The following is a 72089-nucleotide window of genomic DNA, read 5'->3' on the forward strand; positions in this document are numbered from 1 at the left end:
ATAGAATGTTTTGTGTTATACATAAAATGCTTTGCAAACTGCAAAGTGTTAGTTAACATAAGGTTTATTACCAGTGGGTAGCTTTCCTCTCCTTCTGCAATCAGATTTACTGGCATCTGGAGCACAGTGATACAGCCTTTCTACCTTTTGGGAAAAGTAAAATGAACTATACCTGCCCCACAAACCCACCTTGAAAGACCTTGCTAAATCTGAAAACTCAAATGATAATTTTAACACTTTGTTGGGCCTTTGTCTGTGATCTCTACCTTGTGGTCAGAGCTCCTGAGAGATTCTTTAAAAATAAACCTTGTTTTATAACTTAGCTTAAGGGCACAGCATGAGCTATTTTCAACATTCAAAATTCACTAGTAGTTTATGTACTTGAGACCCCTGACAGGGATTTTTTGTTTGTTTTTAATTACAACTCAGGAAAATAGACATACTAAGGCAAACTGAAACTTCAGTGTGATATAATTTAGTTCTATCATCAGTATTTCCTGACTTCAAAGAAAGTCAAGATACTCAGTCGGTACCAAACTGCCAAAGAGAAGAGTTGGAAATGTTTATACTTTTCTGATCTTAAAATGTACTATTCCTGTTATCACTATATGCGTGACTTCTCCTTTTAGGAAGCTATTCTCTGCAGTGTGTATTTCTTAAATGTGATACATTTAACCTCAGGATTACCAAAGGGGGATAAGTTGAATTGATCTTTTAAATCTAACACACTAGTATGTGGAGAGTTATTTTTAAAATGGACTCTACTGAAAAAATTCCATTGGCTGTTTTGCCCACCATTTACTAACTACAAGTATCAACCTCTTCCTCCTTCCTTTCTTTTGAACTGATTTTTGGAGATTGGAGGTGTGTACTGAGAATTTTACATCTCAATTCATGTGTAAGTCATGTTAACACAGGTACATAAAGTCAGTTAATACAGATAAGGAAACATCTCTGACCACAAACCAACTTCCACACTGGTAATTAAAAAAAAAAAAAGAGTCATGAACACATAATTTTAAAGTTTACTTTAAAAATGTAAATATCTCCCAATATTTAACAGGTAAAGAAAATAGCATATTGGTTTATTTTATGTGGTTGTTATATTTTATTTTCCAAGTAATACTGATTAAAAATATTTACACACCTACTTTTAAGTCCACAGTTTAGCACTCTTATTTGTATGGCTTTAAAAGTTATAGCACAAGATCTTTACATTAAGGATCGGGGGAAAAGATTCATTCAAAACAAAGCCTGATATATATTATATACATGTTTTTCTCTGTATTTTAAATACATTAATTTTTAAATGATGCTCATCTTTTTTTCATCTGGTGGTAAAATACTAGTGCAATTTTTCATCAAAAGTTTACCACAGATACAAATGAATTTTCCCAATTGAAAATGGCCCTTCAGCTGCCATTAAATGAAATTTCTCAACCTAACTTAAGTGAAAAAGAATTGGTAGTTGTCATTATAAGTAAAAATATAAAGTACTATAGCATCACCTACATCGCTCCTTATAACACAAACTTGAAAGAACCAGAGATGCTTTACAGAAGTTTAGTTGGTTTTGAAAAGGCACGTGGGTGTGGGGAGTTTTTTTGTGTGTGTTTTTAACATTCTAGAAATTTTGCCACCACCACTCTGTTTCTCTTGCAGAGATGACATCTGTGACTATCAGGGTAGACAAGAATGTTGTTCAAATGAAAGAAAGCCAGAAGCCAAAATTTAACTGCACAGTAACAATGCACTTTTCTTCATGCAGCCTTGTTTCCTATATATTCAATTTTCTAACATGCATTAGAATACATATGCTTGTATTCTAATGATTTTACATTTGATTTTACAATATGGAAAAAAGTAAGGAAGGACATGACCTGGGAAAGAAGGGAGAACATTTACCACCAAGAAAATAGATACATTCGTACCCAACTCTATAAGAATATAATCCATTTAAGTTTCCAGAAATATACTTCTCAAAATTTCCCATTCATTTCTGGGAAAGATCCCTCCTCTGTGGCATTAAGTGGGGGGATCAGTTTGTTTGAACAGAGACAGTTCAGCACAACAGGAAAGAGTCTGACTTTGGTCCACTTGTCTGTTAGCTCCAGGGCAGTCACACTGCCCAACATCAGTTCAAAAACCCAACACGTAAGTTTAAAAATGTATTCACTGGTTATTTCACTCTAAAGCTGGCCCAGGTGTTCTGTTCTCCTTCTCTGCCCCTTCAGCTTGAGAATCCATTGTTGGTTTGGTCTCTACACCCTCAGCATCTTCATGATCTTCTCCAGCGGCCTCAGCAGCGTCTTCTTGGCTAGGCTCTCTCTCCTCCTGGTTCATGATTTCAGGGGTCACTGGATCCAAGTCTGCTTCTAGAAGCTCAGTTTGTACTTCCACTGGCATCTGATTTACCCTTTCAACATGCAGCTCCTCTACATGTACTTCAGTACCTTCTTCAGTCTGAATTCGACCCACTTCTAGGTAACTCACCTGGACCTGCTCTGGAAGCTCACTCATGTGTGAATCGTGCACTTGGCTGTCCTGGAGCAGATCTGGATGGACCTGCTCCACAGTCACTTGTGCTGAGTCTACCTGAACTTGAAGCAGTGGTAACACATGTACCTTCCCAACTTGTTCTATAATAGTCATTGATGTCACAGGTTCAGTTTGCACACGAGTTTCTACTGAAAGAACTTCTTCGGTTACTAGACGCTCTGAAATATTATGAGTATCACTGAGATGCCTCCTGAATTCATTTCCTTGCATAAACCACAAGTCACAAAAAGTACAATGGTTGGGTTTATCTCCAGTATGTATTGCCAAGTGATCTTTAAACTGGTCCCAGCTGTTAAACACACTGTTACACACCTGAAATAACCAAACAGATGATGTTAACAATACTTAAAGAAAATATGGATTCATTTATTCTCTGTAAGAAAAGAGTTGAAGACTTTTCTGAAAATGTTATGTAATATAATTTGGTCCAAGGGATTTTGTAATTCTTTTATCTGGTCTTTCAGCTGATGTAGCTAACAAATAATTTTGGGAAACATTAAATACATTTTGGGAAACATTTTAATATTGCTTTCATTGTTTAAATGTCACATAAATTCTAAGACTATAACATTATAATTTCTCCTATAATATCAAAGTTTAGAACCATTACATTATTTTGGGATAAATATATACTAATCATGAAAGACACGATTACAGCTGGTCCACCTCCTCTGCCCCACTCCTGACTTCTGATTGCTCTATGGTTGATTCTAACCTGTTTCAGACTACCTGTTACTTAGGACGTATTTATTGACATCGGTATCATCTAGTACTGGGTAAAAACACTATTCTAATCCCTCTTATAAAATCAAGACACTGGTGTTCTTCACTCTCATTTCTTTCTAAACTATCAGCTCTCTATCTCTGCTCTAGACTCTGTTACCCTTCACTTTTAACGATTTCAAATACAGTCTCCTCTGCTAAGGTCAGAATATAGCCACACATACCTGACACTCATAAAGCTTCTTTCTTCCCTTTTTTGCCCCCACTCCAGTTTGGCACGCAGTCAGGTGACATTTGAGAGTGCTATTTCTAGCAAATCGTTCATGACAATTTGGACATTCAAAAGGTTTTTCACCTATTAGAACGGAAAAAAATTATATTGACGAATTAAGAAAAACAGAAAAAGCAAATAAAGTTTTTTCTTTTTGGTTAATTCTAAATAGGACCTTCTTAAAAGGAGGATCAGAATTTATAATTCAGATGTTTCTATCACATCCAAAGACTCTTCTAGAGGTGGAAAAATAAGTTTTTAGTGGTTATTATAATTGTTATCTGTGCTCTGATGAAGAAATAAGTTTTGTTCCATGTTTTTGCATTTCTTTAAAAAAATGTATTTCCCCTTAGATAAAAATTAAATCAATCTGTTTCAGGAAAACGCATCACTATCCATTCCACAAGCATTTTCTGAGCACTTGCTGTGTGCCAGACCATGTGCTAGGTGATGACGATAAATAAACTTTGTCCTTGTTTTTAAAAACTTCCTATCACAGGCAACAGTAGTTCATGAAAGTGAAAGACATGAAAATAAACAAATGCAATGCACTGTTGAAGGTGTTACAGAAAAGAGGGCAATGAAAAATGTACTGCAGGAGCACAAGGGCAGAGAGTGATTAATTCTGCCTGAAATGGAATGAGAAAAAGAAAGAAGGAAGTTTAGTCTGGGCAGGGGCACAAAAGTGTAAAACAGCATTGATGGGTGAGAAGCAAAGAGGGAGGTATCAATGACTCCCAGATCTCTAGCTTAGAATACCAACCAAAATAACTTAATGTTACTCATCTCAAACCCTTTTCCAGTATCACTGCCTTTACTCAACCCCTCGTTCTCGTTTAGATTACTCCAACAGCTTCCTACTTAGACCTAGTAGGTTTCACTCTACTCAAACTTATCCTGCCAGTCATCTCTCTAAAACATAAATCTGATCAGATCGTTTTCTGGTTTAAACTTCTTTAAAATGACCCAGAGTCTTCCAAGATAAAATTGAACTCATTTACAGCATTATGAAAATAACTACATGATCTCAGCCTCATCTCGCATTCCTTTCTCTCCCTTGCCCTTGAACCACTCACTGGTTGATCATCCATAATGCCTAAGTACGAGTCACATGGTCAGCCCTTCCTAACTCTTCAGCTGCATCTCCTGGGCTTTCCTCTACTTTGATCCAATCCTCGAGCCACAATGACTAACTAGTAGCTGTGCTCTGAACAAGCTGCTTCCTCTCCTTCCTCTATGCTGTGGACACTTCATTGCATTTGCCTGGAATATTCATTTCCTGGCTAACTCCTGTTCCTTTGGGAGTCATCACAGGGGAAGCCCTCTAGGAAGCCAGCCCTGTGTCTTCCATCACAAACAGCCCAGGCGGGCATTCCTGTAAGACTCTGTGCTTACCTCTAGCAGCACTTAGCCCGTCACACTGTGATTGTGCCTGCTTGTCACCCCAACATAACTGTGAGCTCCTTGAAGGCAGGGATTCTAATATTTCTTTATCTCCATGACCTAGCAGGTTGGCATTATCATTACTATTTTCCAAATGGAAACAAAATAATTCAGAGGACAAGTAACAGCCAAAATTTTACAAATCAAGCCACAGATTATAGTGCATGCTTTCAGAACATACCAGAAACCAAACCACTAAATAAAAGTATGCAAAGTATGAAACTGGGGGGATGTGGGGTGAATTATATATATTTTGCAGGTACAAAACAGGAACAGGATTGCTTATCTTTACACTTAGTTTGTCATAAGCAAAAAAATCTTTAACATAAACAGGATTTAAAATTTTCCTCTTGCTCCTCTTGAATTCATTAAGTCACTGATCACATTTGCAACTATCTTGTCACCAATTATTAGTGCAGTAATTGAGGTTAAAAAGACAACAAAATTCTGTTTATGTGCTTACTAAATGGTTCTTCCAATGGGCATCTGGTTCTATAATTTGTAACAACTACTTAGGTTAATTAAGTTGCTTAAGTTAGCTCACATCATTGTGAAAGAAAAGACAAAGACATACAACAGAGTGTCCTTAGCTCTATGTTCTGTTTATCTAATCCAAAATATGAAGTACAAGGCTTGGAAAACACATTTTAAAGCTTCCAAAATGGTCTGTGTTGTCTTATTTTCAAACATGTAAGTCATTAGGGAATGTTTTGGGTAAAAGAGACAATTGCTTCCACTTTCACATTGCTGGAATATAATATAAAAGTGACTGATTATCCGCTAGGGTGCTGGAAACCTCTATCAAAGTGCGCTACTTACCAAGTAACGTTTATTTACTAATTAATGTGCTTCTGTTATATCACTCCTTTTGCAAAATGACTCCAGTTAGTACAAAAATGGTCATCAACAGACCATTAAAATAGATATTTTTTACGGACCAAAAACTTCACTATAGGCAGTTTCCAAATATATAAGTATATACATTTAATGTCTGAAAATCAGGAAATATTTCCCCAAAAGATTTCATAAATAACTATTAGTTACCCAAGCCAGTACCTTAAAGCCTTTTAAATCCATACTGTGCATTAAGTATGTGTATAAGCATCCATACTGTGTATAAGATTTCCTTGCTATTTCCATATTTATTCAGTTCCTGAGTATTAATAACAAGAATTTATTTGTATACTAGGGATACCACATTATTTGAATCTATCTGATTTCTGTTTCAAGTGGCATGTAGTTAGCGACTCTGGACAGTGAAGGATCTATGAAAAAATTTCACCCAAAGTTCTCCAAACTCCAGCATCAAAGAGGAAGATTCTGAACAGTGAGAAATACCTATACTGTATTCATTGTATTAACAGTCTGAACAGCTTTAACCATCACACATAAGGACTTGGGAACAAGTGTCCAGACATCTAACACTTAACACACTATAGCAACTGCTGTCCCCATACCTGTTATAGTGGGTTTAGGGACTCCCCAAGATTCAAGTCATTGGTGGTAGTTCTTGTGTCTGGCACAGGCGTCCTAGCGAAGAATGTTTGGGGAGTGGGAACAAGGACAGGGAATGTGACAGGGAGAAATAATCGGCATGGGGGATGGATGCACAAGGACCACAGGCCCTCAGGCAGACTCCCCAGGACATCTCCCTCATGCGGGATGGCTCCCAGGAGGACCGTCTAAACACCTTACCCTTTTCATCTCCCTGGCACATTTCTCACACATTAGCCCTTGGACAAGTGGAGGATTGGGGGAAGATGGACATATACTGCCTACCTATCTACCAGGCCAAAACAGATGCCCAAATGTACGCAAAGGCACAGACACAGCCAGGATTGTCTGTAAATGTATTCATCTATGTAATCTGTTAACATAAGACAGCAAATGTAAAAATAGTGAGGTTATACTATCATTAGAATTTCATAATTTATAACCATTAGGAAATAATCATGAACTGTGTTTTACATATTTCTTTTAAAAATATAAACATTGGCAAGGTGCAAGAATATCAATTACTTTCAAAGTTGATACTGATTTTGTTTTCAAAAAGTATCAATGTTTCAACAAACTAATATTATAAAAACAATATGTACTCAGCCTGCACCTTAGAAAATACAGATGGTTTCTGTGGTACTAATAAAAAAAGAATTTAGACAGAGTTGAAGTGATGTGGAAAAAATGTATTTTTAACATAAAGTATTTGCTAATTACCTGTATGTTTTCGAAGATGTTCTTTAAAATGTCCAAAGTGGTCAAACTGTTTCTCACAGTACTGACATATGTGAATTTTTTTCCCAGTTCTTTGCTTCTTACTGACTCCACCTTCTTCAAGGTGGTAACAATTGAGATGCTGTTTCCATGCGCTCTCCCGAAGATACCTTTTATTGCATATTTCACACTTGAAACTCTCAGTGGAGTGTGATTTCATGTGTTCCTTAAAATGGTAAAACAATTTAAATGAACGGTTACATTTCTCACAATGGAACAAGTTCTTCACATGTGACAGCTGAAGTTCCACAATTTCAATACCTTCTACCTGTTTGCTTGTGGGGTCAGATGCACAGCCATCTTCTTGAATCTGCCCTTTTCTATCACCTTGACGGTACTTGCTAGTAATATCTGCCAACAGTGCCAAAGCAGAATCATCAGAGGAACCTGTGCTCTGAATGTACTTTATGGACTGCTTGGCAGAAGCCACTTCCTCTATTGTTTCAATGCCTTCATCTTCCACTTCAATTGTGCCTTCGGCAATCTCCACCTCAATTTCAACAGGTTCTGATTCTACAGATGGTAAGGACTCAGTGATAACATTTGAAGTTTCTGCAATCTTTCTTTTTTTGGTCTCACTTTTTCCTGTGGTATTTTCCTCTAGGGGCGCAGAGTTTTCTTTGTTCCTGAAATATATAACGTATGGATTTAAAAATCGGTAAGATCCAAAATCCTAGTAGGCTTTTTGGAAGAAACTGATAAGCTGATAATAAAACTTACAAGGAAAAGCAGAAAACAAGATTGGAGGATTTATCCTAATTGATTTGAAGACTTATTGTAAAGCTACAGTAATTAAGACAATGTGATGCTGGTGAAAGGATAGACATGAAGATAAATTGAACAGAATAAAGTTCAGAAATAGAATCACACTTGTTTAGTCAACTGACTTTTGAAAAAGGTTCCAAGATACTTGAATGAAGAAAAGATCATCTTAACAGTGGTGCTTGAACAACCAGTACCTCTATGGGAAAAATAAACCTTGACTCTTACCTTCATGTCATACACAAAAAAATTCAAAATGGATCATAGACTTAAATGTAAAAACTAAAACTTCTAGAAGAAAACAGGAGAAAAATCTCTGTAATACTGGGTTAGTGAAAGATTTTTTTAAATAGCACGCAAAAAGGGAAAACCTTAATAGCAAAAACTAATAAATGGGTTTCATCAAAATTAAAAATTTGTGCACTGTGAAACACAGTTAACAGAAAGGCAAATCACCGAGCAAAAATGAGGCCCAGCGTATTATTGGACACTTTGGGTACTAGAGATAGTATGCGCCTCCCTTGGGCATTCTACTTTCTTCTTTACGTCAGCTAATCTGCAAATAATCATCTTTTAAGTGGGACTCCAGGCTACAATGGAAGTTGTCCATCAAGCTGTGGCACATTCTCTATCTTTGGGGCCCCAAAACCCTAATGACCCCTTTGAGCTACAAGTCTCTGAGACTGCTGCTTCTACAGATTAGAGCTTCAGGCAAGGGCAGGCAGCCTCCAACCAAAGGTATTCTCTGGGTTTTAGAATTATCAATTCTCTGACATGGCTATGAGGTATGCTCCCTTTGACAAGAAAGGATTGGTTTGCTGTTGGGCTCTTGTTCAAACTGATGCCCGATGAAGACTTTGGAGCTCTCTAGCCTGATAATGCCATTTGGGAGGGTAGCAACTGCCTTCATGACTCGCAAGGTAAGATGTGCCCAATCAATCTCACTTTTAAACAAAAATAGTATAACCAAGAAAGCAGCTGGCCTCTTGCATTGATGTGAAAAAGTGGGAGCACTCCTACTCTGTTGACCAAAGAAAGCCACTAGATGAATGGGGTCTGATTCACTGAGGGCTTAGCTAATCTGAAGGCTGATGGTGTGTTCACCGGGCTGCTGCAGACGCTCTATGCAAAGCCAAGAGGGGATGTGTGGTTGTTCTACTCAAGAAGGCAGAACTCAAGGCTGTCCTCACAGCTCTGGACAACATTCTCCACAATGAACCTTGTTAGTTTTACTGACTTCTGAGCTGTTGCTAATGGCCTAGCTGTTTGGAAGACTTAGAAATCTTGGCAGATTAAAGACATCCATCTTTGGGGCCACAAGTATGGAAACAAATAACATCTGCTGATCAAACTATCCCTGATGAGAGAACAGAGGCCTGTTCTCTAATGATACCAACTGAAACAAGCTGCTGATCAGGCCCAGATTTCCATCACTGACACCGAGATATAACACTGTACTGAACAAGATGACACACCCACCACAACAGACTAAGCAGAAAGTAAAGGACTGTTTTTGATACAGATGTTGCCACCGCTCGCCAGACTTGTCACACCTGCCAAAAGTTGGCCTGTCTCATGGTAAAGGAGACCACATCGTACAGGCATTGTCGCCAACTGTTCCTGGTAGACTGACTGCACTGAACCTCGGAGCCCGTCTCAGGGCCGTCAGTGGTACCTCACCACCGCTGACACTTTTTCCGGGTACACTGCTGTTGCTGTTCCAGTCTGACCAACTGGTGCTGGCCACACCACCATCGTGGCCCTTGAGACTAATATGTGTCTTATGTTTAGCTTTCCAGACCATCTGATAATGATGCACCTTCAAGCTACTCAATGACTGGCTGACAGTCAGGTATCTGTGGACCGTCCACGACACTGATTCTGCAGCGCCCTCTACTGGCCTCCTCAAATACTGACTCAGAAAGACTCCTTGGCCACAAATCTCAGTAAACACTGAACTCAGCTGTCCCAAGGGATCATTTCTTCTCAGCTGCTTTCTGAGTAAGGATCAAGACAAAAGAGGCAGAAAGTTATAAAAACTTACTTGGGAATTTAGGATCCTGCCCTGACCATTCTTAAATACAATCCTTTTCTTCCCCCCACCCCCCCGCCGGCAACGCTGGCACAGCCTGGGTTGGTGCCTCTTCCAGGTGACAGCCTGGTCAAAAGTAGGCCTAGCAGGGGCCGGCCCAGTGGCTCAGGGGGTTAGAGCTCCGTGCTCCTAACTCCAAAGGCTGCTGGTTCGATTCCCACATGAGCCAGTGGGCTCTCAACCACAAGGCTGCCAGTTCAATTCCTCGACTCCCGCAAGGGATGATGGGCTGTGCCCTCTGCAACTAGAAACGGCAACTGGACCTGGAGCTGAGCTGCGCCCTCCACAACTAAGACTGAAAGGACAACTTGACTTGGGGGAAAAAAATAAATTAATTAATTAATTAATTAAAAAAAAAAAAAAAAAAAGTAGGCCTAGCAGATTCAAAGATAAATTCTAATTCAGCTGTCTGGATTCTCTTATTGAACTGACATCATCCTAGATCCTAAAAATAATGACCACTTGGTTGAATATACTGCTTGCTAAGTACACTTACACTGGCCCTTGTGAGCCAAAGTAGGAGACACAATGAATCTCTAAGTTTTTTAATAAAAATGCCTTTGTTCCTGACCACTATGGATGAAAGGTCTGGGTAAGAGGAGAGGACGGCTAGGAAAGAGGTGAAGTTTTAGCTACTAGAGCAGGACACACAGATTTTTGTGGAGATAGAGGGAAAGCAACAACCCTGGCAAGAGGGGAGAAAATATTTTAGACTCTAGGAGGTAGGGGGGAGGAAGGGACATTAATGATCGTTGTCCTTCAGAACTTGCCCTAGAGCCTCCCTCAGGGAGGCAAATGCTCTGATGCAGCTCTCACCAAATGTTGCAAGCAATCTGAAATTGTCTGCTAGATATGTCAGCCCCTGCCCAACGGCTTTGACCCTGATTTGATTACCATTTCCCTTAGCTTTACTAAGAAGTACTTTGGAAATAGCAGGGATGGCCAGGCTCCTGCATGTCCCGTGTAAAACATCAGATGTTTGCCCCACTACCATTCCCAAAGCTGAGGCTCCAATTGTGAGCTAGATGATTGCCACTCAGCTGACATTCCGGAGCTCATGGCAAACAAGACAGATTGCACTGACTGCCTTGGACAGCCCTCCAGAGACAAGGACTAGACTCAACATTCTAAGCTGGAAAAGGGGGAGGCCACACTGGAGGCAGTGTCACCCTGTGCCGCTGACTGATGAAGGTCCCACTTTGGGTGCACAAACAATAGTAAACAACACTTTCTTTCAAAAGCACCTGTGTGCCCCTGGGACTCTGCTACTTGTGTGGAAGTCAAGTACTAACTTCCTTTCCTCCCCCAAAACATGACAACTTGCAAGTCGGGGTAGAAGATACCATCCAGTGTTTAAGGAAACACCACTGGCAGATGAGTTTAGTTCTCAGGTGACTGTGGCAATCTCTCCAAAACGAGGCTACCCGTGGTTACTTGGGAAAAGCGTTGTAGAGTAATAACTGACTTGTTATTTATGCGTGCCCTATGGGCAGTTTTCCCTACAGTGGGAAATCATCCAAATAAAAAGATGGTATAAAATTTGTGCCTGACTTAAGCCAACGTAATCGATGATGCCACTTATGCTCTGGAAGACATTTGTGTCAGCCCATATCACTAGCCAGGATTATTATAGATGACAGACTTGCCCTAGACTTCCCCTTAGAGGCCAATGCAGAGACTGTGCAATTGCTAAAACATCTTGCTGTACTTAGGAGAAAGGCACCTGGCTTTCTAGGGATTTGTTCAGTCGGTTGAGTCCAGGACCTCAGGGAAATGGGTGCACGGTTAAGCTCAGCACTGCAGGGTGGCCACATCCTGCTGCTTGGAGTTGTTTCAAGTCCAGTGTGAGGAGTTGAATGGATGAGGTCCCAGTCCCTATTGGTCAGATTAATCAGAGTGGACATGGAGCTGTATGCTCATGGGAAAATTCACCAGAAGCGAAAATAATGTAGAATCAAGGATACTGTTGGGAGTTAACTTTCCTTGGTCCCTTATGTGTCTGCACGTCTTATAAACAAAGACACTGACAGCCTTTTGTTCTGGACTATCTTTTCAAGGTTGTTTGTATGGCAAACAGCCGTAGAAGACGTAGCCTGTCTTTCTCCAGAGTGGAGAGTAGGTTCATTTACTGGCCAGTATATGAAAGATAATGCCCCTCAGGGGCAAAGGATGGGGAGGTTTGCTTGCAGCTCATTATAAAAGATCTGGGTTTCTTAAAGCTCAGAGTTCTCAGCTGTGATGCAAAGCACTGTGAGTACAGCACACATTCAGGCCACTGTGTCACCCGTCTGTAACTTGGAGGTGAAGGCAAGAAAAATTGATAAACATGAAGCTCATGCTGCTCCTGTGAGAAACAGTCCTTCTTCTGACTCGGGAGTCTGACGTCTTCTGCCAGCATCCACAAAACCTAGCTTACAAATAGGATAAAATCTCAGATCCTTCAGTCCTTGACAATAATCCAATTTTAAAAATGGGCAAAATCTGAAGAGGCAAAATCTGAAGAGATACCTTGCTAAAAGATAAACAGATGGCAAAAAAGCACATGAAAAAATGGTCCATCCACACCAGTCATTAGAGAAATGCAAACTAAAACCACTCTAGACTTATGAGCACAGTTAAAATGAAAAAGCTTCATCGTCCCAAGTATTAGCCAGGCTGTGGATCACCTGGAACTCACACCCTCCAGGTTGGAATGTAAAGAGTGCGCCACTTTGGAAAACTGTTTGGCAGTTTCTTAAACAAATTAAGCACCATAATTTTCACAAAATTAAGCACTTAATTTCCACACAAAAAATTAAGCTACCATACAACCCAGCTATTCTACTCTAGGTCTCTACTGAAAAAAACGAAAAGAAATGTCCAAGACCCCATACATAAGTGTTCATAGCCACTTTATTTGTAAGAGTTAAAATTGGAAACAACCTAAATGTCCATCAACAGGTAGTATATTCATACAATAGAATAATACTCAGCAATAAAAAGGAACAAAATAGTAATACCCACAGCGACAAGGAAAACTCTGTAAAACATAATGCTACGTGAAAAAAAGCCAAACATGGAAGAGTATTCCCTGTAGGAGTCCATTTATATGACATTCTAAATAAGATAAAACTACAGAGATAAAAGTCAGAACAGTAGTTGCCTGGGGATCAAGGTCCACTGCAGAGTCATAAGAAAACTTAGGGTGATGGAAATGTTCCTATGTCTTGATTGTGGTGCTAGTTACATCATGATATACAATCAACAAAATTCAAACTCTACACTAAAATGTGTGAACTGTATTATATGTAAAGTACAACTCACTAGGCTGGGGAGGAAAAATCTGTAAGGCAACTGCTGCTTCCCAACAAACAGAAACCTTCTCATACAGTTTTAAACAAACAATGAAATTCCAGCAAAGCAAAATAAGGTCCTAGTATTTTTTACAGTGTCATTCAAAAAGTTTATACTATATTCCAAAAACATTCACTCACTGCAAATGTGAGAAGAGCACCTTACTCAAAGACTTTCTGTATCTGCAAAACAGTTATACAATAATCTCAAGATAGAGTTGCCTTACCCAGTTGACTTAACCACAACTAAATTTTTATTCCAAAATTGTATTTTTATGACAAGCCAATATGTTGTCTTCCTATTTTCAAAAAACTCTTCAGAGTACGCTGTATGCCTAACTGGTTCAAGAAATAATTCAACATGTTACTAAAAAGCACCGATGGTTGCAATTACTATAAGGTCCCCAGTCTTATAATAACAAATTCTGTAAAAGGGTGTAAATAGGACTAGGAAAACAGCTGTATCCAGTTGTTTTTACCTTCATCGCCCAATGACTATACACAAGGACTCAATTAAATGCCTCCCAAATCCAACTGAGGCCACTGTAATAGAATATATTCCACTGTTCTGCTGCCAAGGACTTTCCCCAGAGTGAGATACTACTCACTACCATGAACAGCAAAGGGACCACACAGAACTTTTTTCAGAAGATTCTCAACTAGGATTTCACCATAAATCTGGTATTGCCCCATCCATATATAGCCCCCTAGTCTACCTCCACTTTGAGAAAACGATGACCTAATCAGATATATATATCCTTAACACACCTCAAGTTAGTGTTCCACATCTCAGCTGTCTCTACAGGCGAGTACTGATTTGGTTTTAATCAGCATGCACCCGTCCAACCACTCACAAATGTGTACTGCATACGTATATGCCAGACACTAGGCATCAGAGAATATACACACACTAAACTCGTCAGAAAAGTGTAATCTTGAACTCTAATCAAACTAATTAAAAGCTCATTAGGAGAAATGATATTTATGGATTATTACAGTTCAATTATTTCTTAGAGCTATTCTAAATTATATCTTTTGACTAAACTACACCAGTGAGTTGGACTAAATTATTTTGCCCCATGTGAAACTGATTTTACCAAACTGCCCTTTAATGTTATGGCAATGACCTATACTGAGGATCATAAGACACAGAAGAAGGAGATAAGCAGTTCGCATTTTAGAATACTACGTGCCAGACACCACACTAAGCACTTTACATGCATCAATGAATTTAAGCCTCACAAATAACCCTATGTAAAAAGTACCATTATTATTCCCTTTGACAGACGAGGAAACTGAGCTGCTGACAGGCTAACACACACAGACCTAGGATATTACCCAGGCAGCCTGGCGGACTCCAGAACGCTTGTTCTGAGTCACTCTATAACAATACCACTGTTCATCGTGAAAGATGGTGAAGTCTTTATTCATTGCATCATTTAATGGTTTCTTAATACTTCCTAGGAGAAATTTTGTGTTTTAATACCAGGAGTGGCTCCTAAGCAATCAATTTGTTCTCATAACCATGAATAACGTAACTGAATATTTTTTCCTTGTTCTTTACACTAGGTGCTTCAGAACTCAGGGCTAGATTTGGCCCAACTAGCAAATATGCAGACTTAAATGGCATACATTTTGGCCACCACATTTCTAACTTCACTGATTATTGCCTCCACCTGGCCTATTTACTTTATCTTCACCAATTTCCTCTTACTTTTAAACAGTACTATGTTAATCTTTGTAAGCCAAACTCTTTTTAGAATAAGGCTTGGTACAAATAATTAACTACTTGAATTCAACAAAACAGTTTATAGAGAACTTCTTAAAAGTTGCCTAGTTCTCTTTATTTTATTAGATACAAAAGATGTTACTTCAGTTAATCTTAGCACAGGTTTTTGCAAAAGGACAAGAAATCAAGTGTGAGGGAAAGAACAATCAGTATCCAGAAGAATTTTATAGATCCTTAAATATTCTTAATTTCAAAACATCAGTTCTTTATGGTATGACATATACAATAAATTCTTGACGAGGTTATGTTAAACATGACTGAATGTATCTAATTGTACCTCATTAAAAAAGTAAATAATTACCTGACTTCAAGGGCTTTGATAGCTTCTAGCATTTGTAGAAACTCTGCTGCTTTCCATACATCATTGGCTTCTTCTTCTCCTTGTATCATTAATTTTGCTGTATATGTGAACTCAATTAAATGACGAAAGGCCATTTTACTAACACCTGTGAAAAAGACATGCATTAACATGTATTCATGTTGATTCAAATCTTACAACATTTGGTAAAGAAAAAAAAAAGCCCACTGTTTGGAACTTGATTAGTATTTGTCCTTTTTGAAACTTATTTCCTGGCAGAATTCTCATTAACAGTACTGTATTATTGTAGCCACATTCCAGCACTAACTAGCAAACTAATGTCTTTCCCAAAGATTTCCTAAAGCTCTTATAGAAGAATAAAATCTACCACTTAAGCATGAGTTGGCTATTACATGTCAGACACTACCTTTCCTGCCAGGGAGCTCTGCATCAACTCAGCTCTAAAATCTTCAATGGCTTTCCACAGCTTAGCAAATAAAGTTCTACTCTGCCTTTACTTCAAGGTTCTTCACATTAGTTTTCTATTGATCACTATTCTCCCTTCCAACTTTTAAATTATATCAAATACACTATATACTGATTCTCAAATAAACCTTTCACTTCCTAAGAGCTTCCCTGTCTTCATTAATACTTGTCCTCTTTCCTCGATGCTTAATCACTTCCTCTCTGACTGTACAAATCCTACTACCCTTGAAGGCCCAATTCTAATGCCACATCTTTAATGAAAGCTTCTTTAGAACTTCCCCCAGGCTGAACTCTGTACCTGTTCTGAGAATTACAATTCATGGACATCTTAAGCTGCTTAAGGGAAATGATTTTGTCTTCACACTCACCTCACAGTACCTAACACAATGCTTCCTAAAATGCACACACGTAAGTAGGAATACACGCTAAAGTCACTTTTAAAATTAAGCTTTCCATGGGGCCGGCCCGGTGGCTCAGGCTGTTAGAGCTCCATGCTCCTAACTCCGAAGGCTGCCGGTTTGATTCCCACATGGGCCAGTGGGCTCTCAACCACAAGGTTGCCAGTTCAATTCCTCAACTCCCGCAAGAGATGGTGGGCAGCGCCCCCTGCAACTAAAATTGAACACGGCACCTTGAACTGAGCTACCGCTGAGCTCCCGGATAGCTCAGTTGGTTTGGAGCTTGTCCTCTGAACCACAAGGTTGCCGGTTCGACTCCTGCAAGGGATGGTGGGCTGTGCCCCCTGCAACTAGCAACCGCAACTGGACCTGGAGCTGAGCTGCACCCTCCACAACTAAGACTGAAAGGACAACAACTTGAAGCTGAACAGCAACCTCCATAACTAAGATTGAAAAGACAACAACTTGACTTAAAAAAATAAATAAACAAATAATTTAAAAAAAAAAAAATTAAGCTTTCCATGATTCCAACTTTTCTTTACAAGTGTTGTGTCTAAATTTTGGCCCAAAAGAGTACTCTATTTCTTTATGCTCTTTGCTATATATTATTGTTTCAGTCTGCTAATGCAAGACCACAAAAGGTTATTGACAGGAACAAAGAGAAAACTTTTTAACATAAAATTTTTAATGCTAAGAAATGTCCAAGTCCAAACTGCACACAATATGCATAACCGCAAATACAAAAATATTTTTATGTACTTCCCATGCACTTTATACATCTGAATGTAGCCTTCAGGACAACAATAAGGATACTGGTGGAATATCCACCATCCCCTATTTGTGTAAAGAAAGGATATCATTCAGAGTCAGAACTTTCAAGGTTTAGGTTAGTCCCAGCTCTCCATGACCTGTGTGATTTGGGGCAAATTAGACCCTCTGAGCCTCAGCAGACTCTTCTTCAAAATGTCTGAAAGCAATCTGAATATTGAGAAACACCATAAAATACAATGTAATATGACCATGTTACATGCTAGCAAAGAAGCAAACTAAAAATAACTGGATTCATTAAAGGCTAATTTTATTTGGGCCCATTAAATCTTTTTTCTCCTGGTTGCATGTTGACCATGTTATTCTTTATTATATTAGAGCAGACTGAGGCATGGTCAACTTTTGCTATTTTGTTTTTTTTATGAAGTTTTGACCAAGTGTTTCAAAGTACAGCAAAAGTTCTGTCTAAAAACAATGTGTAAGTTTTTCCTGAAGTAGAATGAGATTTTCATTTTTAATCAAACACAAATGTGTATCACGCATGACTCAAACTACATCTATTAACTCGCTTATTCTTTATAACAATCCTATGAAGTACTTGCTGTTATAATTCCCATTTTACAGATAAGGAAATTGAGATAGAGCAGTAACCTGCCAAAGTCACATAGCTTTAAGTGATAAAACTAGGACCAAACCAATTGCCCAACTCCAAAGTCCATAATAAAAATTTTTAAATAGGATGATGGCAGGAAACATTCCTGCTTGGAAGAGTCTGAATACCACTGGTCTCATTCACTACAGGCCCACAATCTCTTACTTATAATCCCAAAGTCCCCCAAATCTCTTAAAACTGGAAGTTTTCCCATAAATTTGGCATCAAAATTTGATCTGGATTGACATGAAGCTCCTTATAGTCTTTATCCCAATTTGAGTAAATATTAATATGACACACTGACGAAGTATTATTTGGTTATAGTGTGTTACGCTACACCCCACTAGGAGTATTTTGTAATACACATACCTGCATTATCTTTGGAAAACTCTAAAAATTTTTAGTTTCAAGAAACATCTGGCCTCAAGGATTTCAATATGTGGACTCTGTTCCCTATCTTGGTTGATCAGAATCACCTGTAGTCTTAATAAAAGCATGAGTCCCTGATCTCCAGAATCAAAATTGGGTCAAGGAACTATTTTTTATAAGCACTCTAGGTGCTTCTTCTGTGGCCAATCCAACACTGGTGGTAGGACTAAACCACTGACCTTAATTAGCTAACATGAACCAAACTGAAAATTCCTGTCTAGGTTAAGTGAAGCAGTGGTAGATGATGTATGGTTGCAAAAATATTTTATTCTCTATCAGGACTATTTGGTAACTTTCAAATCTCAGCCCATTTTCTTATCAATCTATTCTTTCATAATAAAAGTGTGCTGTAGAATACAATTTTTCTAAGCAAGCATTTAAGGAAAACATTAAATATTAACGCCTTAACCTGAGTTTTCCTTTTTCACTTAGGAAGAAGCAAAAGGGCAGCATTCTGGACTTTCTCCAGTTTTAGGACATTACCCCAATTGGTGGAAACTCCTACTCAAAAAGGATGAACATGTAGTTGGATGTTTTGTTCTAGGTAGTAAGGGCTAAAATTCGACATGAGAGAAACCTAGGTGCTTATGGATCTATGGTTTCACTTGTAAAGAAAGAATGGATTTAGAAAATTGGAGGCTCAGAGTAGGAGAAGCCTGTATGTTCTGAACAAGGAAATGAATGTCTGTCGAAGATTTTTTGTGACTCCAAGTCACAAGCCACAAAGCAATTGGCTTTGAGGACAAGAATTTTGATTTGAAGCCAAAGGTGAACCTGTGGTTGTAATGAAAGGTAACTTACTTCACCAGGAACCTAGAAAACACAGAGCGGTAGCTCAGTTTGTATCTAATGACAGTTTATGCTCATAGAGTATATTAGAATTCAAATTTATTTTACAGACATGTCATTTGCTTTCACAAAACCCTGTAAGGTAGTGGTTCTCAACCCTGGCTGCACATTGAAATCACCAAAAGGCAGTGCTGCCCTAACTTTGCTGTACATAGGAATCACCCGAGGCTCTTGTTTCGCTTCAGCATGTCTAGGGTAGAGCCTAAGTGTCTACACTTCTCACAAGCTCCCAGGTGATGCCCATGCATCACTGCTCCTCAGACCTAAAGTAACAAGGGCCTAAAGAACTTTTAAATACAGATGCTTGGATCCCAACTCTTAAAGACTGACGTAAGTGATCTGGGGCTACAGCTAGGGAGGGCAGTGGTACTTGCAAAAGCTCCTCAGATGTTTATAATGTGCCACTAACGACAAGAACCATCACTATAGGTCATTACTCCTATTTTATAGATGGGAGTTCCAGTTCTAGCTACGAAGGAGAAAGCACACTCTACCTCATCTTCTCCATTAATTACTACTAAAAATCCTGGACAGAATACATACAGCAAATATACAAGGACTCTAAAAAGTGGAAGCAAGCAAATTGGAGAGAGAAATCAAAACTCAAAGGATAGCAGTGAGTTTCCTGTTTTTATGTTTCCTCCCACATATCCCAGCTTAGACTTGAGGACAGCCCAAACCCCATTAACAGCACAGCAGGTGCAGACAGAAAAAGCTCCAAGAGAAACTCTTTCTGGCTAGAGAACCAGGAAAGAAGATGGAGTGAGAGAGTGAGTGAACGTGTGAGAGTCGGGGTGGGGAGGGAATACCTGGTTTGTATTCCTCTCTCAGCCTGCCTTAAGGCAACCCCAGTTCTGATGCTGCACACCTGTGGTTGGTGGCCACCAAGCAAGCACCTAAACTCTAACAGAAAGTCCTCTCTGACAGAACTGGGAAAGAGACTACTACCGTGTTTCCCCGAAAATAAGACTGAGCCGGACAATCAGCTCTAATGCATCTTTTGGAGCAAACATTAACATAAGATCCAGTCTTATTTTACTATAAGACCAGGTCTTATATAATAGAATATAAGACCGAGTCTTATATTAATGTTTGCTCCAAAAGACACATTAGAGCTGATTGTCTGGCTAGGTCTTATTTTCAGGGAAACAGGGTATCTGAGGAGCATGAAGAGAATTCTTTTTATTTTTTTCTCTCCCTTTTGTCTCATCACTTTGTCCAAGAAGTGGATCCCATGGTGGGAAATGTAGATAGCATCGGGTGGCTAAAATCCCAGTTTTCTACCTGGAGGACCAGGAGAAGGCCTGGGAGCTAAAGTGCAGAGGAAACCAGAAGACAAAGCTGAAGAAAAGGTCTTCTGTGTATGCAGTCTCGAGCTCGCCATTGAGCTGCACACATGTGGAACGGACCTGAGGTGAAAGCAAATGCTTTGAGAAGAGCACTATGGCGTGAACGATCACCAGGTGGGCACACCTGGGACCTGAACAGCACAACAAAAGTCTCAAAAACTAAACTGGAATTGGATCTACAGCCCACATAAGTTTGAACCTGACCAGGTTGATAGCCTCCTAAAATAAAACAAACCAAACCAAAACAAGAAAAGCGTTCTCCGGAAGATTTTAACAGCGCCCAGAGTGTGATGTCATAATATTCAAAATATCCATGACATAGTCCAAAATTATAATACTTAACATATTTTCAGATAAAAAAAAGTTACGATGCCCATGGTTACACAACTGACAAACAGTAAAGCCAGGACGACAACTCAGGTTTTCTAATTACACGCCCAGAGCTTTCTCTATAGCCAGGTGACCTAGTCAGGTAATACAGCAATCCCAAAGTTAACATCTTAAGAAGACATTGACCCAAATTGATTCTTTAAACCTGAATCTGGCAAATAACAGAAACAGTGTTCTTACACTTTACTTTCTTATCTGTCTACAGTAAATACTAATGACTTGTGTGTACTATATATTATAATGGACATAGCAGGTCAGAGGTACTGAGAGGTACAAGAGACAATCCCAAGGTAACTAGTCTTCAGGAGAAGACCCTACTTCTCCAGGTAGTTCTGTACTCCTCGCTCCACCATAAATCCATATTCTAGCCTGGGCCTTTTTTTTTTTTACTTTTTTAAGATTCTGCTCAGAAGTCAACTTCTCTTTGAAATCTTTCCTATTTCATTAAGGTAGACTAAACCACTCCCTCCCCGTCCCCAGTGACATCATTCCACAATAAAAGTCTTTGCAACATTTTTTACACTTTACCTGCTTATCCATTATTAAATTTGCAAAATTTTAAAGGGCTGTCTTATTCATCAATTCTTCATTTCACGGGTCTAGCATAGTATGTATATGTATGTGTACGTATGTGTGTGTGTGTATGTATACACATATACATATATATCTATATCTAAAATTATAGATATAGATATAGATATAGATATAGATATACGGGGTAACTGATAAATAACCCCAATTTATTAAGCTTTGACAATCCACTAAACCACTATGCCAGGCACTCTGCATTTGTTACTTCAATTAATCAAGCCTACTAACCCACTTTTCAGATGAAGAAGCTAATACCGTGTTTCCCCGAAAATAAGACCTAACCGGACAATCAGCTCTAATGCTTCTTTTGGAGCAAAAATTAATATTAAGACATGGTCTTATTTTACTATTATAAGACCAGGTCTTACATAATATAAAACCAGCTATAATATAATATTAATATAATACTGGGTCTTATATTAATTTTTGCTCCAAAAGACACATTAGAGCTGATTGTCCGGCTAGGTCTTATTTTCAGGGAAACTCGGTATACAATAGAGGTTAAGTAACCTGCCTGAGGTCACACAGTACCTCAGGTGAATAAACTGATGAAATCTTAACCAATAATAGAAACCAATACCATCTAGGCAGCTCGATTCTCACTATAGTAATCTTTGTGGATTTCCACTATGCCTGTGCTCTGTCCATCACAGATAATCAACAGATAATTTAGCTATGGGCATAGCAGCTAGAATGCTAAATAAAATGGAATATACCAAAATAAAAGGACATTCTTAACTCTTTACATTTTCTTTACTCCCGTAGGCATGAAAAATTTTCCAAGGGAATAGTGTTTCTAGGCAATCCATTCATAACAAAAAGTATGTATCACCATGAAAGAGATACAAAACCACAACTCAAGAACCTTGACAGAAGCTAAAATTCTGTATTTATATAGGCAAGCTGATTTATTTCCTGGAGTTTTGTATTGTGAATCCCCTGCAAGCTGGACAACCTTGGGCAAATAAACATTTAGAGCCTGTTCCCTGACATGTAAACTGAAAATATTATTACATACTTCAAAGGGTTCTTGTGAACCTCAGAAAATTCACATAAACTACATAGCACAACACCTCACAATTGGTGGACTATTATTATAGAACAGTCAGGCAAGTATAAAAATTACTATTGTAAGACAGTATCTAGTGGATAACCCCTTCCATCCCAGCCCTTCTAAAGCCACTAGAACTACTTTTCAGTTCATCTTTCCTAACCCTTTCCATATGACGGGCCACATCACATTGTGCATGTCGTCTGTGCCTCTGCTAGTAGAGGCCTCTGCTGTACCCTGCAGCATCCTCACCAGTCTGAAACAAGCCCACTGAACAAAGATGGGAATTTATTTGTTAATACAAGTTTTCAAAAGACAATGACCACTAGTTTTTAACAGTGGAAGACTCCTTTAAGAGGCCAACATCTACTATCTAACGTTAAGAGTTTTTCCTGGCAGATCATTTTACCAAGCACTTTACTGAAAGTAAGAATTCTCAGGTGTCAAAAGAACAATTTATCCAGTCACCTAACAGGAACCACTGATGCCTGTGTTCCATGGTATCTTGCTAAATTAACCGCCTAAAACTTCTTCATTAATTATGTTTGCTAAGTATTGTATTTAAAATAAACATTTACCTTCTATCTCCACCAAAGGTTCCTGAGTAAACTCCTGAAAGAATTTGTAGAAGAATTTACTGCAAGCAGCCAAAACAGCCTTGTGGGCCTTAAAATGGTGACCTAGGTAAAAAAAGAAAATAAAATCATGCATATTCACAAAAATCAAACATAAAACAAGAAAACAAAATAGAAAATTACATATAAAGTAGAGCTTCATAATATAATTATAAAACTACGTATATACATTACTTAAGTCAGTATATATATTCTTGGCAGCTATCTTAACAAATTTTCATCTCAATTAGACAGAGCCAGATCTTTACCTCAAAGACCTTATTAAGTCAGTTTTAGAAAGGCCAGTTTACAATACTCCAGGAGGTAAGGAACCTCCTACCACTTAATTCAAGAATGAAAAGCATATTCTATTCAGTTGAAACTACTAAACACAATCCAAAAGGTTATAGATCATTTGGAGAGAGAAGAAAAAGCCACAGAACAAGCACAAAGCTGGATGTGTTTGCTATGGGAAACATTTTAATATACCTAATATATGGAAACTCAATCTACAGCAGACCCATTATAAAGAACAGCTTGCCTTGAGAAGTTTATTGTCACTGAACAGAAAAGACACCTAAGCTGGGTTTGCCTCCATTACAATGACAACACCCAAGACTGATAAAGACCCCATTTTATTTGGGGGGGGGGTTCCCAAAGAGGGTACCAGTGCTGCAAAGGATTCTCTCACACTCTCCCTCCACGACCATCTGAGAAACTAGAAAAAAAATCGACACTTCTCAAGTGACCCCTGTGAGATACTCCTCAAAGCAGCTTATCAACAGGCTATTAACCAAACATTCAGAGACATCCTCCCTATCCCACACTGTAATCCTGCACTCCCAGTGTGCAATGGGAAAACTTCAAAAGGCTACAAGAAGTGAAAATGCCATAATAATGTTAAAAGCACGACTGGCTCGCCAACTAGCCTTCTGCAGCATGGTCTGTGTGAGCAGACAGTGACAAGTGCCCTCGGGTCTCAGCGCATACTCTCCTCTGACTTTTGATAGGGAGCCAGAGGGGGTGGGTAAAAAAGGGCGGGTGAGGGAAGAGATGAAAACCAAAGCCACAAATTCGCTCCTCTGCCACTACCCTACCCACCATCGACAATCAGGGTGATGTCAGTAAACCGGTCCTGTTCTCGCTGTTCATTCAATCGGTCCAGGATCATTTTGTGATGTTCAGGGAACTCCTGAAGGCATTCCATCGTCTCTTCGGCCTCCATGGCCATTGGACTGCTCTACAAAAGAGGAGCATGATAACGTACACCCATGAGCTCGGGTTGAGGAACAAAACCCTTAAACCATAAAACAACAAAAACCCCAGCAACGTGAAAAGGAAGGAGGAGGGTGAGACAAGAGGAGAGGAAGGCGAGCAAAGAAAGAAAGGCGAGCCGGGTGGCCGCCGCGCGTTGGGGGCCGGAGCCGCGGCCGCGGGACTCCAAGCCTGACCTAATTGGAGTCGGGAGACGCGAGCTGGAACCGGGTGGGCACAGCGCCGGACGCTCCCGGCGCCGGGGCGCGCAAGTCCAGCAGCGGAGGGGGCCCAACAGCCGCGGCGACCCTCTAACGGCCAGCCAAGCCCTTCTGCCCGGCCCTGGCTCTCGCCGCCCTGGGACCCGGTCCGGCCCGCGGCCCACAACGACTCCCGGGTCGCCTCTCCCTCCCCTGTCCTCCCTCTTCTCCCCCGCCCCGACCGGACCGGCACTCACTTAGGGAAGGAGGAGCGACCTGGGCCTGCACGTCACTTACGTCGACGTCCTGCGTCACCGCGTCGGGCTTCGGCTGACGCGGACGCCTACCGAGGGCAGATTACGGAAGGGACGGGCCACGCCCCCCCACTCCCCCTAGTGGCGGAGAGGAGGCAACAGAGGGAATTTGGCGCTAGGCGAGGGTGAGGCCGCGCGCGCCGGGAGCAGGAAATCGGGCTGCGGGGTGTTGGGCCAGTTCAGGGCCTGGCTGTGCCGGGGCGGGATCTTAAATCACCGCCCTCCCACCTTCCACCCACCCCAGCCAGGTTCCAGATGTCAGCGCTCCCTCTGGGACCTCAGACTAAACTCGCAACGCCGTCCCGGTGTGCTTTTATTCCGTGGCTCCTCCGGCCCCGCCCTGCCCCGCCCCCTTTCCTCCCAAGTCCTAGGTTGGCCCGCCTTACCTAGTCGTGATCCTCCCTCTCCTCTCCATCCCTTAAAGCCTTTACTTCCCCGCAATCCCCTCCCTGGGCGTAACTCGCCGCACACCTTTCCCTACCCCTAAACAGCGCCTCGCCCTCCATTTCCTGACGAGTGCTAGGGCGCTCCCTCCGCTCGGGACTGGCCGGCGCACGTGCGCTCGCTCCGCGACTGGGCGGCCGAGGCGCGGGCTGCGGCGTCCACGGGCGCGAGCACGTTCGGCCGCCTGGGATTTTCCTCCCCGGTGCCCGCCCTCTCGGTGCTCTGCGGGTAGCACGTGTTTGCTAGGCTCGGGACCAGGACCTGCTCCGGTTATTTACACTTGATACTGTTACCACCGCTCTCCGATCCCTACCCTACCGCGCTTAAAGAGGTCGGTAACCCATAAATACCCTCACGTGACTGGGTCCTTCATTTGGGGGAAAAAAAGTTTTTTAAGGGTAATGAAATAGTTGACATTCTTTAAAAAGAGAAGAGTGGGAATTAAGTGAGAATTCAAATAGCTGTGTTCAACGGTGGATGATATCATTATTTCAAGAGACATTTATTGAAAGTTAATGCTGGCCTAAACACTGTTTAAGGGACTGGTAAATCGAGCAGTGAACAAGGCATAGGAGGTGGGACAATTACCGTGTTTCCCAGAAAATAAGACCTAGCCGGACCATCAGCTCTACTGCGTGTTTTGTAGCAAAAATTAATGTAAGACTGGTCTTACTTTAATGTAAGATTGGGTCTTATATAATATAATATAATACTGGGTTTTATATTAATATTTATTCCAAAAGACGCATTAAAGCTGATGGCCTGGCTAGGTCTTATTTTCAGGGAACCATGGTAGGTTCGAGAATTCATGCTAGAAGAAATGCTCCATACCTCATTGCTGAATATCACTGTGGTCACCTTTGAAGTGCTCTCCTTGGGAAGCTATGCACCCAGCCAGCACCTCATCCCACCCTTCAAAGCAATTTTGGACTCTATCTGAAATGGCCATCAGAGCTGTCTTATTACCCTTGATGTCCTGAATGTCATCAAAATGTCTTCAATATTTTATCTTCTGGTAAAGAAAGAAGTCATTGGGAGTCAGATCAGGTGAGTAGGGAGGGTGTTCCAATACAGTTATTTGTTTACTGGCTAAAAACTTCCACACGTCTAGACAGTGCCGTGTGAGCTGGTGCATTGTCTTGATGCAAGAGCCATGAATTGTTGGCGAAAAGTTCAGGTCGTCTAACTTTTTTATGCAGCCTTTTCAGCACTTCCAAATGGTAAACTTGGTTAACTGTTTGTCCAGTGGGCACAAATTCATAATGAATACTCCCTCTGAGACAAGAAAAGGTTAGCAACATCATTGCAACAAGTTTCGCAAACTTCATTGTCAGACCTATGTGGTTTCTGCCTTCCAAATTTTAGTCTGATAAAGTAGCTAGACATCTAGAACAGTTACTTGCTTGCGGGCTGCCTGCTAAAGGTTAAAAAATGTGAAGAACAAGGTAATCTGGGGGTCAAGGAAAGCTAGTGACCGTTTAAGAAGCAATATGAAGTCTGAGTGTTCTCAGCTGAGGGGCACTGAGATTGTAGCATTCCGGGAATTGAAAGAATGTTGCTAGGTGCTCACTCACAGGGGTCTTGCAAACAGTGTTAAAGGTGTAAGATTTTCTTATAATCACAAACGGAAGCCTTGAATATTGAGCAGAATAGTAAGATGTACTTGTTAGAGAGAGAATTCTAGCCCCATATGGAGAATGGATTAAGTGGTACAAAAGGCAAGAGACTGGTTGGGAGCTGCTGTTTGTAATCCAGTTCTCTAATCCCACAGGGCAAATGGGATTAGAGAACTGGATGGAATCTAGAGATAGAATCAATATTGGCTGGAAAATATGTCATAGGTACTAAATATGTAACGTTGAATATATTCATGACGAGAGAAGAACAGTCAAGGATGGCTCCTGGATTTCTGGCATGAACCAGTGGATTATTGGTACCATTACCAAAATAGGGACTACAACTGGAGGAACTGGTTGGGGAGAGAGGATGGGACAGGGGATAATTTTAAGGGGACAACTAAATGGAGATGATGTCAACAAGGCACTTTATATAAAGACCTGAATAGAGTCTAGTGGAGAGATTTTCAGCATAAAGTGGATATTGAAACCATGGAAATAAGTGAGATTGTTTAAGGAGAATCTGCAGGGAGGATAGACTAGCAGTTTGTGGGTTGAATTGGATTATTGGTGTTTTCATAATATCATCATCATTATTATTCACACGGTGTTTTTTTAAGTTGTTGAAATTGCACATGGATAAGCTTTTTGGAAACCAGCATATAGGGCTACTTTCCTGTACAACAATTGGATTGAGCCAAATGGAGACTGCCCTCTCTATGTGAGATATGAGCTATCCAGTTCACCACAGCCCCCAACATTTGTAATAGACCAAAAATATATCATTCGTTTTACTTGCCTTGTTCCTAAAGCATTTGAGTTTGAACTCTTGATCTGTAGCGTCAGAGTGAAAGAGGGTGTAGGACTTGATCCCTGAGAAGTATCAATGTATGTACATCGGTTGACTAGGAAAGGAAGAACCTGAAAGGCCAACATGGCAGCTGGAGAACGGAGGAAAACCAGAGCAGTATGACATCGAGGAGTTCAATGGTGCAAAAGAGAGAGTATGGTCAGCAATGCCAAATGCTGCCAAGTGGTCAAGTGAAGATCAGGAATGACCCATTCGATGTAGCATCATGGTTGTTTTTGGTAGAACAGTTTTAGTTAAGTTCTGCAGAGGGTGGGGTGAAAATTCTGTATCCGAGTAGGTTGGATACAGAATGATAAAACTCTCAGTAAAATGAAGGAGAGAAAAGAGTACCTGTGGAGGATGATGGGTCAAGCCAGTTTTGTTTTTTGTGTTTTGGGATGGGAGGGACTTAAACAATTTAAATGCTGATAGGGAAGGATCCAGCAGCAGAGGATGATGATAAAAAATACAGGAGAAAAAGGGGCTAATTGTACAAGAGAGGAAGAGACTAGAGAAGATGAAATTGAGAGGATAGGTGAATGAATCAGTCTTAGATAGGACGAAGGACATATGTTATTACTGAAAGGAATAATGGATTAGATGCTCTTAGAAGTTAGATTTGTTTTCAAGAAGTTGAGAAAATTCATAACTGGAAAACCTCTATTTTTTGCATGAAATAGGTGGCCAGATCATCTACTAAAATCAAGGTTAGGAGAGAGAGAGAAAGAAAGAGAGAGAGAGAGAGAGAGTGTGTGTGTGTGTGTGTGTGTGTGTGTGTGTGTGTGTGTTGGGGAGGAGAAGTTTGATATTGAAAGATTAGTTATTTAAGACTGTGTAACAAACTACCCCAAAATGTAGTGGCTTAAAGCAATATTATGATTTCAGTTTCTGTGGGTCAGAAATCGAGACATCACTTAACTGGGTTTTCAGGGTCTCTCAAGTTTCCTATCAAGATATCAGCTGGTGTTGCTGTCATTCCAAGGCTCAGTTGGGGGAAGATCTGCTTCCAAGGTCACTTACGTGATTGTTGACAGAATTCAGTTTCTCCTGGGCTGTTCGACTGAGGATGCTAGTCTTCTTTGCAAGCTTTTCCTCTATGTGGGACTCACTATAGGGACTGACAGCTAAATTCCTTCAAAGGATGCAAGAGAGAGTGAGCAAGACAGACACCGAAATCTTTTTTGTAATCTAATCTCAGAAGTGACATTTCATCACTTTTGCTGTATCCTATTTGTGAGAAGCAAGTCACCAGGTGTAGGCCACAGTCAATTACACATATTAGGAGGGAGCAATCTCAGAAGCTGAACAAAATGGAGAAGATTTGAAATGGATCTTGGACATAGTAATGTTACAGTAGCATCAACAGGATTCAGTAGAAGTTGGTGATCAGGAATTTTTGGTAGCAGTCTGCCGGACATTGTTATTTCCTCAGGAAGCATTCAGTAATCAGGTACCTACAGGACAGGAGACATAGAATAAAGTTAGTGTTAAAACACAGTTCTCTGTGGTGCAGATTTTGTGTCAGTTAATAATAATCAGGTTTATAGATATTCTCTGGAGTTAAAATGGATTCTTTATACTTAAGGAGGAGAATGACAAATAGTTCTGGCTACCTTCATGACATCCCTTTATATGTTTCAAGGCAACATTGGGAAAGAGGAGGGTGGTTAAGTGTTTGGTTTGAAAGATAGCTTGGGTTGAAGTCTTTATTCAACTGAACAGCTGGGTGATTTGGGGCAAGTTGTTTAACTTCATTAAACTAACATTTGCTCACCTTTAAAATAGTTGTGGGAAGCAAATGATATAACACATGGGAAGCATTTTGGATTAGTATCTGGTATATAGTAAACTTTCAGTAAATGGTTTTCATTGTTATGCTCTAGTATGAGGTTTGTATTGCTACCTGCTAAAATTTGTTTGCTTATATGACTACTTTATTAATGTTTTAGTTTTGATATCCATCTAGATTGTGAATCTTGCCCAAATACCACGTTTTTTAAAATGATTTTCAGTAAAATATAGCTAACATACAATATCATATTAGTTTCAGGAGTACACCATAGTTAGTCAACATTTATAGACCTAAAGAAGTGATCGCCATGATAAGTCCAGCAACCATCTGACACCGTACTATGCTATCACAATAGTATTGACTATATTCTCTATGCTGTATATTACATCCCCACGACTTACTTGTTTTACACCTGGAAATTTGGACCTCTTATTCCCCTTCACCTTCCCCTCACTTTTTAAATTTTTCAATTACAGTTGACATTCAATATTACATTAGTTTCAGGTGTACAGCATAGCAGTTAGCCATTTATATAATGAAATAAATGATTCTCCCTGACTAGTCTAGTACTCACCTGGAACTATATATAGTTACGCATATTACCATATTATCCCTGTGCTTTACTTTACATCCCCATGACTACTGTGTAACTACCAGTTTGTAATTCTTAATCCCGTCACCTTTTTCACCTTGCTTCTTCCCATATATCAATCACCCTCATAAATCTAGTTCCCATCTGACATCATACATAGTTATTACAATATTGTTGACTATATTCCTTATGCTGTATCCTACATCCCCATAACTACTGTATAACAACCAATTTGTACTTCTTAATCCCTTGCCCTTTTTCATTCATTCCCCCAACCCTCCTCCCATCTGGCAACCATCAATATATTCTCTGTATCTATGAGTTTGTTTCTGTTTTGTTTGTTGATTTTGTTCTTTAGATTCCACATATAAGTGAAATCACATTGCATCTGTCTTTCTCTGTCTTACACTATACTCAGCACAATACCTTCCAAGTTCATCCACGCCACCACAGATGGCAAGAACCCATTCCCTCCCATGGCTGAGCAATATTCCACTGTATATATGTACCACCTACTCTTATCCATTCCTCCATTGACAGACACCCAGGCTACCTCCACATCTTGGCCATTGTAAACAATTCTGCAATGACCAAATGGATGCACATGTCCCCTTGAAGTAGCAGTTGGGTGTCTTCAGATAAATACCCTGAAGTTGCATTACTGGGTCCTTCTTTGTCTCTTGTTATAGCCTTTGTTTTAAAGTTTATTTTGTCTGGTATAAGTATTGCTATTTTTATTTTTTGTTTGTTTCCATTTTTACAAAATATCTTTTTCCATCCCCTAACTTTATGTCTGTGTGTGTCTTTCAATCTGAAGTGAGTCTCTTGTAGGCAGCATATGTAAGGGTCTTGCTTTCTTATCCATTCAGCCCTCCTATGTCTTTTGAGTGAAGCATTTAATCCATTTACATTGAAAGTAATTGTTGATAGATACATGGCTATTGCTATTTTATTATTTATAATTTTGATCTTTTTTTGTTTGTTTGTTTTTCCTGTCTTAAAGAAGGCTCTCTAACATTTTTTGTAATACTGGTTTGGTGGTCATGAGCTCCTTTAGGTTTTTCTTGTCTGGGAAGCTCTTTATCTGTTCTTTGATTCTAAATGATAGCTTTTCTGGGTAATCTTGGTTGTAGTTCCTTGCTTTTTATCACATTGAATATTTTGTGCCAATCCCTTCTGGCCTGCAAAATTTCTGGTGAGAAATCAGCTGACAATCTTATGGGTGCTCCCTTATAAGTTACTAGTTGCCTTTCTCTTGCTGCTTTTAGGATTCTCTCTTTGTCTTTAACCTTTGCCATTCTAATTCTAATGTGTTTTGGCATGGGCTTGTTGGGTTCTCCTTGTTTGGGACTCTCTGCGCTTCCTGGACTTGTATATCTATTTTCTTCACCAGGTGAGGAAAGTTTTCAGTCATTATTTCTTCAAATAGGTTCTCAATCCCTTGCTTTCTCTCTTCTTCTGGTACCACTATGATGTAAATGTTGTGACACTTGATGTTGTCCCAGAGGTCTCTTAAACTATCCTAATTTTTTTTTATTCTTTTTTATTTTTACTGTTCCAATTGGGTGTTTTCTGCTACCTTGTCTTCCAAATTACTGATTTGATCCTCTGCTTCATCTAGTCTACTGGTGATTCCTTCTAGTGCATTCTTCATTTCAGTTACTTTTTTAAAATTTTTATTGGGGAATATTGGGAAACAGTGTGTTTTTCTAGGACCTATCAGTGCCAAGTCAAGTCGTTGTTTTCAGTCTAGTTGTGGAGGGCACAGTTCACTGGCCCATGTGGGAATCGAACCAGCGACATTGGTGTTATGAGCGCTGCGCTCTAACCAACTGAGCCCACCAGCTACCCCATTTCAGTTATTTTATTCCTCACTTCTGACTGGTTCTTTTTTTTTTTTTTAATTAAAGTTTATTGGGATGACAATAGTTAGTAAAGTTACATAGGTTTCAGGTGTACTATTTTGTAATGCATCATCTATATATCACATTGTATGTTCACCACCCAGAGTCAGATCTCCTTCCATCACCATATATTTGATCCCATTTACCCTCATCTACTATCCCCATCCCCGCTGGTGACCAAAGAGTAAAGACTGGTTCTTTTTTATGGTTTCTATGTCTTTTTTTATGCTTGCTATCTCTTTGTTGAAGTTCTCACTAAGTTCTTTGAGCATCCTTATAACCATTGTTTTGAACTCTGTATCTGGTAGGTTGCTTGTCTCTATTTTGTTTAGTTCTGTTTCTGGAGTTTTCTGTTGTTATTTCATTTGGGGCATATTTCTTTGTTTCCTCATTTTGGCTGCTTCTCTGTGTTTGCTTCTATGTATTGGATGGATCTGCTATGTGTCCCAGTCTTGGCTGGGTGTCCTTATGTAGTAGCTGCCCAGTGTGGCCCTGGCACAGTCTCCCTGGTCACCTGCTCCAGGTGCTCTAGGAGTGTCCCCTGTGTGGGTTATGTGCCCCCTGTTATAGTGGACCTTTGATTGCTATTGTCATGTCAGTGGGTGGGATTGACCCTCAGGCTGATTGGCTGTGGGGTTTGGTCACATCCACAGCTCATAGGCTGCTGTGCTTGGGGCTTACCCGACTGAGTAGGATTTGCCCCAGTGGGTTCTGGTGCCTGTTGAGACCGCCCTTTGGGCATGCCATATGTGGGGTTAATTGGGTAGTGCTTTGCTGTGGTCTGAAGCCAACCTCCAAGTGTGTTGTGTTGATGCTGGGGCTTTTTGGGAGAGGCTCCAGTGCAGACCCAGGTCATCCACTGTCTATGACCAGCCGGGGACTACCTGGTAGTAGCTGCAATATAGACCCACAAAGAGCTCCGCAGTTGTTCGCTGCCTGTGCTCAAGTTGGAGGCACGTGGGAGAAGCCACGCTGCAAATTGAGAACTGCTGCCACCAGTACTGGGCCTGGGGTATCTCCGAAAAAAGCCAGGACACCATGAGGCCTGCTGCCACATGCCAGCTTCCTTAAGGTTTAGCTCCTGATAAAGCCTCGTGCAGTACACTAGTTGGGTGAGGCAGGGTCTCAGGGAGTTACTAGTGAGGGAAGAGTTTGGTCCACAGGTTAATGTAGATTCTGGTTTGGTGCCAGTGCTGAGCCTGGAGCTACCCAGCAAAATTCTCAGAGCACACCGAGGCCAGCTGCTGCCCTCCTAGGTCTGATAGTTTTTCAAGAAAGAGTGCCGTGTGGATGGGGCTGTCTGCTCTCAGAGAAAGTGCCACTGGTGTTGAGTGAGTTGGATGGAGCAGAGTCTCAGTGAGTTAGCAGATTGGAGCAGTGGAACTCACCAGATTAATCAGATTCAGATTTGACCTGTGGGGGAGGTATCAACACTGGAAAGGTGGTGCCCGCCTGCTGGCTGCATGAGAGGAGTATGCCCTGTATATGTCTCCTACACTCCCCAGAGTTACTGTTCCTCCGTGAGGGCCTGAGGTGAGTGCCTGTGAAAGAGTCTGAGTGCAGGTTGTTTAAGAGGACGTGCCGGTTTCCTGCAGCCTTCGGTCCCACCCAGATGGTTGGAATCCACACTGTTTTTCACAGCCAGACGTTGTCAGGGCTCCTCTTCCTGGCACCAGTACTTTGGGCTGGGGAGGCCAGTGTGGGGTTAGGTCTCTTGCTCCTCTGTGGGGAACCTCCATGGCCAAGTTATCCCTCCTGGTTCTCAACTGCCACACGTGGGTGTGGGACCAGTCCATTTCCTTATTTTCCCCCCTCCTGCCAGTCTCAACATGGCTTCTTCTTTATATCCTTAGTTATAAAACTTCTGTTCAGCCAGACTTCAGATGGTTCTCCAGGTTGATTGTTTAGTTGTAATTTAAATGTGTTCATGGAAGGGAGCAGGCACAGTGTTTATCTACTCTGCCATCTTGGATCTTCCCTCTCTACCTGCTAAAATTTTTTAAAAGCTAATTATAAATTAAAGTTGAGGGCGTCTTTGTGACTACCTAAAGGAACTGAAAATTCAGGATGTTCCCAATGAACCCAGATACAGCAAGCTGAAGAAAGGATTATGATAAGTCTAGATTTTTTTGGAGAGGCAAACAATATTTTACATATGTCACAAATAAGAAACTGACAAAATTATTAGGGCTATTATTTCCTCCTTTTCTTTCTTAGACAACATGCTGGACTCAAGATAGTAGTATGTACTTGAGGGCAGTTACTTAGTTGCTTCCCAGTTTGTGAATGGTGACCTTTGCTCATATAACAGTCAAACTATAATGCTGGCTTGGAAACTCCAAATTAGGGGGTTGCTCAATCATTCTTGTGAAGCTGAGGAAGAAGGCAGGATGTGGCCAGGTAGCAAAAGTCACAGAAGATTGCAGACTAAGCAAGCCCAGAAGTTTCCTTTTCAGCATTGTTGTTCCAAGTGGCTGATAAATCTTGAGTGTTCAAGTTTAGCTCTGGTCCCATCTTGGCATAACAATATGAAATGTAATAAGATCAAGAGGCAGAAATAGTTACTATTTTCCTGGAAGTTGGAGGAACTCCAGAATGTTATTGTCAAAGGGTCCTTTAAGATCCAAGCACTGCTGGTTTCATTTTTTATTTTTATTGCAATCATGGAACTCACCGGACCACCTTTGGTGTCTCTGTGGATCTTTCTCTTTTCTTTGACCTGTTAATATTAGAGTACCCCAGTCTATCATTTTTAATGTCATTCTAATATATTTTGGGTTAAATCTATTATGTCAACACTTGTTTTTTATTTGTTTTACTGTTCTGTGTTACTTCTCTCTCCTTTCTTGGCTTATTTTTGATTGAGTTTTTAAATTATTCCAGCCTCTAAGATGACTTCCAAATAGCACTGGAACTAGGGTGAGGTGAAGGAATCACTTTCCTGAGGTGACAAACTTAAGAGGGGACTAAAACTCGGAAAACAAAATAAATAATATATTCCATTTTTAAACTCCTAGTTTCATTTATTTTCACATTTTTCAATTTTTTAAATTGGGGGACAGTGTGTTTTTCCAGGACCCATCAGCTTCAAGTCAAGTCATTGTTTGTTTTTTTCAATCTAGATGTGGAGGGCGCAGCTCATGTGGGAATTGAACCGGTTACCTAGGTGTTATGAGCACTGCGCTCTAACCAACTGAGCCAACCGGCCGCCCCATAAATAATATTTTTATATACTGTTTTTTAAAAAGCAAAATGAATGTAAAACTTCCAAATGAGTTTTCAGAGTAGTGAAGTGAGCATCATGGTGGAATAAGATGTCCCTCGTTTTTTGTTTTTGTTTTTTGTCAGCCCCCCAACAATATTAATTTGGTATCTACACACAGACAAACGTGCTTTTGTGGGGCCTATGGGATCCAGCATCCATGGACCTGGGAGGAGTCTCACCCACCTGTGTGTCAAGTAATAGGCATATGGACCTGCTGTGGAGCCTGCAGTGGCCTATGAACCCGCAGAAGCTCCTCTTTCTTGGTTGTGGTCTGGGAGCCCCTGTAAAACAGTGTCTTAAACAATCAGCAAAGGATGAAAGAGCCTTTGTGGAAGTCCAGATTTCCAGAGAAGCTCCAGCACACTGTTGGAGAGAAGGAAAAAAAAATCACTTGGATGCCTTGGACAGAGGAAGAAAACAGCTCGTCATTATCTGCATCCCCCACAGCAGGACAGCTTATGGTCAAGAGAGATCTTCCCAGCCTGTGATTTCTCTTGGGGGATTGGCGGGGGCAGTGAGACTGTGTGAGTGAGCACCCCTTCCCTAGCTGTGCCGAGGCTGACAAAAAGTCACTCCTCTGGCTTTGGCAGAGAACTAGTGAGCATGGGCAAAAAAAGCTGGCTGGAATCTACAAGCCAGAGAAAAACCACAAACTTGAGCTTTAGCGCCACCTTTGGGAAAACGAAAGAGAAGCTGTCAGTGCTAGCCCCGATTCGTTGCCGTATCCAAAGACAGCATACAAGCTTTAAAATTCTGCCACAAGAGGGAGCAAGAAGCATGAAGCAGGTGTACCCAGAGAAAGTCTGAGACAGACTCAGACCAGCAGAGCTGACAGAGGCATTTCTCTCCTGAAGTCAGTTAGTAAAGACTTGTGAGGTGACTGCTGTTTCAAATGCAAAGACCAAAATGTAAAACTTCAAGGAACGTGAAAAATCAAGGAAGCATGACACTGCCATTGGATCACAGTAATCTTCCAGTCACCAACACAGAAGACATGAAGATCTGTGATTTTCTTGATAAAGAATTCAAAATAGCTATTTTAAGCTCAGTGAACTCCAAGAAGACATAGAAAGATAATTCAAGGAACTCAGGACAGCAATGGGTCAAAGAAGAAATAAAGGGGAAAGAAATGTATCTCAAAACAAAGAAAAATGGAAATGTAACATACCCAAACTTACAGAATGTGGCAAAAGCAGTTTCCCATATTACTCTTTTCAGCATGTTGGTCAACTAGCCAAACTACTCCCACTTTTTTAAACCTCAGGTCACTTCCCCTTCCATAAAAGGTTCAGGACCAAGTATACTTCTATCAGCTCTGCCCACTTAGCAGATTTCTCCTTACCAATGTCCTTTAATAATACCCTGATTTAACCTGTAATTTGGTAAAAAAGTCAATTATTGAACCAACTCATCTGTGAACAGGTCCAAAAGCATTTCTCCTCCATCAACTGTTCACAGCTAACAGCCCATAGGTGTGAGCTGAATTCCTACAACGCAGGAAATTGACACTGGGCTCTGGATCACCTATTCAGTTTACTTATGATTCCTGGATATTACTGGCTCAATTCTGAATGCACCATATAATGGATGCTGCAGTGCCTGCTCAACTTTATGACTTACTGAATCTGATCAACCTAATTTTGATAGGCATTTCCAGTTGCATGGTCAGTTGGGGCCCATGCCATATATTGGATCATGTCATATAAGTGGTATGTTAGCTTCTTCTGCAGTTTGTCCTGCTTTGGACAAGAGCCGTCTTCCTCTGGACCCCATTCAACATTTAGAGACTTAATGAGTCACTGACTAAATGGGTTGGAGTACTATTGTCAAAAGTCTGTCTTAAACATTGAAAGAGGCCACAAGTGCTGTGCCTATTGTGGTAAGGGGTTCAAGATACAATCATTTTTCCTTTAGTTGGCATGCTCCAGGCCACTGGAACCCTAAAAACTGTATCAAAGTGGCGTGTCCTAAATTTCTGAAGGATTTTTAGTACATGCTGGAATATAGACCAGTAGCTGTTTGGTAAATCATGTTTTTCTAGGAATATGTCTTTTTTATCTAAATTTTCAAATGTATTGACATAATTTTCAAATTTGTTGACATAAAGTTATTTATACCGTCATATGATTATCCCTTTACTGTGTATAGAATCTGTAGTGATGATCTCTTTTTCATTCCTGGCCTTAGGATATTACTAATTTGTTCCTCATCATTTCTATTTCTTACCAGCCTTATCAGGGGTTATCTATTTTGGCCTTGTTGATAATTTCTGATGTTTGTTTAATTTCTATATCATTAATGTTTATTCTTATAATTATTTACTTTCTTCTAATTTCTTTGGAGTTAATTTACATTACTTTTATAATCTCTTGAAATAGATGCTTAATTAATTGGTATTACAGGTGTTGGTTTTTCTAATTCAGTAATTTAAAGATAAAAATTTATCTCTAGTAATGATTTTAGATGTATCCCTCAAAGTTGATGCTAAATAGTCATTAAAAATCAGTTAAAATATTTGGTAATTTCCACTGTGATTTTTTTCTTTGACTCATGGATATTTAGATGTATATTGCTGTTCTATTTCCAAATATTTGGCATACTACAGTAATTTTTTGTTAATGATTTCTAACTTAATTTTTTTTTTAAGATTTTTTTATTGGGGAAGGGGTACAGGACTTTATTGGGGAACAGTGTGTACTTCCAGGACTTTTTTCCAAGTCAAGTTGTTGTCCTTTCAATCTTAGTTGTGGAGGGCGCAGCTCAGCTCCAGGTCCAGTTGCCATTGCTAGTTGCAGGGGGTGCAACCCATCATCCCTTGCGGGACTCAAGAAATCGAACCAGCAGCCTTCGGAGTTAGGAGCATGGAGCTCTAACTACCTGAGCCACCGGGCAGGCCCTCTAGCTTAATTTTAATGTGACATTTGTTGAAATAATTTCAAGTGCATATTGGAATTTAGCATATGATAGAGATAGCTTTTCAAATTAATGGGAAAATATTAATTGTTCAGTAAATATTGTGGAACATTCAACTAGCTACTGCTAGGGATAAACAAAGGTGGCTCCCTACTTCGCTCTTTATTCAATAATAAACTTCAGGGAATAGAATATTTAATGAGTATATGAATAAAAGATTTAAATGAAAACATTTAATGTGTATATGAATAAAAGATTTAAGGACTTATATCAAGAATAAACACATTAGAAGTAATTATAGGATGATAGTTTTGAAAACCACCTTTTTGTTACTGTTTTACTACAGATGCAGAGTTCTTGGAAAATTAACATTATTTATCTTTGTAAAAACATGTTATTGTATTTATTTTATTTCATTCTATTCTATTCTCTCATGTCCAATCATGACTTCTATTCCTGCCCCACTCTAATTTTTCAATATTTTAAAAATTATGTATCCATCCATATAAATATGTAGGATTCTGGTGTGTGACTGTGTTTTTGATGTATTTAAATGATACTCAGGTACATATACCTCTGTTTTCATTATTCATCATTATGATTTTTAGATCATTTCTATACATATGGTGTGTTTGTTTCATCTAACTGCTGCAATATATTTTATAATAAGAATATACCATATGTTATATAAACATTTTCCTAGTGATAAATATCATGGTTGCTTCCAACTCCCCTGTATGACAAACAGTGCTGAGATGAATGTCCTCACATATATACCCTATGGACCTGAATAGGATGTTTTCTGTGATATAGTCCATGAGTGTGGTTTATAGGGACAAAGCTTCCCCACATATTTCCATATTGCTTTTCAGAATTAACACTGATGCCGGTCCTGATGAGAGGTCTGTTCTCAAATCCTCACCAACTTTTTGAATTATCCATCTAATTTTTGCCCTTTTAATAGTTTCATAGTTTTAACATTTACTTATTTATAATGATTTTGAGCCTCTCTTCATACACTCTTTATCCAATTTGTAGAACAGATTTCCCCCGCTATCTGAAAGTATAGTGTGCCTATGAAACTTTTCATAAACTGAAATGGTGTAAAAAAGCAGTTACCATACATTTACATGGAAAAAATTTTGAGCATTCCCAGACCCAGAATAACCTACCAAATCATACCAAATAACACATAAAACATTCTAAAATAACACTCACATCTAGTAAAAGCAGAATGTTATTGTTAAAAAATAACTTTCACCACTGAAAGCCTTTCAGAAAGAAAGGGTTTACTGAACCAAATGCTAGCCAGAAAATGACCAGGTCTCAACCACTGGCTGCAGGGCTAGGTGGAAAATCTAACACGTCCGCTGTCCTAGAATTGACAGGATCTTTGACGGAAACAGTTTGGGGAAGAAAGATGTAAGTTGTTTTGAAAGAATTTACATTGGCTATAGATAAAGGGGGTGGCTGAAGGTGAAGTGGGGCTAGTTCTGGAATAGGTACATAGTCCATCAGGGAAAGCATTTGGTCATTTGGATTAGTGGCGGGCAACAGTCTGGAAAGTCCATGAGTAAACAAGGAGGCACCTGATGGTGGGTTGCACCTGGCTATCTTCTTTAGATAATCACAGAAATAGCCACATAGAAGTTAATTCTTTTTCTACATACATTCAGGAATGTAAGCGTCTTTTGTTGGGTTTACCCTGCAGTTAATTGATTAACCTCTCCTGTCTCTTCCCTCTATCCTCTGGCCTGCTGTAATATAATTTATGGCATCTCAGAATATTTTCTTGTCAATATGATACATACACCTGTATAAAGTAGAAATGGTGTATGTACAGTGTAGTTTCACTTATTTAAAAAGACTCACTTCTCCTTAAGTATAAGATAAGGAAACAGTACACATTGTGTCCCCATCAATCCACTCAAGCAATAGACTTTTCATGTTCTCCGTTACTGGATGCTGACTGAAGGAGACCATTTGCTACTAGCAGAACCAAAGTAACTTTAGCAGTTTTCTAGATTCTTTCTCTCTGCATGTAACTAGTATAAATGGCAGACACAGGCAAGTTCAGACCATGCACAGTGTCTTTATTTCATTCGCCAGGATCAAAACGCTTAATTATATCCATTTTTAGGCTAAGTGTAACTCCATTACCAGTGCTCTAGGCTGTTCTGATACCTGAGGACACATCTTGCTAACAGATGCACAAAATAAATCGAGATAAAGCACAGATGCTCACAGACAGTTCAAAGCTGTGCTGGCTTCATGTTGAGATGCTGAGTTTAATTCCTGGGAAAGGAGCTTGGTGGGGCCACTCTGCAGCTCTGAGTGCTCACTGCCCCTATAACAGCCTGCAAAACAAACACTAAGTGCCATTTTCACCTTTTGCCTTTTTTCGTGAAAGCGAAAATCCTTTTCAGATTTCTTTCGGTTAGCAAAATTAAGTACTAATATAGATTTTTCATAAAAGTGAAATGGCATACAGCAAACTCTCAAAAAGCAGGGGATGCCTGTATTGTATTATTCTGTGAATTGCCATTTCATATCTCTTGAATGTTTTCCTTTGGGTTTCCTGTGTTATCATTTTGATTTGCAGAGGCTAAATGTTCTGTATATATAGATATTAATTACTTGTGAATTTTAGACTTTGAAATTACCTTCTCCCAGTTGTTATCTATCCATTTTTCCCATGTATTATAATTTCAAGGTGTAGAAATACTTCTTTCTATGTACTATCTTCCTAATCACATTTTTGATAATGTATTATGTTATTATTTCCAAGATATATAACAATTACACACTACTTCTAGCAACTGTTGTACCATTGTTTAATTTTAGTTCTCCATAGTTCTTAAATGGAAGCTTATACTGAAGCATGGCTCTTACCTGGAAGCTTCTCAAACAATTTCTTTGTTGTCTATCTTCTGAATTATTCCAGAAGAATTCTTCAAAACTATCTGTAACATCTAAACCTGAAGGTCATTGTAAATTTACAATTTGGGGTTTTTTCCCTTAAAAATGTGTATCTTAGCTCTGTCTACTTAAAAGGACCAGAAGCGATTATTAACAAAATAGTTTTGAGCACATCAGTGAAAAAAACGTGATTTCTACATACATTTCCCAATAAAAGGAACCAAGTGTCCTTGGGAAAAAAGACTAGTTGCAGGTCTGGGGCAAGAAAAGTAAAAACTGCACCTGGGACAGTTTATTGTACCAGAAAACAAGGAAACTATAGAAAAACTATTAGCATCATGCCAAAAAAAGAGAAAAAAAAGTGAGTTTGAAGTGATATCATAGACCAATGATAACAAAATTTGACTATCAAATAGGATAATAGGTACAATTAATTTAAACACTGTCACTCATCTGGTTCTAGAAGATGCAGGGGTGGAATTAGGCATGCGAATGTCAGTTAAAGAGTAATACCCATGAAAGGAAAGAAGAGAAAGGAGCATCAGGCAAGGAATGCTGTTACACTGCTATGCAGATCTGACCATTTCTGCCACGCCAAGGGGTGGACTCTAAAGCAAAGATGACTCATTAAAGGCTGTTTTTCAACCACCTTGCTCAGTTACCGACTGATGGCTGATGACTGATGATACAAAACAGGTTTATGTGTGTGTGTATAAAATAAATAATATATATACACACACACACAAATATGTTTAAAAATCTGTTGAGCTCCCAATGTCAGAGCCAGTAAATATAAAACACGAATGTGCTGGGGTTACTATGCATCAGGATTCTCTCTGAACTTGAAACTCCAAAGGGATTTTGGATTGGCCAACATTTATGCCCAAGTGTGGGAGCCCTGGTACCTTCTTGTTTCTGCCCTGCTCTTATTATCGTATATTTTGCCATTTGCACCTTGTTGGTGATGGATGCTGAAAATCTGCAGATGGATCCATTAGTGGTTCTCACTGTAATGTCTTCTTTGTGGTGCACCCACAGCACAAGCTGTGCCTCTCCCACTCCCTTGGATCTCACCTGTGACTGGCTTCTAACAAGTGATTCTGTGTTGGCCTCACCCTTCTAACCACCCAGGCAGAGCTCTTTTATTCTGAATATCTTTGTCCCAATCTTCAATTCAGCTGGGAATGTCCCAAATAGCTTCCCTAAATCTTTCTCTAGCTTTAGCTTTCAGTCATCTGCCATCTTTACTATCTATTCTGTTGTTGGATTTTTTTCTGTTTTGTTATGTCTTACTTATGATTAATACCATAGTCTTTTATTCCCCCTGCAGTTAAACAAACAAAAAAAATCTGACTTTAAAGGGAGGTGTCAGGTTTAGAATGTTTCTTTCTGGTCATCAGTCATCAGATCAGCTGCAGCAATCTTTGTGGAGCTGGCTGTATTCTGAATGGTCTCTTGACTGTTTTTTTGGTCTCTCACTAGAATGTAAGGTCTGAAAGCTGTAGTCAGTTCTTCATCTTTGTATGTGTGGCTCCCAACACAGCACCTGGAACATGAAAGAATGAAAAAATGTGCTTCCTAAGTGTTGGGGATGACTAGACTTTATTACAGTAAGATAACTATCTACTGTGTATCCCCGAAAATAAGACTAGCTGGACAATCAGCTCCAATGCGTCTTTTGGAGCAAAAATTAATCTAAGACCAGGCCTTATTTTACTATAATGTAAGAGCCAGTATAATATAATAATAATATAATATAATACTGTGTCTTATATTAATTTTTGCTCCAAAAGATGCATTGGAGCTGACTGTCCGGCTAGGTCTTATTTTGGGGGAAACATGGTAATTCAAATCTGTAAGGTGCTTGTCAACAGGCTGTTTGACACAGATGAAGAAGGATGTATTACAATGCAATATACCATGGATATGATGTGCTAAGGAAAAAATAATCCATTTAGAGAAAGAAAACTTTCCCCAAAGGCAGTATTTAACATTTGTTCTCATTAAGATTATAATTCCATCCATGATAATATTGATAATAATTGTGCTCATAAGAATGATTGAGTAATTTCTGCCAAGTAATCCTAAATATTCACTTTTATTATTGAATACATTCCTGAAAGCTCCTTTGTAATGAGAGTTGTCATTTCAGAAATGACAAAAGGAGTCCTGGAGAGTGAGCTAACCTGCTGCGAGGCACTCCTCTAGTAACTGGTGGTATTTCTCCTTCAGGGAAGTAATCTGTTTTGGGAGCTTCTTGCAGTGACACTGGTAAAAAGAAAAAAACAAAAAACAAAAAACAAGCAAACACTGGGGCGAAGTCCTTTGAATTAAAGCATTCACCAGGAGAAGACAACGGGGAAAGTGAAAGTCCAATTTAAGAATTGGGTCCCCACGTCTTTCCCCTCCTTCAAAACACAATTCATCCTTTGGAATTCCCCCAATTTCCCCATTCCAAAGCATCTTCTGCTTGGAGACCTGGGTTTCAGTCTCTGTTCCAATGCCAGCAGTATGATTTTCAACCCTAATTGAATCTATCATGAAGAGAGTTTGACCCTGGATAATTTCATCCAAGATGATTGGCTTTACATTAATATAATCAGGTCTTATGATGCAGTTATCTCAGGATTAATGTCACCACCTAACTTTAACTTTCTCCTGTTTGGTTAGGACCGCCAAAAGACAAGAGGAGCATAAAAACCCACCGGGCTGGGGCATTCTGAATCCCAGATACTGTCTTCTGGTGTGAGACTGACGCATTGGCTCAGCCCTTTCCGCGCTGTAAACAGAGGGACCCAGGATTCCAAAAACCAGACGCCAGGGCCCCCGACGCTGCCAGCCCTGAGCTCTGCGGACTCTGCCGCCCTGGCTGCTCCCTTTCTATCCAGACCTGTGTGAGCTCTCTTGGGACCGCCAAGACTTCAACTGGGAAATGCTTTCCACCCCCGCTGGCTTCTGCGCTGGGACTGTTCTCAGTAATGGATGACTTCCTGAAGGCCAGAGCATCTCGCCGCGGGGACGCAGAGCCGGCGGCCCCGACCCAAAGTCCGTGACCCACAAAGAGCCAGAGAGGTCCCGGGAGAGGCAGCTGCTGCAGAGGAGCCAGGCCAATGCCGCCCCGTAGCCTCCCTCGGCCGGGTGGTCTCCGTCAGGAGTGCCGAAGTGGAGTCCGAGCCCCTGCCGGTGGGGACCCTTTGGAGCATCGCCCTGCTCCTGGCCCTGGCAGCCACTACCGCACGTCCCAAGGCAGTGGATCCCAAGCACTGTGGCCCGGACGACCCTGGCCACCATGGTCAGACCTTTCATCACATCATCTTCCGTGAGCAAAAGATGTTACTGTAGCACCTCTACGTTTGCTGGGAAACGATGGAAGCAGTTTGTCTTCAGAGTCCTTGGATAATTTTCTTTTCGCTACTCAATTAAAGTGACAAAAAACAATGCTAGTCCTTTATTTCTCCTGTGTGTTCCTGGTTTGTCTGTAGGGAAGAACGAGGCAGGGGCATAGGCGGGGTAGGCAGACGGGCCAGTCCAAGTGCAGGGGGGTGGGGGTGGGGGGGAGGCCTCAGTCACTGGGCATTGCTGAGCGCAGGGGAATGGGGCCTTGGGGTCACAGGAGTGGCCAGGGGTGGAGCGTGGCCTTTCATCCAACTTGCCAACACCTGTTGGGCCTTCAAGAGAAACTGCAGACAGGCAGCCAGCAGCGCTGAGGACTCCACTTAGGCTGGGAAACCCTCCTGCTCCGTGTCCCTGGCCCTTCTTGGCTCCGAGTCCATCTCAGGGGCCCTCCTGGCGTCTGAGCGTGCCTCCTCCACTGCATTCTCCCCACCCTCCTCTCCAAACACGCACAGAAGTTCAGGGTTCCTCAGGCACTGACCAAATTCTACTGGCAAGTGTTCTTTACCCCTCTGACTTTCTGCAGCCCCTTTGCCTAGCACCCGCTTACGACTAGTGGAGGTGGCCTGCTGCAAGGTCGCTGGGGTGGAAGGTCAAGGCAGTCGTGGCCTTGGACATTTGGCCTGGGAAACCAGCCACCCTGCGGTGAGAAGTTGGCTCAGTGCCCTCTCCCATCCCAGAGTGGGTGTGCTTGCTTGCAATCCCTATGCCAATTGGGTGACTTTTCCACGGTACCGTTTCTCTCTACACCAAAGGTACTTGAATTAGAGTATGCACCCCATCCTGGAGCTGAAAGGGAGCTCTCCCTTGAGAACAGTGCTAGCAAGATGTTAATCATCATGTCATGCTCAGCATGTAGGACCACTTTAGAACTCCCTGAACTAGATGAAGTATAACACACATCTGACCCCCCAGTGTTTCTGAGAGGCTATTGTGGATCTGTCAATTTTCTAGTTGTATATAAATATGTAACACAGAAATGGAGTAATAATGTATACACTCTTATGTAAGTAGCTTTTTTCATTCCATATCTTGTAGCTACAGAATAAAATTCCTTAGTTTCATTTATCCAATGGATACATTTCTTTGGGATTTAAAGTATTACTCAAATTTGCTATTATTGTTTTCCCAGTTCTTAGTTTTGGCTATAAGCATGCAGAAGTTGTGGCAATATTGTGTGTGGGAGGGAGATGAGTGGTTGTTTGCATTTGTGTGCTGTGTGCTGCCATTAGTTTTGTTTTTCAAAAATATATGCTTTATAAATTTAATTTCATCATCTCTTACTGTGTTACTGTACCAAACACAGTAGCAGGTATCTGAAATGTGTGTTACCCTACAATGTGAAGATTATTGGTAAAATCAATGTACATTACCTTTTGAGTTTGATAGGTGAAAAATACATGCCACTGCTTTTTATTTTTATTTTTATAAGAGTTTATTTCAGCCAAACTGACGACATATGCCAGGGAGCAAGATCTCAAATGCACTGGAGAATAACTGTTTTGCAGTTTCTTTTATGCATTTGAAATTAAGTGGAACATAAGGAAGATTACATGAGGGCAGGAGAAAGCAAGGCAGGGATTGGATTACAGGTTAGTTATAAGATTATGGAGGAGTCTGTAAGGGTGGTCAGTGTTAGAAGAAAGGGCCTAAAAGGGGGCATTTCAAAGGTGTGTTAACCTAGATGCACAGAATAAATGGACAGGGCTTGCTTAAGGCAAAGATAAACCTTTTAGTAAAGAAGTTACATGCCTGGGCTGTGACTATCCACCATGACCTGCCCAGTTAAGAATTTTTGATCAGATCACCCTGTGAGGTTACTTTCCGTAGAATCCCTTTTTTTTGTCCACAGTTCCCCCTTTTGGTCATGAGTCAATCCGAAGGATGCATTGATGACCAATCTTCTATAACATTGCAAAGTTATTCCTACATATGTTGGGATTTTAATCATTAAAACCTCAATGTCTAATAAAAACCAAGAAATAAGCAAGTAGTATTCTTTAGTTTGGCAGATTTATGAAGACATTTTACAACCTCTAAAAACATAGGTTCTTTTATTGGAAATACATTTAAGACATTATAACCTCTAGAATCATTTCATAGACATCAAAGTCAATTATTAACATGGATTTATTTTGTAGAACCCAATCAATATAAAGACATGTCTGTTTTACTTAAACATGTCTGTTTACTAAACAAACAAGCCAGCTTTTATTTACTAAGGATTAATTTTAGATCATGTGAACTTGAAAGGCATTTGGGCCAGTTGCTATATTTTTGAGAATTTTAGAATATTCAATCCTTACAAGCACTTGCCTTTAAATTAATTTTAACTATACCATCTTGAGGCAGAAAATTATCTCACATTTATAGCATACATATATAGAAATACACAGACAAATAGAAAACAGTTGGATTCAATTTGGGGGGGGGGGGCATTTACAATTTATATCTGTCTTTGAAAAGTCGAGTTCCAAATGACCTTTCCTCTTTTAAAGTAAGGACAGCTATTTTTAATACCTCAAAGGATTGAGTTGGCACCTAAACGACATCATAGGTTGATCCATTTATATAAGTCCTTTTACATAGTTTCATTTTAGCTTAGACGAGGCAGCCTTTTTTCACGTTCTGAGACGGTCTCTAATAATTGTCTTCCCATTCATTCTGCCTAATTTTGTAGCTGGCTCTTTCTAACTGTGTGCAGAAAAATTAATTTAGAAGTATCAAAGGAGCCTCATCTCAGGCATCTCCGTTATAAATGATAGGCTGACGGTGGGGAGCCTTGTTGGCCTGGAAGGCACAAAGGTGGTGGGCCTTGTTGGCCTGGAAGGGACAATTACCCATGTTAAGTTTGAGATCCATAGGGTCTTACCAAACTTCTAGGGAAAATCAGCCTTTACATGCACGTCTCCGGATGCTCCAAATGTGGTGGATATTCCTATAGGACTGCTTTCTGCCCTAGAGAAAAGTTTTTCTCAGGCAACCCCACAGATTCTTAGTCACCTAATACACAAGCAAGGGACAGTGAGAGCTTACCAGACACTGCCTTAACCGCAATGCTCTCATGGCTCCCTCTGGCTCCTCTCTCAGGGTGAACCCATTCCAGGGTGCCCTGCCTTTCTCCCCAGAGTTCCACTGGCTTCTCTAGGATTGGCTGCTCTTACCGCACTGAACAACTCCCTGAGCCCTTCTCCTTCGGATTCCGGATTCCGGGGTCTGAACAACAGTCATCACCGCATTGGCTATTTGGGTTGGGGAAGCAAGTGTCCTTTCTCTTTCAGAGCTCAAGAGAGTTCAGTCTCTCAAGTAACCAGCAAAGATTTTGTTCAGACTCTCAGTAAGCAATCCAATGAAAAAGGCGAAATTAAAAGCAGCAACCCTTTTTTTTTTTTCCTTTTCCTGAGTTATCTCAACCCTTATTTACCTCGAGGATTTTCTAAGAACAGCTCAAATAAAGTCATGGCCTGCTACTTAAAGCAAGGAGACCCGGGATTCCCAGAGAGACTCACCCAAGTCCACCGGATGCAAAGCCAGGAGCTGGTGGGGCACAATGGGTCCTTGCATGTACCTAGCACCCAGTCCCGGTCCACAGGGTGGTCCTGAGTGGGCGTCTTCAGAATCCTGCCAACTACACTAAGTAAATGTCAACATCAGAAATGTCCAAACCTGTAAAGGAATTTTATGAGTTTATTTGATCCAAACTGATGGCATATGCAAAGAAGCAAGATCTCAAATGCTCCCGCCATTGTTTTAATTTCTGTGTTTTTATTTTTCGGAGTTTGAATGTCCTTTAATAAACTTTTTAAAAGAAAAATAATGTATGCAATATGAATGGTATGTTATTTTCAACAACACTGAACTGTATAGTGTTGAATGTGATGTCACTGTTTTATTTCTTTTCATGGTTTTTAGAAACATAAATGGAATATACTTAAAACTGTAGTTTAAGCATAAAGTAATTCACTAAGGGATAAAAAAGAACCTGAAACTTGATGGGATAATGAATACAAAAATTTTTGCCTGAACTTCAGGAATTACTCTCAGGACCACACAACAAAGTAGCTACCAAAGAGAGACACTGAATCTCACTACCACCCCATTTCATAATCAAGAAGCCCCTGGCAATTATTGGATCATTCAAAGTGTTTGTGGGGAATGTGTGCATTGAATAATCCTTATGCATTATTGTTAGAAGGTAAATTTGTATGCATCCTGAAAAACAATACTCTGTTAAAAAATCAGGCCCCAAATCAGGCCCAAAATACAGTCACTTTTGCTTAGCCCCACCAAGACTTAACATCGAATGCAATTGTAGTTTCAGCCTCTCCCAGAAGTGGAATTTTAAACCAATTACCCTATAATTTCCAGATCAACACTAGTTGAGGTAATCTGCCTGTAGGACCCCTGCTGTGCTCCCCCCAATGAAGGTTGCCCTTGCCTGAAACAATCCTTTTTTTGGTTTTATTAGTAACTTTCTTGTCCCACCCAGTTTCTGCCTATAAAAACCTTCCATTTTGTACAAATTCTCTGAGCACCTCTCTATTTAGTAGATGGAATACTGCCCAATTCACGAATCATTCAATAAAGCCAATCTTTAAATTTACTTGGTTGGATTTTTGTTCTTTAACAACTCAATAAATTGATATTTATGCATTTTTATGGCATAATTCTGTTAATGTGTATACATCCTGAAGAAATTCACTCACAAGGGGAGTATTTTGTGTGGCAAAGGTGGGTAAGTGCCGATCTGAATGTCCACTGTGAGATAGCAGATAGATAAAATGTGGCAGGGGCTCATCAGAGGTTAATATGCCAGCATTGGAAGCAACAAATAAAATGTATATATAACAGTCTTGGAAACTTGCAAATGGATGGGAAATAATAAAACAAATTCGATAAATAACTTGATCACCTTACCTGAATTGGAGATATATGCACACAAAAGAATGTCACATAATACAAAACTGATACAAAAACACATAAAAAATCGTTGGGAAGAATTTCAATGGAAGTAAGGGGAGTCACTAATAACAGAATGCACATATTTACATAAAACAAGATGGGGTGTTGCAAAAATACATTGGAAATGTGGCATTAACCCAATGTATTTGCCACTGGTATGAAAAGCATAACATATTTGAAGTCTCCCTTTGAGTCACATAATCTAGTGTAGATAAAAATAGAAAATTACAATTTTAAGTAAGGCATGGGACTCTCTTTTCCTCACTCCTACCTAACTGCTCCTTTCCTCATTTCCTTACTTGGTATACCTGAGTCAGGGCCTGGAATCTCTGTTCAGCTACAGCATGAACTAGCTTTGTATTAATACTATTGCAAGGATCTAATCTCTTGAAGTCTCTTCTCTAAAACCAGACAATCTTGTGATATGCAAAGAAAATACTTATGAGAAGTGTTATTTCCCTAGATGTGCCTGACAAGTAGAGAGGCTTTTTCAGTGAATGGAAATAGCCAGGAACTGTACCTTCCCCACCCCCCAACCCACCACCCCCGACCTTCCTTCTTATCCCTCCCCCCCCCCTTAATTCAATCAGGGAATCCCCTCAGGTTTTCAATTGGTACTTCCGGAATGCTGGAAATTTCTCCTTAATCCTATCAGGCTCTGAGGCAATTTGCAATGCAAATGAGCACCCGCGATGCATTACCCGCCTCTGCTTCCCAAAGTCCTTTCTCACAGAAACAGTATAAAAGGCACACTCCGTACCCGATGGAATCATTTGCTCGCTACTTCTAGACTAAGCTACACGTCTGAGGCCGCTCAGGAGACTGAAGCTATGGAAACCCATCTAGCAACTTTGGAAGACCTGTCTTGGATGAGGCCGTGTCCAGAGCCCACCATGCCACCGGGCCTGAACGGAGAACAGGCCTGGGCCTGGGCCATGGACAACTTCCCTGCGCTGAGCCGCCACTCCTGCGAAACGGGCCACTTCTCCGGGGAACGGAGCTATGGTGCCTGTGGGCTGCTGCGCCATGCTTGCACCTGGCACGGAGATGTTCCCAGAGCTGAGAGGGGCCAGAAGCGCCGTCGAGACCCGTATGTCCAGGACCCAATGGCTGAAACCGAGATGGAGCGACAGTCACCTCAAGAAGAGGCCGATATGACAGACGGCCCAGACCAATGGCGCATGCACCAACCAGGGGACGCCAGCAGAGGTGGACAGACACTTGGTCGGGTCGCCGCCAGGAGCCCAGACCACCCCAAGAAGCTGCTGAAAACTGAGGCTTAAAATAGGGTGGGACCCGGAAAGGAACCCCAGCCTTAGCCTGGCCTTCAGCACTGCTCCCTTCAACCGATGTCCTGGACGGAGCCCGAGACACCCCAGTGGGTCCCTCTGTCTGCGCGGGGGACTTGGCTGTGATAACGCCCTACGTGCCTAGGAGCCTTGAGGTTACTGTGACGGAGAACATTCTTTATTTCGTTTTTTCTCTCTTGAATAAAACTCTCCGAGTAATAAATTATATGCTGAGGAAATTTTCTTTTAGGTCTACACAGAATTGTCATGATTTCTTTTTGAAATTGTATACAACGATTAAAACTTGTCTCCTTATTCTCCGCCAGTGGGATTGATTTGAGATGGGTGGAGTCAGGATTAGAAGCCTCATAGGTGGGCCTGGGGCAGAACGGAAGCAGTGAGTGAGGTCACTACTGATTAAAATCAGAGGAATGCAAATTAAAGCAATGAGATACATTAAAAAAAAAAAAGACTTTATTGGCGAAGGGGAACAGTGTGTATTTCCAGGACTTTGTTGGGGAGCACTGTGTTTTCCCCAGGACCCATCAGCTCCAAGTAAACTTGTTGTCCTTCAATCTTATTTGCGGGGGTGCGTAGCTCACCCACCCATGTGGAAGTCAAACCCGCAACCCTGTTGCCCGGAGCTCGCCCTCTAGCCAACTGAGCCATCTGGCCGCCCCAGGATTGCTCCTTTTTCAATTCAGCCAGGGCTGATTGCTCTGTTTTGACTTCAGCGAGGGGGGAATTGCTCCCTTTTGGGTAAGCGACGGGGGGATGACTCCGTTTTCTCTTCAGCGAGGGGGTTTCCGTTTTTACTTCAGCGAGGGTGCATTGCTCCGTTTTGGCGTCCTCGAATGGGCATTGCTCCGTTTTGCCTTCAGCTGAGGGCTGATTGCTCCGTTTAGGCTTCAGCGGGGGGGGGGGGGGGGGTTTGCTCTGTTTTGGCCTCCGCGAGGGGGGATTTTGTGTTTTGGCTTCAGCAAGGGGCATTACTTCGTTTTGGCTTCAGCGAGAGGGGATTGCTCCTTTTTCTGTTCAGCGAGGGGTGATTGCTCCGGTTACTCAGCAATGAGGGGTGCTTTCTCCGTTTCGGCTTCAGCTAAAGTACTTGCACCGTTTTGGCTTCAGCCGGTGGGATTGCTCGGTTCTGGTTCCAGCGATGTCAGTATCAGCGCTAAGCTGGAGAGGGCAATGGAAGCACGTTGATTTCTTGGAGACTCATGGATTCCCCGCCGTTTGTGCACTGGTAATTTCTACGTTTTGTGGGCAGCGATGAGTGATTGCTCCGCATCGCGTCAGCGAGGGGTGATTCTGCGATTTGGCTTCAGAAAGGGGCATTGCTCCGTTTTGGCTTCAGCGAGGGAGGGTTGCTCCTTTTTTTTTATTCAGCAAAGGGAGATTTCTCCGTTTTGTCTTCAGTGACGTCGCAGTCAGCGCAGAGCCGGGGAGGGCATTGGCTGCAGGTCGGTATCTCAAAGCCCCATCGTTCCCTGGCCAGGTGAGCCGCTACTTTCTCCTTTTGTGTTCAGCGATGGGTAATTTCTCCGTTTTGTGTTTAGCGGTGTCGATAGCCACGCAGAGGCAGAAAGGGCTGTGGATGCACGATGATTTCATGGAGACACAGGTTTTCTCTCTGTCTGTGCGCCGTTAATTTCTCCGTTTTGTCTTCAGCGACGTCGTGGGCAGCGCAGAACAGGAGAGGGTTTTGGATGCACGTTGATTTCTTGGACACCCATCGATTCCTCGCTGTGCACTGCTAATTCCTCCGTGTGTGTGTGTGTGTGTGTGTGTGTGTGTGTGTGCGCGCGCGCGCGCAGAGATGGGTAATGTCTCCATTTTGTGTTCAGCGATGGGCAATTTCTCCGTTTTGTGTGCAGAGATGGGTAATCTCTGAGTCGCAATGTCGCAAGCAGAGCGGAGCCGACCCGGCAATGGGTGCAGGTTGACTTCTCAAAGACCCATTGTGTGCTGACGGTCCCGCATCGCTATTTTTTCCGTTTTTTTCTTCAGCCTTGTCGCTAACAGCGCAGATCCCGAGAAGACAGTGTCTGCACTTCGTTTTCTCTGAGAACCGCGGTGTCCTAGGGCTTGTGTCCCGGTAGTCGTGCTCTACTCCTTGTAGGGTTAGTTCTCTGTCCAGTTTGCTTACGGCCCCATTCCTTTTCGGTATGTTTTCCTCCTGCTACGTTTTTCCATCGGAATGCTGGTTGGGCGATGTGTGCGCTCAGGCAGTTTTCGTAGTTCACTGCTTCTACTGATTTCCTTGAATATGTCACTGGTAGCATCGTTTTGAAGTCGTTCGTGGTAGGTAACTCCGTATTGAATTAGTCGGTGTGCGACCTCTGGCTTGCATCCGCCCACGAGCGGGGAGAGCATAAATACCCGGGCTGCTGGTACTGCTGCAGACTTTGCCTCTTGCACCGGCGCGAACGCCTTTGTCCTCCTGGTCCGAGGTCTCCGCGATGGAGCAGCATTTCCTCGACGCTGTGAAGAAGGCGTGGGATTCCACTAACGTGGAGCCAGGGCCGCTGCCTCTCTCTATTCGAAGCTCCGAAGATTCTGGGCAGTGGCCGCTCTCCCTCTACCCCGTACTGGGCGAGTCGTCCTGTCGCCGCGGTTATTACGATGGGAGACTGTTTTCCAGTCCTCCTTGGCGGCTGCCGTCGGTCTATCAGCGGTACAGACTCTTAACGGGAGCCCAGAGCACCTTGGAAGCGAGCCCGGCCCTGCCCAGTCCGGGCCTCTGGCCGCCGGCGACACAGATGACGCCAGGAACACCCGCAGCGGAGACGGAGAGCGCAGACAGAACCACGTTCCAGCAGCTTCCCGAGGCCCAGCCGCCCGACGCCGCAGTCAGCTCGCAGGACACCGAGACTTGTGACCGCGCGCCCGCGTCACAGCGCCGCAGACACCCAGTGGCCGCTTGGTGGAGCCTGCGCAGGGTTTTCTCAGGCTGCCTGCAGTGGATTCGTCGCGCTGTCTACACCTTCATGCGGCTGCTGTCGGACAGTCCTTGGAGCTAAAGAGCCCTGCGATGGCAGCGGGAGCCTTTGGGGAACTTTCCACGGGAAATAGATCCTCCCTTACGGAATAAAACTGTGTTAAGATGTCCGTTGGGTGTCCCTGGTCGATTTTTGATGCTCATTCCTCAAGTTTCTCCTTGCAGCTCTAGAGGCTTATGACTTGGGGTTTCCTCTTTCGCCCACGAGCCCAGGAAACGACAATATATCCTGATTTTGCTTCGCCCGCCGCTTCTCCATGGCTACTTTTGCCAGCCCGACGTTGCTCTCAGGCAGCAGGCTAGCTGCTTCTTGGCGACACTTGCTGGATCCCAGTCCTTTGAAGTGCTGGGGACCGCGTTTTGTGGGTGTGTCTCTGACTGGTGCAAACCGCGGGGCGGTTTCTCCGCCTTTCGGCCAGCATTTTGGAACACGACCAAATCTTTGGTTGAACACGAGTTTTCTTGGTCGCGCTTGGGGTGGGTGGTTTCTCACAGTCCTGGTGTCTGTGGCTCCGCGTGTATCGTTTTCCAGGGCAACAGCTCTCGTTGCACTGAAACCGCCGATTTCTCATCACTTTCGTTAACGGTGCGGGTCAAGTCCCAGCTCTCAGTGGCAGCACCCCTCCGTTCTCCTGTACTGACTGGGTGCTTGTCCCGCTGGTTTCCCCGGACGGGTCTCGCAGTCCCAGCACCGTGGCTGGCACCGAGCCCCTGTTCCCGTTGTTATTCTGCCTGTTGCGCCGAGCAGGTGCCATAGGGGCCACAGAACTACGTCTGCATTCAGTCCCCGGCGTTTTCCCTATGGCGACACCGTTCACTCCTCCAAACAGGCTGCTTCTCAGCCGTCCAGTTAGGGCTGGAGAAGGGCCAGGTTCTGGGACCAGCTCAGTGTCAGCGTGTTGTCAGCAGGGCTTGGATGAAGAGCACCAACCGGCGCTCTCTCTCCGGCCCCTTCTCTGGTAGAAAAGACTGGACTGCGCTCCGTGGCTTGGGCGGTCGTATTTATGGCCGATGTCTCCTTTCTTTCATCAGTCAGGATGTTTTTCTGATTTCAAAGGCAAATACAGAAAATTACTATTGAAAAGACTCCGTTTATTGTAGTGTTTCCAAACCTGAAAGCACAAGAATATTTTGATAAGACACAATCTTTGTTTCTAGCAAGAGTACAGTAAAGGTAAAGGATACACTTTTATAATCTTTTATAAAAAGCAGACCAAGCATCTAAGAAGTTTTTTTTATTTTAGCAGAGAAAATTAAACTCCAGTTTCGTGTATCTACATTCTTACGCTCATATTTAAAAAAAAAAAAAAATAACCTTTGTAAATACAACTATTCAATTATGGCTATCTTTGACTCCACAACGTAAATCTCCCCACCCCAAGACTCTTTCATGTTTATATAGCTATTTAGTTTCTGTCTTTTTCTGTCTCTGGAGTAGCCATTTTATTTTAGGGCAAAATTACTCTTTTTTCTGTAACTAAAACATACACTGTACATCTTGAACTCTTCACATAAAATCACATCACATTTACCCCCCCCCCATATGTCCTACATAAGTTGCTTCCCCTCGCTCTTGTTTCCGGTGATTTATGTTTAGAGTTTGATTATAAGCGTTACCTATTAGTAACCTTTACTTTCCAGTGAAAACTAGGAAGCAGGCAACTGTGACCTGTCATATATTAGCATCCACTATTAGATTAGCACACTTATGATACAAATTATTAGCACATTTACAGTACAAATTATAAAAATGTATCATTTTCAGACATATGCTTTTCATAGTATAATTGCTTTTAATGTGGAAAGAGACATGTTTGCCAGTAAACATAAATACCTTTGTCCTGTGTAAAAAATTAAGAAGACAAAGCAGATCAACTTAAACTTATGTTTAGCATAATACTGTAGTACGCTAGTGTCATGCAGGGTGTCATGCGGGTTGTCAGCTCCCGCTCCCCACATAAGAACGCAGGACGTGGTGAGGCCAAAAAGGAACACCCATGGAGCCATAGATTGGGAGTCACCACTACAGTCTCCCTGGCGGCTGGTTTGGAGACAAAGAAAGAGTAGCCACACAATCCACAACCCCCCTTCCACTTCTCTGCCAACCAACCGCACATGCTAACTGCAATCCGCTCTTGCTAGCTCAGCCCCAATGTTCTTGCTAGCCCCCATTTGCTGCTAGCATAGCCACGGCAGTTATATTAGTGGCCAATGGCTCACTGGTTAAAGCTGACAGCCAACTAGCCACAGCTGATGGCCATCCAATCACAGTTGATGGCCATTTACTACCTGAGCCAGCACCTTTCCACGTGAGGGCGAGAGCCTCAAACTGCACTCCCAGTTCTGTCCCCACACTCCACACCTACAGGGTCTCACCTCACAATCTACGTGACAAACATCTTCCATGAGGGGTTCTATGAGAGGAGCCTGGAGGTGAATGCAATATCCTGGACACAGCCAGGCTCTCTGGGCATTGCCAGGGTTTCTGGGCTTCTTAGGGTACCACCAGTCTCCCTGGGCACAGCCAGGGCCTCTCAGGGCACAGCCACTCTCTCTGGGCACAGCCAGACTTTCTGGGCTCAGCCAGGGTTCTCAGGACACTGCCACCCTCTCTGGGCACAGCCAGACTTCCTGGACTCAGCCAGGCCTCTCAGGGCACTGCCACTCTTCTGGGCACAGCCAGACTTCCTGGGCACAGCCAGGGTTCTCACATATTTTTAACAGGGGCCATAGAGACACAGGAAGAAAACACCCACCTATACCCCAACAAGTCTTGCTGGCAGCAGGGCGAGACAGGAAGTAAACATCTGCCTGTTCCACTACATGGTAGTATGTTTCCAAGCAAACAGTCAAGCGATCTATTAAATTGGGATGGAAGGCAATTCCCCATAGTCCATAGTTGTAGTCACACAACAGCCTAGCCAACTGTCCCCCCCCCCCCCGCCCCCGTGTCTTTCCTTAAGGAAAGAAGAGTCTGTGAGACTGTGCCTTTCTGGGACTCTGTTCCATTCTTGTGTTTACACCTTATGTCTCTCTGTCTGGTCCCCAAAAGATGGTTTGCAGCCAAAGACGGGTAAGATATCTCACGGGAGATACAACCTAAGCCAGGCGGAACCGAGTGGGGACCCCCAATGAGCTGCCTTAGAAGAATATGGGAAGGAGCCTTGCCTCTCCTTCCCCCTGCCTGGGAAAAGCGACTGCTGGCTCTGACTTTTCCCTCTCACCTAATTGGGAGAAAAGTCTTGAGAGTGATAAGATTAAGCTCTCTCTGCTCAGCTCTGTGAAACAATTTCAACATGTGATATATGTCCCTTAAAAGAGTTGCACACCTCACCTCAAGGACTTTCTGCTTCGGCTGTTTGAAGATCAACATAATTGGTTTGGGTTGTTTCTATAACATGATAAGTGAGTCTCACAGACCGTGCCAAAAACACTGCTACTCCCTTGTGTACTTACTAATAAAAACCTCCAGTCGGCTCAAATCTGGGCTCTAGTCCTCTGAGACTGAGAGACCCCTGGCCTTCGGAGAGATTTAACTGCATTAAGTCTCTGTTTCTTTCTTAAAAACTTAACCCAAGCCTCCCCTTCTCGCACCCTCACTGCCCGTGTTGCGCTGGACGCGACATCTGGCGCCCAACGTGGGGCTTGAGAAGGGAAGGACGACTAGAGTCGTAAGGATCTGCAGACACGGTGAAGGGACTCCGAGAATCCGCGCGGCAGCTACCTGGGGTAAGGAGGTAGTCTATGGACTTGGAGAATTTAACCAGGGTGATGAAGGAATTCAAAAGAAACAACTAACACTTTCGTGTGAAAGAGTGTGATTGTGTGAGCGAATGCTTATAGCTCCACCGTCCTTTAGGACTATGGAGTTTGCTTGGGCTCGTAACCGCGGTTCCGTAACGCGTCATATGGCAGAACGGCGATTTGGCATCTCGCCAACCAGGGTTGGGGTTTATACGACCACGCCTTAGCTAAGACGTGTTCTAAGGTCTCGAGAGAGGCACGGCCGGCCGAGCATCAGAGTGGAATTGGAGTGAAAGTCCTTCTCTTTCCTTTCCTGCTTACTTACTAACATGGGTAATGCAGAAAACAAGTACAGACCTTGTATCTGCCTGCTTCAGCAGCTTCTTAAGAAGGGAAAGCACAAAACCTCAGAAAAAAGATTAGAGGAACTCCTCAAAGTCATTGAGACTCATTGTTCCTGGTTTCCAAACCTTGGGACACTTGATATGGATAAGTGGGAAGAGGTAGGACAAAGTCTCTGTGAAGTACATTCCAATGGAGTGTCTTTCCCCAGTTCAATCTGGGAAACGTTCCAGCTAATCCACTCAGTTTTGGAACTGCTCCAAACAGACTCAGAGGAGGAGAGAGAGAAAGATGACATAAACCAGTTTAAAAAGACAAAAGAGGGTCGAGATAATGATGAGGGGTCCAAGACGGTGTCCACTGTCATTCCTAAAATTCTATATCCAGATCCGGAGGAATGTTCTGAGGACGATTGTCCCCCTCCTCCGTCTCATTGGCCACCCCTGCCACCTTCCTGTTTAAAACAAACGTAGGAGGCTTTCCAAACCAGCTAGACAAAACAATAATCCCTTTCTCAGTAAAAGTATCCCTCAGTGGGGATAAGGGGGAAAGTGAGGGGTTTAGAAAATAGTCGGTAACCACAAGATGGCCACGGGGTGTTTTTGTGTGTGTGTGTGTGTGTGTTTTTTTTTTTTATATCAATGTCGTATTGTGCCTTACTAATTCAAACACATCACTGTCTTTTTTTTTAACTCCAATTCTTTTATTTTTTTATTTATTTTTTATTTTTATTTTATTGGGGAAGGGGAACAGGACTTTATTGGGGAACAATGTGTACTTCCAGGCCTTTTTTCCAAGTCAAGTTGTTGTCCTTTCAATCTCAGTTGTGGAGGGTGCTGTTCAGCTTCAAGTTGTTCTTTTAGTGTTAGTTGTGGAGGGCGCAGCTCAGCTCCAGGTCCAGTTGCCATTGTTAGTTGCTGGGGGCGCAGCCCACCATCCCTTGCGGGAGTCGAACTGGCAACCTTGTGGTTGAGAGGATGTGCTCCAACTGGGAGCTCAGCGGCAGCTCAGCTCAAGGTGCCGTGTTCAACCTTAGTTGCAGGGGGCAGAGCCCACCATCCCTTGCGGGACTCGAGGAGTTGAACCGGCAACCTTGTGGTTGAGAGCCCACTAGCCCATGTGGGAATCGAACCGGCAGCCTTCGGAGTTAGGAGCATGGAGCTCTAACCGCCTGAGCCACCGGGCCGGCCCGGCCACAGGGTTTTGAAAATTAATTTGGGGAATGTAATCAATAATGTAAAGATTTTGTAGGGTAGCCGATGGACACGTGTCCCATGTGGGAGACCACCTCCGGGATGATGTAGATGCCTGATCACTGCGCTGTACACCTGAAGCTGAACAATAATGAATGCCAACTGTAATTTTATATATATATATATATATATATATATATATATATATATATATATATATATATATGTATATGGTAACAGGAAGCGGAGTACAGCATTAGGAATAGAGACAGTGGAAATGTAATGGCTGTGTGCGATGTCAGAGGGATAGTGGATGGGGGAAGGGGGGTTCACACAGTGTGAGGGATATAAATGATAAACGTCTAAGTATTGCTTTGTCTTGTGCACCTGAAACTAATAAAAAAAAAAGTATCCCTCAGACAACTAAGAAGCGTACGCGCTCTTCATTATCAGTTACAGAGCGTGGCATACATCAAGCTAAACTCGAAGGAGACATAGATGCCCTTAATTTTCCAGTGATCTTTAGACAGGCTGAAGCCCCTAATGCAGACCATCCTGAAGGGATCCATGAAGCGGTTTATGAGCCTTTCCCCTTTAAATTTCTAAAAGAATTAAAACAAGCAGTTTTGCAGTTTGGAGTCACTTCTCCGTATACCGTCGGCCTTGTTAAAGGTATTGCTGGTGGCAATCGGATGATTCCCGCTGAGTGGCATGCTTTAGCAAAAACTTGTCTAACTCCTTCTCAATACCTGCATTTTAAAACTTGGTGGATTGATAGTGCAGAAACACAGGAGAAACAAAAGGAGGCGCATAATATAGATATTTCTGCTGACCAGCTATTAGGGAAGAGACTTTGGACTGAGACCCGTGATCAACTAGATATGGAAGAATTGGCTGTCGGACAATTAAAACAAATTTGTCTAGCAGCATGGGAAAAGATTGAGATAGAGGGCAAAACTCCCTCCTCTTTTCAAAAGATTTTACAAGGTCCACAGTAACCTTATTCAGATTTCCTTGCCTGTTTGCAAGAAGCCATTAATAAACAAATCACTAATCCTGCTGCCACAGATATCATTTTACAAATTATGGCTTTTGAAAACACAAACAAAGATTGTAAACGTGCCATTGGCACACAAAAAGAAACAACTGATGCTATGGGATATCTTAGGCTGTGTCAAGAAGTGGGGACAGAAGACCATAAAGCTGCTGTGTTAGCTAATGCCATTACAGGGGCAATTCAGGGAAGAGACAAGTTTTCTGGCACCTGCCATAATTGTGGCAAGCCTGGACATACCAAAAAGAATTGCAGAGTTAAGAAAAAAAGCGGCTCCCGGCTACAAAGTCCTTCTCTTCCCCAGGGTCTTAAACAACCCGGGGTTTGTCCTCGGTGTAAAAAAGGAAACCATTGGGCCTCTGAATGATGATCTAAATATCATAAAGATGGGACCCCGCTTCAGGGAAATGGGAAGCTGGGCCAGCCCCAGGCCCAGACAATAACCGGGGTGTTTGTGAGTCAGGCGGCACCTCAAAATTATCAGACGGTGCCTCCTCCTCAAAATTATCTGTTCAACAATTAACCCCTGCCACTGAGGGAAGTGCTGCAGTTGATGTTTGTACAGCTCAAGATATACTGCTGCTTCCAGGGGAAACCCCCCCTTCGTGTGTCCACAGGAATAATTGGACCAATCCCTCAAAATACAGTTGGACTTCTCCTTGGCTGTTCAAGCTTAACATCAAAAGGAGTTATAGTCCACACTGGAATAACAGATCCAGATTTCAAGGGAGAAATTCAAATTGTTATGTCCTCCTCAGTCCCTTGGTCTGCTAAAAAGGGAGAGCGAGTTGCACAGCTTCTTTCAATCCCTTATATACCCCTAAAAAGAGGGGAACCCAAAAAAGAACTGGAGGGTTTGGAAGTACCGGATCAGCAGGTGCTTTTCTGGCAGAAAAGATTTCTGACATCCACCCAGTCTGTCAAGTTAAGATTCACAATAAAAAATTCTTAGGATTAATGGACACTGGTGCGGACATCTCTATAATAAATTCTCACGATTGGCCGGCTAATTGGCAAGTACAACCGTCTAACACTAATGTTGTGGGGATAGGCGAGGCTTCAGGACTGCTTCAGAGCACCTGCATTCTTCCTTGCCTCGGGCCAGAAGGACAAAAAGGATTTTTACAGCCTTATATCGCTGATATTCCAATCAGTTTGTGGGGTCGAGAACTGCTTTCTCAATGGGGAGCAGAAATCTGGATACCCCCAGGACAATATAGCTCTCAGAGCCAACAAATGATGAATTTCCAACCAGATGGGTTTCCAACCAGGACAAGGTTTAGGAAAGTTTAATCAGGGAATTACTCAGCCTATTCAGCCTGCGTTTCAGACTGGACGTAGAGGATTGGGATTTAATTCACAAAATCATAAGCCTTTTTGTTAGGGGCCACTGTCACGGAGCTGAAAACTCCTTTGGCTCTTAAGTGGAATAGTGAAAAGCCTCACTGGATTGAACAGAAATGCTTTCAAAAGAAAAATTAGAGGCTTTAACTGAATTGGTACAAATTCAATTAAAACAAGATCATATAGAACCTTCAACTAGCCCTTGGAATTCTCCTGTTTTTGTCATAAAATAGAGATCAGGAAAATGGAGAATGCTCACTGATTTACATACAATTAATGTTTTGATTGAGCCTATGGGTCTGATACAGCTTGGACTCCCCCAACCATCCATGATTCCCCAAAATTGGCTGTTACTAGTAATAGATTTGCAAGATTGTTTTTATACTATCCCTTTACATCCTTAAGACTGCCCCAGATTTGCATTCTCAGTGCCCTCTCTAAATAATAGAGAGCCTAGTAAAAGATATCAATGGAAAGTGCTTCCTCAGGGAATGCTTAATAGTCCCACAATTTGTCAGTTTTTAGTAGCTAGAGCTGTTTCACCAGTCAGAAAAGAATTTTCAGGTTGCTACATCATTCGTTATATGGATGACATTCTCTGTGCTGCATCTACTGCAGAGATTTTAGCAGATTGTTTTAAGTTGCTTCAAAAACAACTTGAGTTGGCAGGTCTCCGTATTGATCCTGATAAGATTCAAATCACGACTCCTGTAAAATATCTTGGAGCTATTGTTGACAGACAAACAATTAGGCCTCAAAAGGTACAAATCAGAAGAGACCAAATCTCTACATTAAATGATTTACAAAAATTGTTAGGAGATATTAATTGCTTCGTCCCACTCAGGGAATCCCCACCCCCACTTATGTGCTCAGTAATTTATTTGGCCTTTTGCGGTATCCTTCTCAATTAGACAGTCCCTGTACCCTAACTCCTCAGGCCAACAAAGAGCTAGGATTTGTTGAAAAGAAAATTCAAGAAGCTCCGATTCAGCACATAGATCCATCTCAACCTTTACAAATTTTAATTTTCCCCACTCCCCACTCACCTACAGCGGTGATAATTCAACAAAATGACTTGGTAGAGTGGCTGTTTCTACCTAATAATTTTGTCAAATCATTCCTAACTTATTTGGGATTAATTTCAGAGCTTGTTTTTGCCGCCACCGAGGAAACTTCCATTCGGTGGAAATTCGGGCTTCGATGACAGATAGATAGATAGATAGATAGATAGATAGATAGATAGATAGATAGATAGATAGATAGACAGGACAGGATAAGATAAGATAAGATAGGACAAGATAAGATAAGATAGAAATAAGGAGAAAAAAACCACGAGGACTCAGCGTTAGTGCAAAATTGCTCTGGAATCTGAGGGCGGTTGTACGACCCTGAATACCTGCTGGGAACCGAACAGTGTTACGACAGAGAAACAGCCCGCACGGAGAAACAACGTGTTTGGAGTAGTGAAGAGCGTTGCCACCAAGCAAGATGCCGGCACACTGGATGCTAACGCTGTTTTGTGGCAGCCAGAGCGCTGGCTCCGCGTAACAAGCCGCAGCGCCAAGAACAGGAATCGTGGCTCCCTGCCAGCTGCAGTGCTGGGACTGAGACCCGCCTGGGAAAGCAGCGGTGTTAGGAGGAATGACCAGTGCTGCCACATAGAAAACGCCCAATCGGTGCAACTTCGGGCTTAGGTTAAAAAAAAAAAAAACACAAAAAACAAAAACGAAACCAAAGAAAACAGGGTATTCAAGCTACTACCACAGGAGCTAACGGATCGCCAGCTGCACGCGTATCACCGTTTTATACCCTGAAAAGACCGATGGGGAACAGAATGGTACTAGGAAACAGCAAGCGACAGAACAGCGAACCTAATTACCCTGCCAAAACAAGACCTCTTTGGCGCTAGGAGCCACCTCCTAACCCAGCAGCGCTGCATAGTTACGCTGCTGGCGAAAGTGCTGATGAGAAACCGAGAAACAGCCTGTTCGGGAAACAGCGGGAATGGGGGAGTGAACGGTGTTTCTACCGAGAAAATGCCTGCTTCGGGAAGTCGCCGGAGTGGAGGAGAGAACGGTGTTGACGCCACGGTGTTGCCACTCTTATGTAAACATTTTTCTTGACAGCAATGCCGCGGGCTCTGCGCCACAGCGAAAGTGCTAACAAGAACAACTGGGACTCCGTGCCCGCCAAAACGCCCAGTGGGGGCTATTTCGGACTTAGGAAACAAGTGAGTAAACAAAAACAAAACAAGAGGACTCAGCGCTACTACCAAAGGAGCTAAGGGATCCCAGCTGCGTGCAAAGCACGGTTCCAGGACCCTGAAAAGAGGGAGCCAAATGCTTTAGTCTGAACCAGCCCCATTGGGAAGACACGAGGAAGGGTGGTGGTGGGGGGGAACTGCCTGTGCCTGTGCAGCCCACGAAAGCCATGGAAGTGAGGAAGAGTGGAGATAGGGACTATATAAAATGGAGTCACTCTAACCAAGCTGCAAAATGATTAACATTATGAAGGTTGGGGCATGAGGAAAGACTATTCTTGTTCTAACTAGTCTGGGAACTGAAATTTTTGAACTTTCCAGTCCTGTGTCAATACCAGGATATACATCTGGATATGTAGCGACACTCCAGATAACCTTCTCATTGCCCCCTGAAAGACTCACATCTCCACACCACCTGATATCCACCTGACTGCCATTATCCAGACCACGGTGTATGACCAGAGCTCCTGGTGCCCATCTTCTGGAGCACCTGGCATCTGTCACATCCTGACTGCCTGATATCTGACTGCAAATTATCTAGGGCCAACCCTAGGCCTAACAATGCGGAGCTGATAATTCCCAAGAATGTACTTTTTACTATAAAAACTCAACTTTTCTTTCTTCTTTGGAACACTTCTGGGATTTTGCCTTACTGTGTTCCCAGTTTGCAAGCTCTGATACCCTTAAATAAATCTTTATCATTTATTTGTAGCAAAGCCTCCAGACACTTGTTTGTGAGTTTGTTAGACAGTATCAAGCCTAGACTTAACACCTGAATTCACTGCTCTGGAGAATTGGACTTCTCCAGAAATGTAATCTTAACCAGTCTGGAATTTTCTGACCCAGAAAACACCAATAAGGTCATCTGTCCTGTGGGCCCTCTCTATCCCCCACAGGAAAAAAAGAGGCACCTGCATGATAAAACTCTCAAAACTCTCATCATCCCCTCCTCCGAGAAAAGAAGATGTCCTGGCCTAGGTCTAAAAATATTCTTTTGCCAGTAACTCCCCTGCCACACTCTTTTCCTATAAAAATCTTTCATTTGGTACCATCCCTTGGAGAGCCATTCTAGTTGCTAGATGGGGTACTGCCCAGTTCACAAGTTGTTTAAGAAAGCCACTTAGCTCTCCAAATTTACTTGGTTGAATTTTGTTTAACAGTGGAAATGATCACGTTGTGAGACATTACATTGACTTAGAAATTTAGAATCTCCATAATTCTGCTTCCACAGGTAGTCATTGTTTTTCACAAACAATGAAGCACACACCTCTATCATATTTTTGAAATCCTTAATGAGTTAGAGGAAGAAAACAATCTTTTCCTTTACCCTTCTTGAGTTGTCCAGCTGGGCAACCCGACCCTGTGAATTGGACTGGCCAAAGATACATTACCATGGCGAAATTTATGACAGAAACCTTAACCTGGACAGGAATCAGGAAAGCCTGTGGGAGCAGCTTTCACACCCTGTGTCTTTCAGAAAGCCCTACAGGAAGACTTATCACAGGAGAGGAAAATACGAGTTCCTAAGTTTAATTTCCCTCATTTTCTGCCCCATCGAAATCCTAAATTATTCTCTTGCCACTTCCCCTCCCACTGTATTATTCTCTGTTTAGCCTTCTCAGCTATAATTCCACACCTTTTGTCATCCTTGCATTATTTTTCTCTCTGCTCTTGGGGAAAGAAGTTGGAGCACTGGCATTTAAATTACGGTTACCTGAGCTCCCTTTCCCTTTGCTTGCTTAAGACAATATTTGCAGGTTAGTACAATGCAGATTCAGCACCCCAGCCCCAGACGTTCAGTCTGTCTGGGAAGGGTGAGACAGTTGCCTTTCTGATGGAACTGTTGCAGTCTAAATGTTGAGTAATCGTAGCATTAAACTATGCAGGGCAGATCCTTTATTCTGTCATTCTTTTATATTCGTTCCACGAATTTAAACACGTTTTCTTTCTTTGAACTAATTGCCTCATGGTTACGATGTCCAGACATACCTTTACCCCTTTCAAATAACGTAATTGTTTCTTCCAGATTTATCCCATGTAATCCTGAGAGAAGCTAAGCCAAATGCACCAGTACAGCTACACTGACCAGCTTCCGCTCAACAGTTGTCTGGAATCAGAGTCCCTTCAATCTAAGAAGCCAATCATGGTCAAGATGGGTCATGTGTCTATATACCACTAAGGGCAAAAAGGCTGGTTTTAAAACTATGTCGAAATGGTAAGAATCCACTGATTTTAAGATATATACCTATTCCAAAGGTACGACATTGAGAAATGTCGTCTTAGAATTCATCTTAGAATTAACTAACTTGGGCTATATCTTTGTCCACTCCTTTATTTTCAACCATTAGGGTCATTTTATCTGTTTACTTTTTGAAAATAGCATAGAGCTTTAGAGCTGTACTTTTGTTAAGCAACTAATTGGATCACATTTGTCTTTTCTCATGGTGGTGAAGGAGTTCAGATCTGACCTCCCCCAAATGTACCACTTAGGCATGGTGACCACTTTAAGCTGAAAGCAATCAAGACCCAGCAGATTTAGGAAAATGTGTTACCTCTCCCTTAACTATGAAGAACAAATTCCATAAAAGGCCTGGCTAAAAAAGAGAGGTATCACCAGAGATAACTTTTCATCTGAGTCACCTACCTCCATGGCAGGGCCACATGTAATGACCAAACAGCTGTTATTCTTATTGTCCTGTGAATTATCCAGCTCGCCCTTGAAGCCCCAAGACCCTAACCCATTCCTCAGCTCAGGATGGCATATGAGCCTCAACTGCCTGTGCTGCCCTTGAAAAAACGAACCAACCATTCAGAGAAACCACCTCTACAAAAAGAAATAGCAAAGACCATTGAGGGTGCAGGACTACGACTTTCGGTGTCACCTGGAGTGGGGACAGAGTCCCAGAGAGCAGTTTCCAGGCTCTCGGCCTCACGTGGAAAGGTGCTCACTTGAGTAGTAAATGGCCATCAACTGTGATTGGACGGCCATAAGCTATGGCTAGTTGGCTGTCAGCTGTAACCAGTGAGCCACTGGCCACTAATATAACGGCCGTGGCTAGGCTAGCAGGAAAATGGGGCTAGCAAGAAGGTGGTGGCTGAGCTAGCAAGACCAGATTGCAGTTAGCACAGCGGGTTGCGGACAATGAGGATCCAGCCTCCAGTGAGACTATAGTGCCACCAGCGAGAATATAGTAGTATGACTCCCCTACCTATGGCTCGGTGGGTGTTCCTTTTTGGCCTCACCATATCCTGCGTTCTTATGTGGGGAGCTGGACCAGAGAGAGGGGCAGTGCCCTGAGAGGCCCTGGCTGTGTCCAGGAAGTCTGGCTGTGCCCAGAGAGAGTGGCAGTGCCCTGAGAGCCCCTGGCTTTGTCCAGGAAGTCTGGCTGTTCCCAGAGAGAGCTGCAGTGCCCTGAGAGCCCTGGCTGAGTCCAAGAAATCTGACTGTGCCCAGAGAGATTGGCAGTGCCCTGTGAGCCCTGGCTGAGTCCAAGAAATCTGGCTGTTCCCAGAGAGAGTGGCAGTGCCCTGAGAGCCCTGGCTGAGTCCAGGAATTCTAGCTGTGCCCAGAGAGAGTGTCAGTGCCCTGAGAGGTCCTGGCTGTGCCCAGGAAGACTGATGGTACCCGAAGAAGCCCAGGAAGTCTGGCTGTGCCCAGTAGTGCTGGTGGTGCCCTAGGAAACCCTGGCTGTGCCCAGAGAGACTGGCTGTATCCAGGATATTGCATTCACCTCCAGGTTCCTCACACAGGGCCCCTCGCGGAAGACGCTTGTTGAGTAACTTGTGAGGCAAGACCCTGTGGGGGTGGAGTGTGGGGACAGAATCCCAGAGAGCAGTTTCCAGGCTCTCGGCCTCACGTGGAAAGTTGCAAACTCGGGTAGTAAATGGCCATCAACTGTGATTGGATGGCCATAAGGTGTGGCTAGTTGGCTGTCAGCTGTAACCAGTGAGCCATTGGCCACTAATATAACTGCTGTGGCTACGCTAGCAGAAAATGGGGGCTAGCAAGAAGGTGGTGGCTGAGCTAGCAAGAGCGGATTGCAGTTAGGACAGTGGGTTGCGGACAGTGTGGCTCCAGCCTCCAGTGAGACTATAGTGCCGCCAGCGAGAATATAGTAGTATGACTCTCCTACCTATGGCTCCGTGGGTGTTCCTTTCTGGCCTCACCATATCCTGCGTTCTTATGTGGGGAGCGGGAACTGAGACCCCGCATGAAACCCTGCATGACAGCTGGACACCAGTGCCTGTTGCTACCCCAAAAACGGGACTGCTAGGACTAGGAAATCACTCTCACCGCTAAACAGGTGTTTGCTGCGCTAAAATGGCTTTCCCCGGGCGGGGTACCGGGATTTGTTGGTGAGTGAAATCGAAGCCACGGCTAAGGCAGAGAGAACCAAATCGAAACTGGCTGCACCCCAGCAGCCTTGGTGCCAGCCGCACGCTGCCGGGTTCGGGGAGGCAGCCGGGCTGCGACCTAGAGACCACCTGGCCCGGCGCCACGACTGGTGCTGCACCGAGCAACGGCGAGCTCGGCTCTATCGGAAACTACGTGTGAGAACACGGCGGCTGCGAGCCCTCCGTCGCCGCCGTGACAGAGAAAAGGCAGAGGACACGGCACACCTAACGGTGACCGGACCCAGCGAGGGTGGGCACCGAGCAAACTGCTGTTGTGGCCAAAGGCAAACATTTGTTTTGGCGCCTACAAGGGTGCAGTCGCCGAGATCCAGGGACACTGAGAAGTGAGCAGTGTCCCTAACACCGAGAGTTGCAGGCGTTAAACTAAAGTCAAGCAAACTGGAGGCGGGGCGTGGAAATCCCCCTCGCTGACCAGTTCTGCTTTTCCCACGGAAGCAAAACTAAATCTAGCTTAGTTCACAAGAAAAGCGAAACTGAACTAATTTCTTGTAAATGACTTCGAAAACCATAAAAGAAACTTAAGCTATTTTCCTAAAATGGTATGAATAGTCACTTTTAACCAATCCCTTGCCTTCTGGAAGTCCCCGTTGCAGCAACCAATTACTGTAAAGGTCAAACCGCTTCCTCATTTTCTCTATATAAGCTACCCCACATGCCCCATGTGCTGCTTAGGAGTTTTCAGTTTGAAGTCTCCCTCTGAGAACAGCTTGTTTCTCGCTCAACGAAATAACCCTGTTCAGTGAGGCTCTCCGAATTTTCTTTACCCTGTTATGGGGGCCAGTAGCAGGCTGGGAAGAAGACCCCTGATGAAGCCCGAGGCTGGTGAGCAACTGGTGCTGGTACCACTGAGCCCACTGCACTCACTGCTTTCTGCCAAGGACGCGGAGTTCCACGGGAAAGCTCTGCTCCGAGCTCCACTCCCTTTGTGCTGAGCTCTCCGATTTTATGGAGCCGTCACTGTGGACGCTTCATTGGTAAGTCACCCTCTTCTACTGAAACCGAGGGCAACGTGTGATTGTATGTGTGTTGGAAGAGCTGTTGAAAAACAGGGTCCGACAGAGTTTAAATGCCTTGGGAAATCTAAGGCAAAGAGGAGTTCCACCCGGACCAAAAATGCAGCAAGGATCTTGTGCCATTTGGGAGACTGGGTGAGCTTCAGGGTAATTCAGAACTGTAGTGTTCATTTTGGGGAACTGTAGTCACACAACAGCCTAGCCAACTGTCCCCCCATGTCTTTCCTTAAGGAAAGAAGAGTCTGTGAGACTGTGCCTTTCTGGGACTCTGTTCCATTCTTGTGTTTACACCTTATGTCTCTCTGTCTGGTCCCCAAAAGATGGTTTGCAGCCAAAGACGGGTAAGATATCTCACGGGAGATACAACCTAAGCCAGGCGGAACCAAGTGGGGACCCCCAATGAGCTGCCTTAGAAGAATATGGGAAGGAGCCTTGCCTCTCCTTCCCCCTGCCTGGGAAAAGCGACTGCTGGCTCTGACTTTTCCCTCTCACCTAATTGGGAGAAAAGTCTTGAGAGTGATAAGATTAAGCTCTCTCTGCTCAGCTCTGTGAAACAATTTCAACATGTGATATATGTCCCTTAAAAGAGTTGCACACCTCACCTCAAGGACTTTCTGCTTCGGCTGTTTGAAGATCAACATAATTGGTTTGGGTTGTTTCTATAACATAAGTGAGTCTCACAGACCGTGCCAAAAACACTGCTACTCCCTTGTATACTTACTAATAAAAACCTCCAGTCGGCTCAAATCTGGGCTCCAGTCCTCTGAGACTGAGAGACCCCTGGCCTTCGGAGAGATTTAACTGCATTAAGTCTCTGTTTGTTTCTTTCTTAAAAACTTAACCCAAGCCTCCCCTTCTCGCACCCTCACTGCCCGTGTTGCGCTGGACGCGACATCTGGCGCCCAACGTGGGGCTTGAGAAGGGAAGGACGACTAGAGTCGTAAAGATCTGCAGACACGGTGAAGGGACTCCGAGAATCCGCGCGGCAGCTACCTGGGGTAAGGAGGTAGTCTATGGACTTGGAAAATTTAACCAGGGTGATGAAGGAACTCAAAAGAAACAACTAACACTTTCGTGTGAAAGAGTGTGATTGTGTGAGCGAATGCTTATAGCTCCACCGTCCTTTAGGACTACGGAGTTTGCTTGGGCTCGTAACCGCGGTTCCGTAACGCGTCATATGGCAGAACGGCGATTTGGCATCTCGCCAACCAGGGTTGGGGTTTGTACGACCACGCCTTAGCTAAGACGTGTTCTAAGGTCTCGAGAGAGGCACGGCCGGCCGAGCATCAGAGTGGAATTGGAGTGAAAGTCCTTCTCTTTCCTTTCCTGCTTACTTACTAACATGGGTAATGCAGAAAACAAGTACAGCCCATAAAGCTGCTATGTTAGCTAGTGCCATTACAGGGGCAATTCAGAGAAGAGAAAAGTTTTCTGGCACCTGCCATAATTGTGGCAAGCCAGGACATACTAAAAAGAATTGCAGAGATTTTAGCAGATTGTTTTAAGTTGCTTCAGAAACAACTTGAGTTGGCAGGTCTCTGTATTGCTCCTGATAAGATTCAAACCACGACCCCTGTAAAATATCTTGGAGCTATTGTTGACAGACAAACGATTAGGCCTCAAAAGGTACAAATCAGAAGAGACCAAATCTCTACATTAAATGATTTACAAAAATTGTTAGGAGATATTAATTGGCTGCGTCCCACTCTGGGAATCCCAACCTATGCGCTCAGTAATTTGGTCTCTTGCCGGGTCCTTCTCAATTAGACAGTCCCCGTACTCTGACTCCTCAAGCCTGTCAGGAGTTAGAATTAGTAGAAAAGAAAATTCAGGAAGCCCAGATTCAGCGCATATATCCATTACAGCCTTTGCAGATTTTAATTTTTCCCACTCCTCATTCGCCTACAGCGGTCATTGTCCAACAAAATGACTTGGTAGAGTGGTTGTTTCTACCTAATAATTTTGTCAAATCACTCCCAACTTATTTAGAGTTAATTTCAGAGCTTGTTTCACAAGCTCGCACCAGAGTTCTTTTTTTTTTTGACTTTTTCTTTTTCTTTTTTTTTTTAAATTTATTGGGGTGACAATTGTTAGTAAAATTACATAGTTTTCAGGTGTACAATCTGTATTACATCATCTATAAATCCCATTATGTGTTCACCACCCAGAGTAGCAGCCATTTATTTTTTTATTATTTTTTTCATTTATTGGGGTAACAATTGTTAGCAAAAATTACATAGATTTCAGGTGTACAATTCTGTATTACATCATCTATAAATCCCATTGTGTGTTCACCACCCAGAGTCAGTTCTCCTTCCATCACCATATATTTGATCCCCCTTACCCTCATCTCCCACCCCCCACCCCCTTACCCTCTGGTAACCACTAAACTATTGTCTGTGTCTATGAGTTTCTGTTTCTCATTTGTTTGTCTTGTTCTTTTGTTGTTTTTGGTTTATATACCACATATCAGTGAAATCACATGGTTCTCTGCTTTTTCTGTCTGACTTATTTCGCTCAGCATTACACTCTCAAGATCCATCCATGTTGTCACAAATGTTCCTATATCATCTTTTCTTACTGAATAGTATTCCATTGTGTATATATACCACAACTTCTTTATCCATTCATCTATCGAAGGACATTTTGGTTGTTTCCATGTCTTGGCCACTGTAAACAAAGCTGCAATGAACATTGGAGCACACGTGTCTTTATCTCTAAATGTTTTCAGATTTTTTGGGTAGATACCCAGGAGAGGGATTGCTGGGTCATATGGCAATCCTATTCGTAATTTTTTGAGGAACCTCCACACTGCCTTCCATAGCGGCTGCACCAGTCTGCATTCCCACCAACAGTGTATGAGGGTTCCTTTTTCTCCACAGCCTCTCCAACACTTGT

The 72089-nt window shown here is 42.5% G+C and overlaps 2 protein-coding genes and 1 long non-coding RNA gene across 9 annotated transcripts; 2 read left to right on the plus strand and 1 right to left on the minus strand.

Moving 5' to 3' along the window:
- Positions 1-1011: 1011 nt before the first annotated feature.
- ZNF131 (zinc finger protein 131) lies at positions 1012-25504 on the minus strand. Of its 7 annotated transcripts, none has more exons than XM_074328961.1 (8): positions 25367-25483; positions 24219-24357; positions 23082-23183; positions 15544-15688; positions 7536-7893; positions 7211-7433; positions 3507-3637; positions 1012-2871 (listed from the first exon to the last, which is right to left on the minus strand). In XM_074328961.1, the coding sequence occupies exons 2-8, from the start codon at positions 24346-24348 to the stop codon at positions 2185-2187; spliced, it is 1776 nt and encodes a 591-aa protein (XP_074185062.1). In that variant the 5' UTR covers positions 24349-24357; positions 25367-25483; the 3' UTR covers positions 1012-2184. The 7 variants fall into 7 exon arrangements, with proteins under 7 accessions (XP_074185062.1, XP_019591803.2, XP_019591805.2 ...); XM_019736244.2 differs by having other exon boundaries at positions 25272-25471; XM_019736246.2 differs by lacking the exon at positions 25367-25483 and adding an exon at positions 24569-24797.
- Positions 25309-44618, plus strand: LOC141570715 (uncharacterized). Its single transcript, XR_012495158.1, has 2 exons — positions 25309-25660; positions 43851-44618. It is a non-coding gene; the product is annotated as an uncharacterized LOC141570715 (long non-coding RNA).
- An 8668-nt stretch (positions 44619-53286) lies between these two features.
- Positions 53287-53847, plus strand: LOC141570783 (annexin-2 receptor-like). Its single transcript, XM_074329211.1, has one exon. The coding sequence runs from the start codon at positions 53287-53289 to the stop codon at positions 53845-53847; it is 561 nt and encodes a 186-aa protein (XP_074185312.1).
- The last annotated feature ends 18242 nt before the right edge of the window (positions 53848-72089 follow it).

The sequence above is a fragment of the Rhinolophus sinicus genome, linkage group LG03, assembly GCF_036562045.2.
Source record: "Rhinolophus sinicus isolate RSC01 linkage group LG03, ASM3656204v1, whole genome shotgun sequence".
NCBI classification, from domain to species: Eukaryota; Metazoa; Chordata; class Mammalia; order Chiroptera; family Rhinolophidae; genus Rhinolophus; species Rhinolophus sinicus.

Bases quoted from the DNA above. Each gene is read 5' to 3' on its own strand.
- ZNF131 (XM_019736240.2), bottom strand. From the start codon at position 24,348: ATGGCCATGGAGGCCGAAGAGACGATGGAATGCCTTCAGGAGTTCCCT. The intron at 23,184-24,218 runs GTGGGTAGGGTA...TTTTTTACCTAG, and splicing joins CATCACCCTGATTGTCGATG to GTCACCATTTTAAGGCCCAC. The intron at 2,872-3,506 runs GTATGTGTGGCT...TGGTTATTTCAG, and splicing joins AGAAGCTTTATGAGTGTCAG to GTGTGTAACAGTGTGTTTAA.
- LOC141570783 (XM_074329211.1), top strand. From the start codon at position 53,287: ATGGAGCAGCATTTCCTCGACGCTGTGAAGAAGGCGTGGGATTCCACT.